The following is a 72089-nucleotide window of genomic DNA, read 5'->3' on the forward strand; positions in this document are numbered from 1 at the left end:
GTGGAAAATTCCTATCGCACTCATTCCCTTCGACTAGCCACAGCCATCATAACCCAAAATATGCCCATTTGACCCCATTTACGAAGGTCGTAGTAACACAAATCAAAGTTAATCTGAAACTGTGCCATCTTAGGCGAACAGTCTTTTGTCAAAAGAATCGACTCATTAGAATACTATAGTAGCTCTCGCCACGACCAGGCTATTTAAATTTGCCAGAACTCTATAAGCGGTCATAAGGCTCGACAAGGTGTTCCTAACAATCTGCCTATGTGATCGACTAGTCATTCTCATATGACTCCATGGCACTTGAACTTGCCATCAATCGCATCACACTCTAGTCACTTCGAGACGTCACCTCATACAAGTGACTATGGGCGTATACTATGTTAATCCGTGTTCACTTTAACGGGGTTCAACTTGTCACTACAACCCGTTTGGATGTAACAATGTATAAAGAAAAGATAAAAGACAAATGTGATTATGACCATGAACAAAAATAATACTTTTATTTCATTTCAAAATCTAACAAAAACTTGGTACACGTTTATGTCCCATGGACGCAACATGTCTATCATGCTTGGCCTATGATAAAGGCTTGGTGAGCGGATCGGCTATGTTGTCATCCGTCCCAACCTTGCATATCGCAATTTCCTTTCTTTCAATGAAATCTCTAATTACATGATATTTTCAAAGTACATGTCTAGATCTATTACTAGACTTAGGCTCTTTAGCTTGGAAGATCGTCCCACTATTATCACAATAGAGAGTGATGGGATCATTGGCGGTAGGTACTACTCTTAGACCTTCCGTGAATTGCCTGATCCATACAGACTTCCTTGGCGACTTCGATCTTTGCCGCAATGTACTCGACCTCCGTTGTTGAATCCATGATCACGACTTCCTTGATGCTTCTCCATTCTAACGGCACCACCATTGAGCATGAAAACGAAACCAGCTTGTGATTTCATGTCATCTATATCCGTTTGGAAACTTGAGTCTGTGTAACCATTAACACGGAGCTCGGTGTCTCCTCCAAACACTAAGATAGAATCCTTAGTCCTTCTCAAGTACTTAAGGATGTTCTTGACGGCTATCCAGTGACTCTCTCCTGGATTTCCTTGATATCTACTCGTCATGCTCAAGGCATACGAGACATCAGGACGTGTGCATATCATGGCGTACATGATTGATCCAACAGCGGAAGCATAAGGGATTATCTTCATGCGTTCAACATCTTGAGGTTCGGAGGGAGATTGAGACTTGCTCAATATTGTCCCAGTTACCATAGGTACCAATCCCCTTTTTGATTTGTCCATGCTGAACCGTCGAAGAATCTTATCAACATAAGACTCTTGACTTAGTGCCAATATCCTCTTGGATCTATCTCTATGGATCCGGATACCTAATATGCGTTGTGCTTCTCCTAAATCCTTCATTTGGAAGTGGTTACCTAACCACTTCTTAACAGAAGACAACATTGGAATATCATTTCCAATGAGTAGTATGTCATCGACATACCAGATTAGGAACACAACATTGCTCCCACTGAATTTCATGTATAAACATGGTTCCTCAACACTTCGAGTGAAACCATTCTCTTTTATCACATGATCAAATCGATGATTCCAACTTCTAGATGCTTGCTTAAGACCATAAATGGATCTCTTAAGCTTGCACACTTTGTTAGGACTTTTAGAATCAACAAAACCTTCGGGTTATATCATGTACACCTCCTCTTATAAATGCCCATTTAGAAAAGCGGTTTTGACATCCATTTGCCATATTTCATAATCATGAAATGCGGCGATCGCTAACAAAATCCGTATGGATCTTTGCATCGCTACGGGGGCGAAGGTTTCATCATAATGAAGACCTTGGACTTGGGTAAATCCTTTTGCCACTAGCCTAGCTTTGTAGACATCATCATGTCCCTCTATGCCATTCTTGACTTTGAAAATCCATTTGCATTGAAGAGGTCTTGCCCCTTTAGGCAAATCTACCAAGTTCCAAACTTGGTTTTCATTTATAGAATCCATTTCGGACTTCATGGCTTCAAGCCATAAGGAAGAATTTGGACTAGAGATTGTGGCCTTGTAGGTGGTGGGCTCGTCACTTTCTAAAAGCAACACATCGAGTGTTCCATCTTCTTCGATAAGTCCCACATATCGATCGGGATGGCGAATAACTCGGCCCGTTCTTCTAGGAGGAGGAGGGACAACCGCGCTAGATGACGAAGGAACATCTTCTTGCGTCTCTATCTCGGTTTGTGGCTCTTGAACTTCATCAAGTTCAAAATTTCTCCCACTCTGTCTCTTAGATATAATTTGACTTTCTAAGAAGACAGCCTCGCAAGACACAAACACTTTGTTCTCTTGAGGTTTGTAGAAGTAGTATCCTCGAGAGGTCAAGGGGTAACCTACAAAGATGCATTTTTCGGATTTTGGGGCAAGCTTGTTGTCGGTCTTTGCCTTGACGTAAGCATCACATCCCAAAATTTTCATGTAGGATAGAATAGGAACTCTTCCTTTCAACATCTCGAATGGAGTCTTTTCGGTTGCCTTTGTGGGACTATTATTCAAAGATATAATTGCCGTTTGGATTGCAAATCCCCAAAACGAGTTTGGTAACTCGGTTTGACCCATCATGGATCGAACCATATCAAGTAGGGTTCGATTTCTCCTTTCCGCAACACCATTAAGTTGTGGTGTTCCGGGTGGAGAAAGTTGTGATATAATACCACAACCTTTCAAGTGTGAATCGAATTCAAGGCTAAGATATTCTCCACCACGATCGGATCGTAGTGCCTTAATCCTTTTGTTCAATTGGTTCTCTACTTCGTTTTGAAACTCCTTGAATTTCTCAAAAGCTTCACTTTTATGCTTCATTAAATAGATATACCCATATCTACTCAAGTCATCGGTGAAGGATATGAAGTAGTCATAATTTCCACGAGCGGTGATACTCATTGGTCCACACACATCGGTGTGTATGAGTCCCAATAGTTCACTAGCTTGTGTCCCTTTACCACTAAAAGGATTACGAGTCATTTTGCCAAGAAGGCAATATTCGCATGTACCATATGATTGATAATCAAATGGTGTAATCACATTACTTGAAATTAATCTTTTGATGCGATTCTCGTTTATGTGACCTAATCGACAATGCCAAATGAACGATTCATTTGGGTCACTTGATTTGAGTTTCTTTGATTGAATGTTATAGATATCATTCGTCGGATTCGAGGTTTCTAAAATGTAAATGCCATTAATGGAAGAAGCTTGGCCTATAACCAAATCATTCCTCGAAATTGTACAACGATTGTTCTTAATGACAAAACAAAATCTGTCCATGTCTAACATAGCGATAGAAATAATGTTTTTAGAGAGTGTAGGCACATAAAAACAATTATGTAAATACAACTCAAATCCATTAGGCAAAGCTAATACATAAGTTCCTTTGGATTCGGCCGCTACTCGAGCTCCATTTCCAAGGCGTAGATCTACATCTCCTTTGCTAAGCCTCTTCACGTCTCTTAAACCCTGTAAATGATTACAAAGGTGAGAACCACAACCGGTATCCAGTACCCATGTCGTAGTGGAAGTATAATTTATATCAATAACATAAATTTCCTTAGGAATTTTACCTTTTGTAACGATGATTCCTTCCCTTATATTTCTCAAATATACGGGACAATTCCTAAGCCAATGTCCCATGCCATAGCAATAATGGCACTCATCATCAACTTGCTTGAAGTTTTTCCCTTTCTTTCCCTTCTTCTTGAACTTTTTGCCCTTTGAAGCAAGAACTTGATTGCTTGAGCTCCCACTAGTTTTGGCATCTTTATCTTCCAAAGACAAAGATCCTATAGATTTTATGAGGCGGTCTTCCTGAGACCGGCTCACAAGAGATCTTGTAGTAGTAGCGGGAGGTTTAGAAGAAGTGATGAAGTTTATGTTTCCATCCGAACCTATCCCAAAAGAAATTTCTCTAGTAGTGTCGAAATCATTGTTGGAGCAAACGTCGTCAAAAACATTGTGGCAAGACTCAATAGTTATCGGTGCGGTAGCGTTTGATGGATTCATTGTAATGAACTACAAGTATAGAGAAAAAGGAAATATTAACATTTGTCTTTTTAATATCATACTTGTAAATAAATTAACAAGATATGAGCATTTATATAGTGACCTCTACCCAACTATTATAAATGATTCCGAGATCCAAATTCATATTAACTTGGGCACGGGGTAGCCGATGAAACCCTTATCAATATAACTTGGTGGATTAACTCTTTAATCGATTCTACTTTTAGAACTTTCGGTCGCTAAAATTACATTAACATTTATCTTTAGCCCAAAACACATCCGACAAGGGCACGGGGTGGCCGATGAAACCCTTATCAATACTTTTGTTGAGTTCAACCCAAATTTCGAATAAATGTGTCCATGATCCAAATTCACATTAACTTGGGCACGGGGTAGCCGATGAAACCCTCATCAACATGAATTCGTTGGATAGACATTTATCACCCACTTCCCCTACGTAACAAGGTTTGTACCCCGGGGTGGCCGAGTGCACTCCCTCGCGAAATAGGTTTTCATGGTTTCAACTTTTTGGTAAGGCTAAGTCTCAATTGATTATTTTAGAGAGAGGTCATGTCAATTTATTATCTATCACGTTTTAAGTGAACTAAAGCGGTGAACTACGATAATTCTAATTGACACGGTCGATAAACTCGATTAAAAGAAGGATGCATGTTTTATTATGGCGATTTAGCGATGCATGCAACATATAAATAAAATGCAAAACATAAATTAAATCTTAGTATGGCCTTCCTAAAATAGAAAATCTAATTAACTATTACATATTCGGAAACCAACTCCATTGGTCCCTTGAACTTCGGGTTTTGGCACGCATCTCGAGGTAACACCGTCTTTATGTATCGTCTTCCTTGAGTGACACCGTTTTCAAGGAACTCCGAAATAAATAAATTACATAACAAATTACATAATTTCCTATTATACATTTGTAATTAAAATAAAATAAATCTATTAAATTACAAAACGGTGATACGAGATCACAATAAATTACAACCGAATTGATATTCCCATACATTTCGGGTAATACCAATTAAAAACTACGGCCATACTAAGTAAAATTACATAATTCAAAAATTACATAAAATAAAATTATGACAATCATAAATAAAATGCAGCATTATAATATGTATGAACATGCCCAATTTTATGCTAAATCGCCTTTAAGGAGTCAATATCGTATATTAAACGGTTTTTACGGATTTGCATGATTCAACCTTTTAAAATCACAATAAATTACATAAAATCATATTTATGCACAAGTTAATTACCCTAACCAACTTAGGACTTAAAATTAGTCTCCACTAACTATTTGACTATAATTAACTTATATTTCTTAAACTTGTTCATTAGTGGACTCAAAATTACAATAAAATGCTATAAACTTCAAATAAATCACAAGAATTCAAATAAATATGAAATTTGAAATTAAAACTCATGAACGTTCTGGAAAAATACCATGACACTCATAATGTTCAAAAACTTAGGTTAAAATTTCGAAAAATTATCGGAAAAACTATGTTGCGGTTTATCGGATTTATCAATAAAAATCATAAGAACATGAGAAAAATTATATTTATCAACTTTTCAATTTTAGATCTGAAATAGGTAATAAAAGACAACATGTGACATTTTTCCTTAGTCATGAAGTATGTTTTAGCAATTATTCACTAATTAAAGTCACTTTTTATGCTATTTTTCATCAAAAATTCATAAATCATGCATAAAGACTTCATTATAGCTTATTATTTTACACACATCTTGTAAAATTTCATGTGACAACATATTAATTTATATGACCAGAGTCGAAATTTATCTCATATTAACCTATTTTTCATTTAAATTCGATTTTTATCATAAAAATCCATATTTCGAGCATAAAAACTCCAAAAATTCTGAAAAATCACAGGTCATCTAAAAAATATATATGTGAAAACATATCCAAAAACCACTGTAAAATTAGAAGTTTAGCTAATTTTAGTCCGAAAATGACATTTTTATTATAAAATCACATTTTTAATGCCATTATTATATAAAATGAACAATAAAAATCCATAAATTAACCAAAAAATCCTAAATACATTTTAGCACCAAAACTTTAACATGCATAATTTATTTCGTGATATATCATAATCACACAAATTTATAAGTTTTATATGTTAATCGTATAACTCGGAAAAACTAAAACCGATTTGCATGCAAACAACCAAAGGCTCTGATACCGCTTGTTAGAAATCTATATCTCTTTACTTAACATATTCATATATGTGATGATTTAATTTAGTCATAAAATTAAACATTGATCTTATGCATGCAAACAATAATAAAAATAAGGAAGAAATCATCAACCCTTACATTGATATTTCGGTTTTTTTTTTTTGTCACAAGTGAGTTCTCCTACTCACTTGTTCTTGAGCTCTCCAAAAGTTGGATGAACAAGGACTCAAGTGTAGAATCCCTCCCAAAGATTAATACCCAAGGTAATCTCTTAATAAAATTAATATTATTATTACTAGAACAATATTAATTTAAATAAAAATGACCCAAAAATATTTATTTGGTTCTCTTAATTTCGGCTAAGAGAAGGAGAAGGAAGAATTTTCTTTTCTCTCTCTAAAACTGTTATTTTAGATGGTTGAATATGAATGAATAATGCACTAACTCTACATGTAGTATATTAGGTTTTATTATAGAGAAAACCCCTTTGGTCTTTTCTATAAGGAAACCGGGTAGGGGGAGGGTAAAGGGGCCAATGCATGAGCAAGGTTGTCTTCACAAGAGCAAGTAGGTTTGCATGGCTAGGTTTAGGTAAAATAATTTCGTTTTCCACTTAATAAATCAACACAATATTTATCCTGAATCACCCCACTATTTCGGTTCAAATAAGATAAAATGGACTCCATTTTATCTTTGTCAATTTGTCACATGTCACATGTCATGCAAAATTGTCATGCATTTTTAACATATTAAAAATCAACGCATTAATAAAAACACGTCATATACAAAATCGACTTAGTAATTCATAATTACTTGAACCAAAATAATTTACCAATTATAAATCACAACATCTTGTATTTATAATAAATTATTCATTCAAATGCAATTGTTTCCGTAAACAATAATTTCATCTAAGCAATAAAACAATTCGATTACTTAGACCGTACCTTATTTAATCAAATTATAATGAGATACGTAAATATTACTTCCAAAATCGTCCGTCAATTTTAAGTAATTTAATTAACCCGTATCGTCATACGATCAATTAAATAATCAATTAAGAGTGTTACCCTTTAGGTATGACCTAAGGGGATCAATAGTCACCACCACCGTCGCACGACGGTAATGTCAAACTCTAGTCAGCCAATCATTACCGATATGTGTGGACCAGTTGACAGTAAAATATTACTTCCCAATTGTATTCTTTAAAATGAGACTTAAACATGTGATCATCATGATTGACAGTTGTGATCGTATTATTGTCGGAGGACACATATTCCAACACTTTTGTTGACGCCCCATTTGCCTCATGAACCTTTCCGAATAAATGAAGGAAACAACTTTCAAACCCACCACCATCAAAGAAAGGGGACTAGCACCCGAAGCGGGCAACCCCGTGAAGGACCTCAAGGGCCATAATGGCACCACCCAACGGATGTGAGGACCACCCTCCTCCGCTAATCTCGCGGCCCCATAAGCCTCGGTGGAAGCAAAGCTATCCAAGTACAACTTCTTCCTCATAGTAAGGTGACGGAAGGAATAAGAAGAAGAATCAACCGGAGGCTCTACATACCTTAGCCTTTCCAATAACCACACTTGGAGGATCCTTGGGGACCCAAATGAAGGAGCTTCTCCACAAGAGCCTTCCTTGTCCAAAGCTTGGATGATCTCGCCAAGCACCAACCATGATGGATCTCTACCATGCTCCATTTGCTCAACCACATGCACAAGGGTCATGCTACCATAGCATTTTGGCCCCTCCTTCTTCAAAGCATCAACAAAGAGGTACACATGGATAAGGCAAAAGGCAAGAGCCCTTCTCCTAGCCACCTCCGAAACATTGGCGTCTAATCGGTTTGAAAAGATGTTGATAAGAGCCAACATGTCCACACCATGTGGAGCAAGAAGGAAGTTGACTTGACTTGTCGACAAGCCCAACATTGAACGGAATTTCTCCTTGTAGCACAACGGAGTCGGAGGAAGCACCTGAACACAACCCGGCCACCCACCAATGGCTCCAACTTCTTCGGCAAGAGGACAAATTTCACCTTTCGGGAAAACGAAAATATGGTGTTTCGAATCCCAAAACCGAGAGCATGTTTCGAGGAATGAGGATTGCACCTTGACTTGACGAAGCACCAACAATTGACCAACTCCCTTGCAAATAAGTTGATACTTTTCGGGAGGCGACAAATCCCGGCACCATTGTCGCAACGCATTCTCAAAGGCATCCATGAAATATTTTTGTTGAAGAAGAAGAAGAGGTTTTATAGAGATGTTTTTGTGTTTCGGATGATGAAACAAGGAAGCGCAAACATCGCGATTTATACAAAAACAATCAGCGCGTTTTTCAGAAAAAGGGGAGAGCTGGCTCCCATCGCCAGGCCGCTCATGCCTCTTTAGGCCTTCTCCCAGGATTCCTGCTTTGACTTGTCTCTTTCAAGTTGTGTTTTCTCCTGACACCTCAAACCTCCCGCCAAAACGCTCGCGTCTGTTCGGGATGATCCAGGACATTTTGTGTTTCCTCACACTCACATTTCCTTGTTTTCGTGTTTTACGAAATCCGACACGGTTTCCATGACGCAGCTTTAAACATACGGATTTTTCTTCTTTTTTTAAAGGGGGGAAGGGCTAGTCGCCCCGATCCGCGACGGATCGTTTCCATGTCAGTCGAACTTCCGAATTTTTTTTCGCTTTTTCGCAATTTTGCAGCAAAAATAAAAATCGAGAATTGATAACATGACATCAATTTTCCTCAAAATTCAAGCGCTAACAAATTCGAGTCTTGACCTCACAAAAACCAAATCAAATACACTCATAAAAATCTTTTCTAAAATTCTTCCCTGACGGTTTGAGTTTGAACTTTTCGAGTCACAAATCAATTTCAATAATTTCGATGCAATTTAATTCACGACACGAGTTAATTGCTCAAATTTTCAAATCAATTCCTTTTTAATTCCAAACGTGACGACTTGTCACGGAATTTTCAAAAAATTCATTTCAAACTTCAAATTTCAATTTTTAACTTCGTGGCATCGTGGTTAATCTTTGTTTTCAATCAAATGCTTTTTACGCGTTTGCGTTTATGCATATGTGCTACCTGTTGCATGTTTTCTACACTAACGATGCAGGAACTAGTGCGAAGCAAAAGGGGAATTGACAGCCGACAGCGCTCCTCCGAAACACAACACAAAAAAGCCAAAAAATCACAAAACGAACCAGAATCCAAAAACACATATATACAATCCGCCTCACGCAAAATACATTGACACGCGTTTGATACGGACAACTGACCGTACAAACAGGATCCAGTACAGACATCTATCATACAGACACTGGTCTAAAACAACCATCTATCATACAAACACTGGCCTAACATAACGAACTGGGGGCTATCCGCCACCTACCGAACTAAGCACTCCCTATCCTTTCGTTCGGAAAAGAAAGGGAGCAACACGAGAAACAGAGGAGCAACAACGGAAGCAGGGGTGGTTACCATGACGGTACTACCTCGTTCCTGCTCCACGACAAAAAAGAAGCCAGTGTCTGGCAGACTTTGGATAATAAGAAGGCCAAGGACCATGATGCGACGCACCACCCCGGTGTTGACCTCCAATTATCAGCTGCCCTGTCTATAAGCCACAACGAAAAGGACAAGCCGACTACGACAGTCGCCTCTCCTCCTCTACGGAAGCATCCTCTACTACCACCTTAGCTCCAACAGCCTCCCCGGTCACTTCTGCTCCTCTGGGATCATCCTCATCCTCCAAGGCCTCCACAACGGACCCCATAGGTCCCAAATGGTGCCCTGCAATCAAAGGCAAACGAAGAACGTCAGCCGAAATTTCGGCATTACGACGGCGTAAATTCGACAAATCCGAAAAAACCTGTAAAGCAAAACAAGAGCAATCCCGCCCAGGCCCAGCCAAACAAAAATAATTTACAAAATAAAAAAAGCAAAAAAAACGACTCGCCCTTCTTTCCAAGCAAAAGACGAGTCAAAACAACCACAACAAAAAGGGCACCCCAAGACCCGTACGAGGTCCGCCAACAAACCAAAATATGTTCCCGATGCGACGGGGGTATTTTTCTACAACTCAAAGAGGCAATTTCTACGCCAATTTGAGCGCAAACCGGTCAAAAATTCAAAATACGACCACGACGAGGCAACGTGATCTTATCACGCCTAAAAGCAACCTAAACTACCAATAAGGTCGATTTCAAGGCAAACTGACTCAATTCAAGCTCAAAATACGACCACGACAAGGCAACGTGATCTTATCCGAATTTTTTTTCGCTTTTTCGCAATTTTGCAGCAAAAATAAAAATCGAGAATTGATAACACGACATCAATTTTTCTCAAAATTCAAGCGCTCACAAATTCGAGTCTTGACCTCACAAAAACCAAATCAAATACACTCGAAATGGGTTCAATCAAAAACGCCCAATCGATTTTCTAGAGTAAAATTTCGCCATAAATCAATCTATCAAAAGACCAACAAATTCAAATGGATTCAAGAGGAAATACATACCTTGAGATGACATTGTTGATGATGGCATGAACGGAAGCAAGCTAGAGACCAACAACTGCGAATTTTCGCGGGTTTTCGAGTTTGTGTGAGGAAGACAAAGAATGAATGACGAGCACGCCATTCACGCGTCTTTTACAGAAAAATAGGGAAGCTCCCTTGACTCGCCAGGTTGCTCGCGCCTCAATGAGGTGCTCCTCGCTCTTCAATAAATTTTGGGCTTTGGCCCAATTTCCCATAACAAACTTCAAATTTTCAATGACGACATTAAGGACTGTCATTTTTCAAATACAACAACAAATAGTGAAATCAAAATTCACTATTTTCCTTCAAAATTTCAAACAAACGGTGATTAAAACCGCCATTTTTCAAACACAAAAGATAATAGTGAAAATTCAAATTCACTATTTTCTTTCAAATTTCAACGACGGCAATTAAAACCGTCAATTGTCAGAATAATAGTGAAAATTCAAATTCACTATTTCGTCAAATTTCAATGACGGCAATTAAAACCGTCAATTTTCAAAATAATAGTGAGAATTCAAAATTCACTATTTCGTCAAATTTCAAACGACGACAATTAAAACCGTCATTTTCAAAATAATAGTTGGAAATTAAATTCCACTATTTTCACCACATATGTCAACGGCGGCACATAAACCGTCACTTCAAACGTAATAGTGAAGATTCCAAATTCACTATTTCCTTCACATGTCAACGGCGGCACATATACCGTCACTTTAGACGTAATAGCGAAATTTAAAATTCGCTATTTCCTTCAAAAAATTCAAACAAACGGCGATTAAAACCACCACTTCAAATTCAAAAAACGAGTAGTAAAGATTCAAAATTCACTATTCCTTCAAAATGTCGACAAGGGGCTTCCTCTCGGGACCCGCACAGTGATAGTGATATTCAAAATTCAGCATTTCTACGGCGGCATCATGAGGCCGCTACCTTTAAAACAATCCCGTCCGACGCGGCTATTCTCACGGTTGATCAATCGACCGCGCCATGGCTGGCGAGCCTTACTACGCATCGCGGCTGGCGAGCCCTCCTCTTATACGCACCATGGCTGGCGAGCCTTTCTACGCATCGCGGCTGGTGAGCCCTCCTCATATACGCACTATGGCTGGCGAGCCTTACTACGCATCGCGGCTGACAAGCCTTCCTCATATACGCCCTATGGCTGGCGAGCCTCACTACGCATCAGGGCTAGCGAGCCCTCCTCATATACTCACCATGGCTGGCAAGCCTTACTACGCATCGTGGCTGGCGAGCCCTCCTCATGTACGTACCATAGCTGGTGAGCCTTTGTCCGCAAACACACAAGGACGTATCCGAAGATGCCTCAGGTATGACTTCTTCTTATGGCTGGCGAGCCTTTGTACGTAGTCTAACAGACTTTAAACGACCCGCACGGACAGTCGAAAGACTCTAAACTGTTCCCGACGACAGGTCCTTGGCTCGTACCCTCGAGTCGCCTTGGTGTCGCCCTTCCCGACGGAAGGTCCTTGGCCCGAATGCTTTCAAGCCGCCTCGACGTCGTTTGGGTCTCTAGGTTGTAATCTTCGATTGACCTGGGGGCTCTACTTTGGCTTTCGCCCTGTCCAAGCCTCAGTCAAAGTGGGGGCTCTGTAGATACCCAGTATCTGCTGAGACTCCAACAAACACCCGATGATTATCGGACTACAACATGTTTTGGAATCGCGGCGTTTGATCGACAGTTTGTGTACAACTTTACGTCGAAAAACTTAAAACGATTTCGAAAATAAAACATTTTAAAACTTTTCAAAAGTATCTGGAGTGTTTAATGCACGATGACGGGGTCGCAATGATGCTAACTAGAGTCAAAACCGACACCGGACCAAAAACTGACTCAAAAATTCAAATCCCGGCTCCAACAACGAGTCAAACCGAGTCAACCACAAAAAACAAACCATTTCAAACCTTCTATACTATGATTTCCCAGATTCATGAATGGTCAAGTACCAAACATGTGACTACAAATCCTAGGATAGAACAAATCATGATTGCACTTGGGTGAAAGTGACAGGACAACTCGAAGACCCGCGACGTGGCTCGCGCCTCTTTGAGCAGCCCAGGCGGCCACGTCGCTCAAAACTCACACAACCACTCATTTTCCTGTAAATACCCCTCAAATGCCCCTATTTGAGAACTTACGCGAGTGTCCGCCCCCTCTTTTCTCCCTTAAAATTCTCGACTCGACTTCTTAAGTCACAATCCGATGCGTATTTACGACCTACCGATCGTAAATACAAGCCTTACACATTGTTTGGTACCGTCATCGTGTATTAAATCACTTGACCGGCCATTTCGACCACTACACCGTCACTAATCTTAATAAAACACTCTTTTTACTTACCAAAACGATTTTAAACCGAGTCTTTTCCGACTAAACGAGTTGTTACACTTACGTCGGTTTCTCGCCATAACCAAACATGTAAGTATAAGGGTGTAAAAATCCTTCTTTTATCATGTCTTTGCTTGTTTTATGACCATAACATGCAAAAACATGCATAACACGATCCAAAACATAGGATAGACGAGCCAAAACTGAGTTTTAGCCTGAGGCAGAAGCCCCTTATTCTGCACAGAGGCCCGCGCCTCAATGGGGTGCCCAGGTCATAACTCAACCGTGTTTGTTTTCGTCCTTCCTCATTAATCTATTTTCATATTTGTAATCGGTTTTTAGCATTTCGAATGTTTTTAAACCTTTTATTTATTTTTACAAATTTTAATCATAAAACATTTTTCACCCTTGGTTCTTAATACCATGACGGTTTAATCCGTGTTCTGGTGATAATATTTGGTTAATAACATTTAAAAGGTGTTTTAAAGCCTTTTATTTCATTTCTTTACATTTTGAGAGGTATTTTAAAGCCTTTCATCATTTCTTTACATTTCCAAAATAAATGTATTAGTACCCAACACAAAGTCATCCTTGGTTCCACATACCATGCCGGATTTTAACCCGGATACGATGATGAGTATCGACTAATTATATTCAAATGAACTTATTAAAACAATTAGTTCATAATTATTTTCAAAACTATTCATGTCAAGCTTGCGAAGTCGAACCCGACACCGAATATCATCAAAATAATGATGATTATTCAAGTCTCGTTCCTCAAATCAACAAATACGGTCTAAACGGCCCTTTCAAACCAAAACGGGTTCAAATACCCATTTTTCAACACGTTTTATAAACGTTTTTCAAATGGTCAGAACGCGTCTTAAACCGTTGACTGACCCGCGCTTAAACGGGCCATTTCTTTCCTGTTTTCGAAACCACGGGAGACCCCCTTGCATCGCCAACAGGCTCGCGCCTCATATGGCTGCCTGGTGCAGGGTCTATTCCCCTTCCATCATTAGTCTAGGATGATTCTGACTCCGGTTAACCCAGATATAGGACGGATCAGACGACAAATCATATTTGCGTAACACCTTACTAAGACAAATGGATCACATTATGCACCATAAACCTAATACGGTAAATGGATGTTTAATTTCCGTCTTGCATTCAAATCAACCATTAATCCAACTCGACATCTTATACTTGATACTTAGATCAAATCAACCGACTTAGAAAGCTCTCACATGTTAGGTTTAAATTATTGGATGTGCATTCATGCATTTAAACCGTCTTATCAACTTTTGCATTCAACCAACCAAGATCGATCAGTAGAGGCCGCTACCGCGGGCGGGATTGGGTCTCTGATTAAAGGGCTTCCCAATACGTACCTTCACCTCTTCCTTAGAAACATTGGATAGTGGACGACCTTATCCAGGGCGTACGAGAGTCATTCTAGAGATAGGATGCTAAAGAGGGACAATTCCTTATCTTTAGTACCTATGTCAAACACTACTTTGTGCTTCATTTGACCGAGGTATAAAGTGGATTTGAACGGGTACCAAGCATCCCACAAATGCTTGGTGACGACTCCGAACATCACTAATCGTTTCGAGACCCTTACTGAGACGAAACTGACCGATCTAAAACGATCCGGTCGAAAGCACTTTTTACGCCGTCGAGCGTGGCTTTCAAAAGACCGCTGCACGTCCGCAGATCGACCGGGCTTGCAGGTGGGCCAATGTCCACACACAAAGAGTTTGCAAATTGCATCAATGAAATGAGGATAAAAAATAGACTCCTATTCTTATAATAGAAGTACACTTGCTACAAATGGAGTTACTTTGAAAAATGTTCAAAGAAATACAAAAGTTGAAAATGCCAAACATAAAAAAAAATAGCATGTTCTTAATCGTCAAATGCTACAAAAAATGGGGGAAAAATAAACCCAAAAGCAAGCTACTATCAATGAAACTCGTGTACTTTGAAACCCTTTTGTCCCATGATGATCCTATTTTGTTGCATGGTGGAGAGGGGACGGCCCTTATTCTTGTCTAGGCAAGAAGGGGAATTCCGCGATCCTACAGTGTTTTCTAACACCACGGGGACCTAACTCTTAACAAAAGCATTTAGCGATTGTGGACAAAGGTAACCTAGATAGATTAACACAACTTGGAGGTTACTTTTTTGTATCCTCTTGGACTTAGTAACTAGGAGAACTAATATCTATGATGGAGTGTGTACCCTTAAATTGTTTCCCTTGTAGGTGATTTCTGCCACTTAGATGAGGAAATTAAAGTGGCTATTCTTTTTGTAAATGCATCCTTTACTTGTTTTAAGTGCTTGAATGTTAGGATGCATCGCCATTTTGGCAAGCCCCACCTTGCCTTGCAAGAAGGCATCTTACCTCATAGGTGTCTTGTTGTCTGTTGAAGGGGTGGAGTGAGATTCGTTAATTTTCTCACATCGGCTAGTAGTATTAATAAAGGTCATAGTTTTAGTCACCTCTTTACCCGGGACGAGCAAAGGTTCGGTTTGGGGATATTTGATGTGACTCATATTTACACACATTTAGTTTCCAAACTAGCTTCGTTCCTATGCTTTCTTGCATGTATTAGGGTCATTTCTATCTTAAGCTTCCTACTTTGCATATTCTATGAGGTTTTGTACCCTTGGTAGGGAAGGAGCGCTAGTCTTGCATGTATGGAGCAAAAATGGAGCTAAAATGATCGCATATAACGACCAAGCATCAAAGAGGAGACCGATACTAAAGGCCTAAGTACATAGAACAAATAAATGGGTAATGATGAATGATCCCCAAGGCTCCTCAATTATCCCCACGGATCATGAGGCAGCCAAATGAAGAAGAAGGAAACCAGCAAGGAGATACGGGAGTCCCAAGCACGGCCCAAGCGTCCCAAAGCAGAGGACGGGCATCCCAAGACACAGCCCAAGCGTCCTTTGAATAGGACGGGCATTTTTCCAAGCAGCATGAGCGTCCAACATGTGCAATCCCGGCGTCTCCATGGAGGACTTGCAAGGCGTTTATCTTCATTTTAGGGACTTAAACGTTATTTAAGCCCTTAGTTAACCCAATACTTGTATTTAGTACAAATACTCCCTTGTAATAGGAGATTAGCATCAAGTCTTTAGAGTAGAGTAGAGATCAATTAGGTTAATTACATATTAATCCTTCTTTAATTATTATTCAAGAACTCCAGATCTAGTTGGGTAATTTGAAGATTATTTTGGGATTATTGGAGAATTGACAACTCTTCATTATCAATCAAGTTTTATTCTATTATTCTTTGCTTATTATTTGGATCATCCTAAGTTGGTACAATTCCTTTTACCCTTTGCTTAATTATTGTTTCTTACTTTACTCCTTCATCATGTTTAGCCTTGTTAATATGATTGACACCCTTATTAGCATGTTTTCCATGATCATAAGTGAGTAGTCTCCGAGCTAGGGTTCATGGGGGATTAGGGGAGATAATCATGGGGTAGATCTTTACTTAATAAGTTCTTATGATTGCTTGCTTGTTGTAGTTTCAACTGATGCACATGTTATGCTTGATGAAATGCTTGATTGACAACCTAGCATGAATCTCTTATCCATTCAACAAGACTTGTAAGACATAAACCAACTTAAGGCTTGTTAGACCATACATATAGTTGAATAGGAAGAAATTAAGTCGACTTGTAAGTGTTGTAAAGTCTTGACCGACTCGGCTCCGGGACCCAAACCTTCCTAGGAATTGTAAGATATAAACTAACTCGATTCCACTACAACAATAAATTGCTTGCATCTATGAAACTTGTTTATGTGATCTCACCATGTTTCCCTTAAGAACCCATGACACCCTAGTGCTTTTTATCAATTGTTTAAATTTCCATTTACTTTACTTGCTTTGTTACTTTAATTGCTTTGATTTTCCACTTGTTTACATTTACCTTGACTAGTAGTTTAGATAACCATCTCAATTCAAACTAAATTATGACCCTAAGGCATAACTAGTTGCATTTGATAGATTAATCCAATACCCATCCCTTGAGATCCAACCTTTACTTACCGCTCTACTAAGGGTAGTTTGTGGAGACTATAAATATTGTTTGAGGGCTTACAACGTAACGACCCATCATTGATCGTAACCTTATTCAGCTCACGGTAGTCGATGCACAATCGCATACTACCATTCTTCTTCTTGACGAACAAAACTAGAGCACCCCACGGCGAAGCACTTGGTCGGATAAAACCCTTATCGATCATCTCTTCAAGCTGCTTCTTAAGTTCCTGTAACTCAGCCGGTGCCATACTGATGTGACCATAATTAGCGCATATTTAGCCCCCGAATTAGCCTTGTTCCCATGCTTTTTAGTGCATATTTGGGTCATTTCTTATCTTTAGTTCTTTGTTTTGCATATTCTTTGAGATTTTGATCCCTTTGTAGGAAAGGAGTAAGAATCTTGCATTTTCATGGCAAAACGGGACTAAATTGATCGAATTCAATGACCAAGCATCAAGGAGAGACAAGATTAGAAGGCCTTTGTACATATTATAGTAGAAGAGCAATGTTGAGAAAGGATCCTTGAGTCCCCAAGGAAATCCCCAAGGAATTTATGAAGAAAAGGGAAGAAAAGAAGAAGATATGTTCTTTGAGTGACAATCCGAGCGGATTGTCACCAATCCGTCCGTCCGTCAGCAAAGAAGACAATCCGAGCGGCTTTGCCCTATTCCGCTTGGATTCCACCTCCACAATCCGCCCGGATTCCCTTGAATCCGCTCGGATTCCAACGCTAGAATCCGCCCGTCCCGACCTTATTCCGCCCGGATTCCAGCACAGCACGAATTGTCTTCTCCAAGCTACGAAGAAAGAAGCCCTTCTCTCGAAAAATACCGGCTCCTCCTTGCTCAATCTAAAAAGTGTAATTACTAGTTTAGCCCTTAGTTAACCCTAATGCATCCTCCCTAATTTCCACTATAAATACCCCATTAGTCTAATTAGAGGAGCATGTTCTTCTTATCAATAATTAGTGTAGTTAATATCAATCAAATCTCTCTTTAATATTGTAATCAAGTATTAATCAAGTTTTAATCCAAGTTTTAGTTCTTTAATCTCTCTTTTGTTCATCCTTTATTTTGGGTAATTGAAGATTATTTGGGTTATTGTTGGGAGATTGACAACCTCTCAATCAAGCATTCAAGTACTTCTTTTATCTTTGCTTTATTATTGGGATCATTAGTAGGTATAATCTCTTAATCCCTTTTTAATTATTGTTAATTACTTTCATATTGTTTCATATTGTTGGTATGATTGACAACCTTGCTAGCATGATCAACATGATAATGAGTGAGTAGTCTCTTAGCTAGGGTTAATGGGTGATTAGGGGAAACCACCATGGGGAATGATTCATGCTTAAATTAATATGCTTTCATGTTTTATTTGCTTGCTTGTTTTGATCTCAACTCATGCACATGTTATATTTGATGAAATGTTAAGCCTATGAATCCTTGCATTTACTATCATCTTCTATCTTTTCAATGAGACTTGTAAGACATAACCCAACTCGAGTCTCATTAGACCATGCATGTTGTTGAGTAGGGAAGATTAAGTCGACTTGTAGGTGTTGTACAATCTAATCGATTCGGCTCCGGGACCCAAACTTTCCTAGGATTGTAAGATATAACCCAACTCAATCCATCACAACAATAATTGCTTGCTTATAATTTGAGAACATGTTTGTATGATCATATCCCATGATTCCCCTATGATCCCATGACACCCTAGTGCCTTTAATCAATTGTTTACACCCCTTTAATTCATCTTGCTTATTTATTTTCATTGCTATTTTAGTTTAGTGACCTTCAACATCAACCCAATTTGTGACACCCCTTAGACACCACTAGTTGCAATAGAAATCTCATTTCAATACCTGTCCCTTGGGATCCGACCTTTACTTGCCTCTTTACTAATTGTAGAGTTGTTTGTGAAGCAATAAATTGTGTTTTGATTCGACCGTGACCCAATGACCACATCTTAATTTGTGAACACTAAGCGGACTCGCATCAAAAATGGCGCCGTTGCCGGGGACGGTGTTTACTTGATTTAGATTTCTTTTTATTGTTATTAGTTGTGTCTTTCTTCGCCTTGGGGAAGTAAAACTCCTCAAGGTTTGTTCTAATTGTTTTCGAGTTGTTTGATATTTTGCATGTCTAGAAGGTTACAAGGTGATTTGTTACCTTTTGACCGTGAAATCGAAAGAACCTTGACGAACAATAGGAGACTTGTTAGGAGGAATTTAAGAGGTATTAGTGAAGTTGTTCAACCCACTAGTGAGTTTGTCAATCCTTTCGCAATAGAAGGAGAAGAGAACCCATTACACAATACCCCACAAAATCCACCTACAATGCCTAAATTCTCGTCACACTCCGTACCCACCGAGGAGAATCTACCAAATGGTACTCCTACACCGCAACATCTAACCGGAAATTTTATTGCCAAGCCCGCCTTCATCCAATTAGTTGAGAGGAGCCAATTTGGGGGGATGCCTAGTGAGGACCCTTATTCTCATATGGAAACCTTTTGCGACTATTGTGATGCAATCTCTCAAATGGGCGTGACTCAAGACCAAATTAGATGGGTCTTATTTCCTTTCTCTTTAATCGGCACCGCGAAGCAATGGTTGAAGGGCCTTGATAAGGCCACCCTTGGAATAGATTCTTGGAAGAAGTTGGCTCTAGCTTTCTACAAAAAATTCTACCCACCGGAAAAGACTAACATGCTAAGAGCTCAAATTACGGGTTTTAAGCAAAGGGATGAAGAGTCTTTGTATGAAGCTTGGGAGCGGTTTAAGGGAATTTGTCGCTCATGTCCTCACCATGGACTTAGCAAATGGTTTTTGGTACAACAATTTTGGAATGGTTTATATGAAGATTCTAGGAACATTCTCAATATGGGATCAAATGGAATGTTCACCGAAGTTGATGACAATCAAAAATGGAACAAGATTAAGGAAATGGCGGTCCATAACTCACAATATAGTAGACCTCGCAAGGCTACTAGAGGAGAAAAGCATGAAGTGGACTCCGTTACTCAATTGGGTGCTCAACTTAGTGCTCACATTGACACAATCAACTTGAAGTTTGAACAAGCTATGGCTAGACTTGAGGAAAACTCAAAATCATCAAAGCATCATGTTAATGCCATGACGGCATCCTCATCAATCCCAAGTGGGATATGTGAGAATTGTGGAACTTTGGGACATGACCAAGGTGAATGTAGGGAAACAAATGAACAAGTGAATGCTTTCCAAGCATACAAGAGTGGTACCCCTTATTCCAACTTTTACAATGAAAACACCAAATTCCATCCAAATCTCTCATACAAAAGCCAAAATGTTCAAAACCCTCAAACAACATACACTCCACCACCCATGAGAAACCAAAATCAAAGACCCTTTTACAATCAAAACCAAGGTTACCAAAATCAAAATCCATACAATCACCAAAATGACCAAGGTTTTGATGTCCAAAAAGCGGTCCTCCAAATGCAAACACTACTACAGATACAGGCTATAACAACGGTCAAAAACCGTTGTTATATAAAAAAGCGGACGTTGTTAAAGCGTACGTTGTAGAAGGTTTAAACAACGGTTGGTTTTCTTAAGGAAACCGTTGTTAAAACTATTAACAACGGTTTTATATATAAAAACCCGTTGTGGAAAGTGTGACTCAATTTTGGGGGGAAAGTTATAACAACGGGTTTTAATATACAAAACCGTTGTTATAACTAAAGACAACGGGTTGTTTGTAAATAACCGTTGTTGTTTGTTCTTAAAAAAAAAAAATAAAAAAAATTAAATATTACTAGATGCATGCATAATTACGGCCCGTTAGAATTCCGATGCATGCATTATTACCGACATCACTGTACATATGAACGGATAATATGGAATAAGAAGGGTTAGTAATAAGATTTGAAAAAAGACATTATTGAGAGATATGATGATGATTATTATGGCACAACTTCCTAACATATATATTAATTAAAAAGCAACTCAACCCACACATTGCTTAGTATAAATACATTGCATTATCTCAACTAACATTTCCATTATCACAATATATTCATCTCCAAACCCTAACTGCTAAAACAAACTCTACTTAATCTTTCAAAACAAACTCAAAAACTCCAACAAAATGAATGATTTCATCCTTAAGACTCTTACCATGATCGAGAACAACAACAACTTCATCCACCGGTTCCTCCATATTGAGGAAAGTTTCAGGAGCTACCTTGCGGATGCTCGATCCGCACCGAAGCACGCCAAAGAAGATGGCTTGACGGAGAAAGCGATTGCGGCTATATGACGATATAGCAAGCTGGCGAACGGAACCTCCAAATAGCCAAGGAGGAGAGGACGGATACGATAGAGAAGAATAAGATCCTCTATGAAAATATAAGAATTGCATTTTTATATATGTAATTTTTTTTTAATTTATGTATTTATAAATATATATATATATATATATATATATATATATATATATATATATATATATATATATATATATATATATATATATATATATATATATATATATATATATATATTAATTATGTTTATCTTACTTCTTCATCTTGCTTCTTCATTGTTTTACTAACTAATTATGCGAACAATACTTAAACAAATAACATAATGGTCGATAAAAACACATACATGCAAAAGAAATAAATAGAAAAAGAAAATAATGACGATGAAACTAATAAAGTGTGGCGAGATTTACCCGATAAATACAGAATGTAATAGACGATGAAATCAATGGTGTGACGGCGAGAAGATAAAGCGACGATGAGAAAGAGAGAAAGAGAGAAAGAGAGAAAGAGAGAAAGAGAGTGTGTGTTTTGTGTTTGTTTTGTTTGTTTGTGTTTGTGTTTGTGTATTAAGGGTTGTGTTTTGTGGTCACAGCAGACTTCTGTTTGTGTGGTTTATAGTATGGAAGGTATTGACAACGGTTATTAAACAACAACCGTTGTGAAATATGTTTTAACAACGGTTGTAAAAAACACCCGTTGTTAAATAAGTTTTAACAACGGGTTTCAAAAATAACCGTTGTGATTACTTTTCACTAACTTTGCGCCAATTTTGCGCCAAATTATTAACAACGGTTGTGCATGTGTGACCCGTTGTTAAAACTAATAACAACGGTTTTTATAACCATACCCGTTGTAATTTATTTTAGTAAAATTCGCGCCATACATTCTACAACGTCTATTGTGATTTTCGTGAATAATCGTTGTTAAAGGGGCGTTGTAGTTGCCTGGATTTGTAGTAGTGAAAAGAATCAACAAGAATTTTTCACTCAAATGCAAAAAGATAGCCAAGCAAAGGAAACCACCATCAACAACATTCTAGCTCACATCAAGATGTTGGAAACACAATTGACTCAACTAGCATCTTCGAGCTCACAAAGACAAAAGGGGCAATTACCACCTCAAAGTAATCCCCCTAGACATGAAACGGTTAGTGCCATTCACTTGAGAAGTGGTACAAGGTATGAAGCACCGAAGAAGCAAGTTGAGGATGAAGTTGTGGAAGCTAGTGAAAAGGAAGAAATTGTGCAAAACTCCAAAGATGGAGAATCATCAAAAGAAGAAAGTTCAAAGAAAAATGAAGACAAGGCCAAGGAGAAGGAGCCCATTGTGATTAGACTTCCTTTTCCAAGTCGTCAAGCCAAGCCCAAATTTGATGATCAACTTGGAAAGTTCATGGAAATTGTGAAGAATTTGGAAGTCTCAATTCCTTTCACGGAATTAATCAATCACGTGTCGGCCTATGCGAAATACATGAAAGATATCCTCACAAAGAAGAAGTCGATCCGGAAACTTGAGACTATCGCCTTCACTAAGGTGAGTAGTGCAATACTTCAAGGGAGTTCACCTCCAAAGTTAAAGGATCCGGGAAGCTTCTCAATACCGTGTACCATTGGCGACACAACGATCAACAAAGCCTTATGTGATCTAGGGGCTAGTGTGAGTGTCATGCCGTACTCGGTGAGTAAAAGGTTGGGGATGGGAGAGCTCAAATGCACCAACATCACACTCCAAATGGCCGATAGATCGACGAAGACACCATTAGGGATATGGGAAGATGTCCCCGTGCGAATTGGGAAGTTTTTCATCCCGGTAGACTTTGTCATTGTTGATATGGAGGAAGATTTCAACATTCCAATCATCCTAGGAAGACCTTTCCTACACACCGCGGGTGCGGTGATTGATGTGAAACATGGTGAGCTCACTCTAGAAGTGGGAGATGAAAGCATAACCTTTAATCTTGACAAGACTATGAGAGCTCCTCGTTTGCATGAACCATGTTTCATGATTGATCATTATAGCCGAAAGGATGAAAGGAAGAAATCGGAACTCCAATGGAAGAAGAAAATTGAAGATGCTCCATTCAAAGAGCAAGTGAATTGTGACAAGGAGAGCTTGCAAAGCTCATCAAAATCAATCAAGGAAGAAGAGGATGGCCTCATTGGCCAAGAGAAGAAATTGGGAGAGTTGTCTCCATCTAAGCAAGAGATTTTCAATGATCAACTTAATGAAGTTTGTGGTCTTTGGGACGACGAATTTGAAGGGATTTTTAATCCCTACATTGGTAATGCCATCGATCAAGACCAACAACAAGGGCCAAGGTCTATTGAAAGCCTCTACCATGATAATGAACAAGCCTTCGATTACTTTTTCAAGGTGTTGAGCAACATCAACAACACCTTGGACATGCCCCCTTGACATCTCATCAAGAATGAGAGTTTGGTGGAGTCCTCCCTAAACCACCACTTGTAAATATCTCTAACTCCCTAACTTACATTTCAATTTTTGTATTGCATTTTTGTCATCTTTGGATTTTTATTTACTTTGATCAAAATAATTGTCATGTTTGAGAGAAGTGAGGGAGGGACTAACAATTTCAATTGATGTGTAGTGCTTTTAGCTTAGTGTGGGGATGACAATTGCCTAGGCTATCCATGCCTAGTAGTGCCCCCACAATGAAGAACACAAGACTTGAAGAAAGAATGGAAGAATGGTAAGGGAAATACATTGTGCACGGATGGAACTGAATTCGTGTACACAGGGGAAGAATCCGAGCGGATTCCACAGAATCCGCCCGTCTTTAGTAATCCGAGCGTATTGCAGAAAAGACGCCCGTCCTGAACTGAGCTGAATTTTGAAAATTTCTTGACTGTGACTGAATCCGGGCGTCCTGAGCAAGAATCCGCCCGTCTTGAAGAATCCGCCCGTCTTGAAAGAAAGACGTCCGTCTTTGCAGCTGAGGAAAACAAGCAAAATTTTCTGGACTGAAATCCGCCCGTCTTTAAGCAAATCCGCCCGTCCCGTGTCAAGCAAATCCGAGCGTCTTCATCAGAATCCGCCCGTCTTTAGGCGAGTTTTCTAAAGCCCAGAAAGAGCATAATCCGCACGGATTGGGCAGAATCCGCACGGATTGCCCCTGCAGATTCGAAAATTTCGGTCTCTTTAAAACCCCTCCCACCTTCATTCATTCATTCATTCATTCATAAACACTACCCACAACATCAAAACCCTCATCCTCTCCATCACAAAAACCCTCAACAACATTCACCAAAATCAAATCAAACCATCCTTCCAACAACAAATCAATCACTCCTTCTTCAACAAAAATCAAAACCAAGCACCAAATCTTCAACCTTTGAGTCGATTTTTGATTTCATAAAGGCAAAGCCTTTCACCTTCAAATCGATTTGGGTATACTACAAATTGAAGATTTTTCATTCTTTTCTTGGTTAGTTCATCAATGGCAAGGACTAAGGGAGCAACAAAGGCAACAAAGGCACCAAAGGCTAAGGCACTCTCACAAAGGCAAAAGGCTCTTCAAACAAAGAAAGCATTGGCTATGGTGGTAGCAACACCAAACTTGGAAGTGCAACAACAACAACAACCTTCTATGGGAGCAACAACACCTTCTACTCCGGAAATTGATCAACTTTTGCATTATCCGGAGGTAACTTTTATTTCCGATACCCATAGAAATACCTTTGTCAAGTTTGCTATGAAGTCATTACAATCCACCAAATTTATATGTGAAGATACCTTAGAAAAATTGGGTGTTCTTGAGCAAACTAGAGCCTTTTTCAATGCCATGGGGTTGAAGAAATTGTTTGAAACAAAGGAATTGACATACCCCTCCCTTACCTTGGAATTTTTGAGTTCCTTGAAAGTCACCAAAATTGAGAATAGGGAGAATCTCGAGTTTCGTCTAGCTAATGTTAGTAGACGCATTACCTTTAGGGAATTGAGTGAAATTTTGGGTCTTAGTGATGAACCAAGTTATTTTAAGAATTATGGAAAGTATGACCCCGAACCTCTTTGGGAGGCAATCTCCGGGAAGAAATTTGAGGATTTTCATGCAAGTCGTGCTCTTTTGGTCCATCATCCGGGCATAAGAGTATGGCACAAGGTCGTGGGTAACACCATAATTGCAAGGAAAGATACCAACCATTTCACCAAACTTGATTTTATTCTCCTTGAATCGGCTTTGAACATCGGAAGAGTACACACCAAGCCTTACAATTCTTTGAGGCTCTTGGTAGATAGATGGCTCAACATTGATTGTGGGAAGAAGGGCACAACCGTTATTGTCAATGGCGGCCTAGTCACTATCCTAGCTAAGCACTTTGATCCTAACTTCAATAAGGATAACAAGTACAAAGCAAAGGAGGGTGGCCATCTTGTTGATATGCATACTATGATACACAAGTTCAAGTGGGTTGCCCATAACCCCCTTGACACTAAGTATGGATGGCTCACTAGTGAAGCTAGATCGTTCACCTTGCCTTCAAAGATTTGTCGTCTAAGCGTCCACCGGACCAATTATCTACTTCCCCTTTCCAAAGAGGCCGAGTATATTATTCAACAACAAAAGGGTGATCTTGAAATGCCCTCCTCGTCCATTGTCATACCACCTTACCCATTTGAGTATGAAGAGTTCAAGCCGGAAGGAGTTGAAGCTAGAAAAGATTATGTGACTCTTCTCATGCAAGCAATGCACAAGCAAGCCTTTGAAGATCGGAAAAATGCTTACTTGGCTCAATATCCACCCCTCCTACATTTAGCTAGGCAAGGACTACTTGATCCATCTTGTCCTTTGCCTAGTTGGGCGGATAGAGAAGTCCTATTTCCGGGTGCATCTAGGGTCGTTTTGGGTGACAATGAGGTTGTTGGTAATGATGAAGAAGTTGATGACAACATTGAGGAAGAAGCAAGTGAAGAAGAAAAGGATGGTGAAGATGATGATGAGGAAGAAAGTGAAGAAACAAATGACAAGGGAAGTGGCAATGTGACCACTTCTAATGAGGGAAGTGATGGTGATAGCATGATAGAAGATTAGCAAGCCTTGGAGACTCCTACCCTCTCATGGTTTGTCTATTTCTCTCTTTGTTTTAAATATAATTTTGATCATTGTTGGAGTAGTCCTAGCACCATTAGAGGACTCACACCTCGGTACCATTGAGGTGTTCTCATTTTATTGTTCCTATTTTCAAAATCCAAAATGACAAATTAGTTTCATGCATAGCATAGTGTGTGCATGAACTACACCCATCCTTGGACATTAGCAATAGTGTCTCACTCGGTTTGGGGAAGTTAATGCATACACAACGGGAAGTAATCTAAATTATCCTCTCCGTCATAACAAAAACCATGCATCATGTAGTGTAGCTTAGTGTAGATTGCATTTAGTATAGAAATCATGCATCATCTTTGCATAATTTCCATCATTTTGGCCATTGAGGACAATGCCCATATTAGTGTGGGGATGGGAATTCTAACATTTAACTCTTATTCAAAAAACCCCAAAAAAAAAAATTGAAAAATCTCAAAAATCATAAAAATGTGAAAATTGAAAACCCAAAAACATGTTTATTTCTTTTTGTAGTCTTGTATATATTGTCTTGTATATATTGTGTTTGTTCTATCCTTGTTCACATTGATTGACTACGCCACATCCGAGACATGAGGATATTGAAGACCGCATGGTATGATCTTTCCAATCTCCTTTTTCCTCTTTATGTTAATGACTATGTGGCTTTATTTTGATTGATGCGGTATAACAATGTGAACTTAGGACTTGCATTTAGTTTATATGTCATATTAGTTGATAGAATCACTTGCATTAGGATGTTTATATTAGTTGCATCATGGCATGTAGTTGCATGTTAGAAATGTTTTGAAAAATGCCTATTTAGGAACTTTGACAAGAGCAACTAAGCCATTACAAATACTTGTTCAACTTAAGACTTTGCCTACTAGAATGGTTGTAAAACACCCTAGATAGTGTCATACTAGTGTCTTTTGACCCATGACCCAAGGCCTAGTCAAGGGTTTGCATGTGAGTCACCTATCCAACCCCGTGATGCGATGTGGACTTGGTTAACTTGTCTAGGTGACCTTGTTTGACCTTGCGGTAAGGCAACCCAAAAATATTTTCTATCAATAAGCTTGAAGTGCTCATTTCAAAGAAACTTTTGTCATGTGGAAGTAATGTAATGCCAAGGAAACCTCAAATGTTATGAATTGTTGAGAAATTTAAGTTGTTTTGATGGAGGCGTACCACTTCGATGTGCTTTGGTGCGGGATCCATTGAATTGGGCCCCCATACGGTTGTGAATTCGGCCGCCCAGAGACAGAGTGACATCACCCCGAAAAGCTATTGTCTAGAGGTTAACCGGTTGCCTAATAAGCGATTGGCGAAAGCAAAGGACACTAGCCCGGAAGGGACAAACCCCATCTTAAATTTTTGAAATGTGAAAGTGAAATGAGGACAATTTTGAATACTAGTCATATCCACCCGTTGTGAATAAAGATTTGAGCATTTCATTCCCAAAAAGCCTTTTGTCAAGCCACTTGGTCGAGTTTGGGACGATCCATGACCTTTACTTTTGTAGAGAATTCGAGACTTGTCATGTCATATGCTACTAGCATCATAGGGATCATCATTCCACCACCATCCGATCGCTCTTGACGAAAGCATTTGGAAATTGAGGACGAAAGTAGTCTAGTTTAACACCATTTGGAGGTGATTTAGTGCCATCCTCTTAGACTTAGTAATTTGTTGAACTAGTATTTGTGAAGGATTACATGCTCTTAAATTTGTTCCTCTTTAGTGCCTCCGCCACTTGACGAGGAAGTGGCTATTCTTTTTGTAGATGCATCCATTATGTGATTTTATGTGCTTAATGTTTGGATGTGTCGCCATTTTGGCAAGACCCACCTTGCCTTGCAAGAAGGCATCCTACCTCATGGTTGTCTTGTTGTGAGTTGAAGGGGCGGAGTGAGACCCGCTAATTGTCTCATATCGGCTATATTATTAGGATACGTTAGTATTGGACCTAGTCTTTGTCACCTCTTTACTCGGGACGAGCAAAGGTTCGGTTTGGGGATATTTGATGTGACCATAATTAGCGCATATTTAGCCCCCGAATTAGCCTTGTTCCCATGCTTTTTAGTGCATATTTGGGTCATTTCTTATCTTTAGTTCTTTGTTTTGCATATTCTTTGAGATTTTGATCCCTTGGTAGGAAAGGAGTAAGAATCTTGCATTTTCATGGCAAAACGAGACTAAATTGATCGAATTCAATGACCAAGCATCAAGGAGAGACAAGATTAGAAGGCCTTTGTACATATTATAGTAGAAGAGCAATGTTGAGAAAGGATCCTTGAGTCCCCAAGGAAATCCCCAAGGAATTTATGAAGAAAAGGGAAGAAAAGAAGAAGATATGTTCTTTGAGTGACAATCCGAGCGGATTGTCACCAATCCGTCCGTCCCGCAAAGAAGCACAATCCGAGCGGCTTTGCCCTATTCCGCTCGGATTCCACCTCCACAATCCGCCCGGATTCCCTTGAATCCGCTCGGATTCCAACGCCAGAATCCGCCCGTCCCGACCTTATTCCGCCCGGATTCCAGCACAGCACGAATTGTCTTCTCCAAGCTACGAAGAAAGAAGCCCTTCTCTCGAAAAATACCGGCTCCTCCTTGCTCAATCTAAAAAGTGTAATTACTAGTTTAGCCCTTAGTTAACCCTAATGCATCCTCCCTAATTTCCACTATAAATACCCCATTAGTCTAATTAGAGGAGCATGTTCTTCTTATCAATAATTAGTGTAGTTAATATCAATCAAATCTCTCTTTAATATTGTAATCAAGTATTAATCAAGTTTTAATCCAAGTTTTAGTTCTTTAATCTCTCTTTTGTGCATCCTTTATTTTGGGTAATTGAAGATTATTTGGGTTATTGTTGGGAGATTGACAACCTCTCAATCAAGCATTCAAGTACTTCTTTTATCTTTGCTTTATTATTGGAATCATTAGTAGGTATAATCTCTTAATCCCTTTTTAATTATTGTTAATTACTTTCATCTTGTTTCATATTGTTGATATGATTGACAACCTTGCTAGCATGATCAACATGATAATGAGTGAGTAGTCTCTTAGCTAGGGTTAATGGGTGATTAGGGGAAACCACCATGGGGAATGATTCATGCTTAAATTAATATACTTTCATGTTTTATTTGCTTGCTTGTTTTGATCTCAACTCATGCACATGTTATATTTGATGAAATGCTAAGCCTATGAATCCTTGCATTTACTATCATCTTCTATCTTTTCAATGAGACTTGTAAGACATAACCCAACTCGAGTCTCATTAGACCATGCATGTTGTTGAGTAGGGAAGATTAAGTCGACTTGTAGGTGTTGTACAATCTAATCGATTCGGCTCCGGGACCCAAACTTTCCTAGGATTGTAAGATATAACCCAACTCAATCCATCACAACAATAATTGCTTGCTTATAATTTGAGAACATGTTTGTATGATCATATCCCATGATTCCCCTATGATCCCATGACACCCTAGTGCCTTTAATCAATTGTTTACACCACTTTAATTCATCTTGCTTATTTATTTTCATTGCTATTTTAGTTTAGTGACCTTCTACATCAACCCAATTTGTGACACCCCTTAGACACCACTAGTTGCAATAGAAATCTCATTTCAATACCCGTCCCTTGGGATCCAACCTTTACTTGCCTCTTTACTAATTGTAGAGTTGTTTGTGAAGCTATAAATTGTGTTTTGATTCGACCGTGACCCAACGACCACATCTTAATTTGTGAACACTAAGCGGACTCGCATCACATAGGATATGGGGCTTTCGAAATGGGACTAGTTCCAGGCAATAACTCAATTGGGAACTCTACATCTCGCTCAGGAGGAATACCAGGTAGATCGTCAGGAAAGACATCAGGAAACTCCTTAACCACAGGGATATCTTCTAACTTCGGTTTAGCTGAAACATGTCGAACACTGCACATATAGATATGATGACCCGTTCTACCCATGCTAACCATCTTCAAAGCAGAAATCCACTTGACAAAAGGTGTAACCCTAACACCCTAATAAGAAACCCTCGAACCCGTAGGACTCTTAAGCACAATCTTCTGATCACGACACTGAAACCTAGCATCATAACGAGCTAACCAATCCATGCCCAAAATAACACCAAACTCTCCTAGTTTGAATTGGACAAGATCGGCACGAAGGATCACCCCTGCAATACTGACAAGTACGTCCTTGAATAGAACGGAGCAAGAAACAATCTCACCCGTAGGAAGGGATATAGAGGTATCAATGGATGATGAAGAACTGAGTCCAGCATGGACGGAAAAGATTCGGATACGAAAGACATCGACGCACCCGTAGTAAAAAGAAAAAAAGCAGATAAAAGTGAACGAGAAAGATACCCGTAACCACATCTGGATTAGCATCTGCCTCAGCACGACTCATAATGAACACTCGCCCAGTCTTTGGAGCATCAGCCTTCGGCGCACTAGTCTTCGCAGCCTCAGTCTTTGGCTTTTAAGGACAGTCAACAGCTTTGTGACCCGGTGACTAGCAAAGATAACATGTGAGAACCTTACCATCGCAGTCCTTACCCGGGTAGTAAGCATTTCCACACCTGAAGCAAGACCAATCCCTCCTAGGTTGACCCTGATCATGCTGAGAAGACGAACGAGCCTCGAACTTCTGCTTCTTCTGGGAGGAATTAGGCGCGACATACGGCCTCTTCACGAACTTACTCTTCGCACTCTTCTCAGCCTCGGTAGTAAGAACAGACTCATAGATACTAAGAGCACGATCATAAGCCAACTGGAAAGATGTCAAAGGAATACTAGACATGGCAGTCCGGACGTTAGGAGCCAAATTCTTCTCATAACAACGAGTCCTAGACACCTCGTCCATAGCCACAGAAGTAACGAAATGTGACAGTTTCACGAACTTGTTAGTGTACTCCTCAACGGTCATGGAACCCTGCTGCAAAGAAACGAACTCCTTCTCCTTCTGCCAATGCATCTCTACAGGATAAAACCTTTTCTTCAGATCCTCAGAGAAAATAGCCCAACCATACCCTGGCTGAACTTCTAGACCAGCTCTAGCAAGATCCCACCAGTTGTCGGCCTCATCCTTCGGATAATAGGTGGCAATGTCCACCTTCTGATCCTTAGGACACCCAGTTGTTGGAGTTAGTGTCCTCCACAATAGTGCGTTTACATCATAAATCTCATTAAAGGAATATCATCAGAATATTTATTTTATGATCCTCTTCAGTTGATTAACGTAAATCAATAACGGTTGACTGACTAGAGTTTGACGTTATTTTCGTGTGACGGCTATGATCAACTGACCCCTTTCGGTCACACCTAGAGGAACAAACCCCAATTGACAACTAATTAATTGTATGAGATACAATTTATTTAGTCCCTTAATTTATTGACTAAAAGGTTAGTCGATCCTTTTTTAGAGAGATTTCGAGTTATGAACTCGAGGCGTAGCAGTTATTATTTAATTATGCGATAATTGAATAATAAATTTTATGGGACGGTTTTAGTTAATTAATTCTTAATTCACTAACATTGTACTAATTGATTAATGTGATTAATATTAATACGTAAATAATATGTGTAGCGGTACACGTGTATTTACGGACTGTTTTGGACAAAATTAATCGGGAAGCATTTAAACATAAAACGATGTTTAAAGTAAAATTACACGTATTTGTGCGATAAATATTTGAACCAAAATGGACCCGAAAGTGGGACATTGGACCGTGTAATTGTATGTGTAATTGTGCATGAAACATGATGATTACACATATGCTTTTTGTTCTTCCCTATTTATCTTTTTCTCTATTCCATGTACCATCTCATTGGACATTAAAAAGAAAGAAAAAAAACACACTCCAACTCCCTCATAGGTGTCGGCCCCTCTCCTCTTCTATACTGTAATACTAAGGTTTTATGAGCCTCTGGGTACTCTATCGAGTGGGCCTTACTCTGTCGAGTAAGGGTGTTTTACGATTTAAAACAGTTTCTGACCTGTTGGGTACTCGATCGAGTAACCTCGATACTCGATCGAGTAGGCGGCACTCGATCGAGTATGTCAGCTACTCGATCGAGTAGCCGGTTTACGGGGGGATGATTTGTCGGGTTTTGTTAATAATGCGATGCTCATTTTGTTTAAAAAAAGATCTTCGAATCATTTATATAATTTAGTGGGAGATCGTTATATAAATGTTAAGACTTGTTAAAAATGTTTCACAAGTAAATTTAAAACAATGAATGTTAATATTTCCTTGTTTGTTGTTGCATTTTAATTCGCAATGGCAACTTCATCAACTCCATCAACTACTCTACTAGGCAAAGATTCATGGCTAAGGTCCGTAATGGACAAATGTACCTTAAAAGATGACGGTAGTAACTTTCTTGAATGGAAATCCAACATCAAAAGTGTTGCATTGTCCGACAACGTAGTTGCTTACTTGACCGATGCCCCTCCCATCGAGCCCGGTACAAGGGCTTCATTGGCGGTGCGGACCGCCTATGATGACTATATGAGGATGTCCAATGATATCAAAAATGTGTTAATATGGTCGATGTCCCCAAGTCTCAAGCTTTCATGCATTACCTTGAATGCGTACGAGATATTCACTCGTATGACTACTATGTTTTCACAAACACCCAAAGTCCACCAATACAATGCGGCGGCATGCTTCTTTGAAGCAAAGCTTGAGAGGGGCCAAAAGGTTGGTCCCCATGTTCTAAAAATGGTCGAATATGTTGACATCCTAGAGCGTCTAGGGTGTAACATTCCTAAAACTCTTGTGGTGGATCGCATCCTCCACTCACTTCCCACCAAGTTTGCCCTCTTTAGGGTAAACTATAACATGAATGGCATGGATAAGAGTTATCATAAAATTCATGCACTCCTCACCCAAGCGGGGAGGGATATGGAAGCTAGTGGGAGTTAGAAAGGGGATGTTATAACTATGAAGTTAAAGAACATGTCCCTTGGAGTTAGGAAGGGAAAGGGGAAAGAAAAGTCTCAATTCAAGAAATCGTCAAAGAAACAAGACAAGGGAAAGGGGAAAGCCGTTGAGAAAGGCAAACCCAAGGCAAAAAATGTCAAACTCTCAGAGGCCGAATGTTTCCATTGTAATGGGACGGGGTATTATAGGCGGAGTTGTCCCAAATACTTGGAGGACCTCAATGAAGGGCGTGTAACGCCTATTGGTATGATTTCCTCTCTCTATGTGATAGACGTTAATTATGCTTGCACTTCCACTTCGGTATTAGATACCGGAGGTGGCTCTCACCTTTGTAATCATTTGCAGGGTTTAAGGGACGTGCGAGCACTAAGAAAAGGTGATGTGGATCTTCACATGAGCAATGGAGCTATAGTAGCGACCATTTCCGTGGGGACCTATGTGCTCACTTTAGCTAATGGTTTAGAGTTGTTTTTAAATAAGTGTTATTTTGTACCAACTTTAACCAAGAACATCATCTCCATTTCCACATTAGACGCGGAAGGCTTTTGTTTTATGATTAAGGACAATTGTTGTACTTTTTCGTTGAATAATTTGGTTTATATGACAAGGCCATTTCAATTGGAGGAATTTATGTTTTAAATAATGTTAACGACGTTTATCATGTGGAAACTAAAAAGCTCAAAACGGGTGATCCAAATAAATCCTACCTTTGGCATTGTCGTTTAGGTCACATAAACGAAAGAGCATTAAGAGACTTGCTTCATCAAAAGTGCTCAAACCATTTGATTTCGAATCTTATGTTATATGCGAGTCTTTCCTTTTAGGCAAGATGACTCGTGCACCTTTTTCGGGAAAAGGAGACGAGCAAGTAGGTTTTGGCTCTCATACATACGGATGTGTGTGGACCATTAACCATCACCGCTAGAGGAGGTTTTTACTACTTCATTACTTTTACTAATGATTTGAGTATATATGGGTATATCTACTTGATGAAGAACAAAAGTGAAGCTTTTGACAAGTTCAAAGAGTTTTAGAATGAAGTAGAGAACCAATTGGATAAAAAGATTAAGACCCTACGATCCGATCGTGGTGGTGAATACCTAAACTCTGAATTCTATTCACACCTAAAAGATTATGGTATATTATCACAATGGACTCCACTTGGCACACCACAATTAAATGGTGTAGCCGAAAGGAGAAACCGAACTTTATTAGATATGGTTCGGTCTATGATGAGTCTAACCGAGCTTCCTAATTCATTTTAGGGTTTTGCCATCTTATCGCAATATTTTCACTAAATCGAAGCCCGACTAAAGCGGCCGATAAGACTCCATATGAGATATGGACAGGGAAAGTCCCTCATTTGTCATTCATGCGCATTTGGGGTGATCAACTGACCTCTTTCGGTCACGCCTAAAGGAACAAACCCCAATTGACAACTAATTAATTGTATGAGATACAATTTATTTAGTCCCTTGATTTATTGACTAAAAGGTTAGTCAATCCTTTTTTAGAGAGATTTCGAGTTACGAACTCAAGGCGCGGCAGTTATTATTTAATTATGCGATAATTGAATAATAAATTTTATGAGACGGGTTTTAGTTAATTAATTGTTAATTCACTAAAATTGTACTAATTGATTAATGTGATTCATATTAGTACGTAAATAATATGTGTAGCGGTACACGTGTATTTACGGAGTGCTTTGGACAAAATTAATCAGGAAGCATTTAAACATAAAACGATGTTTAAAGTAAAATTACACGTATTTGTGCAAAAAATATTAGAACCAAAATGGACCCGAAAGTGGGACATTGGACCGTGTAATTGTATGTGTAATTGTGCATGAAACATGATGATTACACATATGCTTTTTGTTCTTCCCTATTTATCTTTTTCTCTATTCCATGTACCATCTCATTGGACATTAAAAAGAAAGAAAAAAAACACACTCCAACTCCCTCATAGGTGTCGGCCCCTCTCCTCTTCTATACTGTAATACTAAGGTTTTATGAGCCTCTGGGTACTCTATCGAGTGGGCCTTACTCTGTCGAGTAAGGGTGTTTTACGATTTAAAACAGTTTCTGACCTGTTGGGTACTCGATCGAGTAACCTCGATACTCGATCGAGTAGGCGGCACTCGATCGAGTATGTCAGCTACTCGATCGAGTAGCCGGTTTACGGGGGGATGATTTGTCGGGTTTTGTTAATAATGCGATTTGATATATAAACACTTCCGTCACTTTCATAATACACTTTTACAAACCTAATTACTTTCAAAAGAGAAAACAATCTACGTTCTTCGTATCAGTCGCATTATTGGCAAATCCCGGAGCTTCGAAGGTCGGAATTCGTCTTTCTTTATACCTTTGTAATCCTTGCGACGAGGGTAAGATCTACGTACTGCTTTTATGGTATTTCGTTAAAGTTAGTTAAACCTTAATTTGGGGATTTGGGGGTTTTGTTGTGTTTCTTGATTGGTAATAATTGTATGATTGTATGTTAGGAGGAGGATTCGTAGAAGAGGCCTTTTGATAACAGCTGTTGAGATCGTCTGACTGTGTTGCTTTCCAGTTAGGGTTTTCCTACTCAGTATTAGTTCCATAATGTGTTGGTGGTGATTTGTGTTTGTTGATTGTTATCATACAAGTATTGTGACGGTTGTTGGTTTTGATTGCTGTTTAGTAGTTGTGATTGTTTGTATCTGTCTGTGTTCTTTGGGGCGCGTCCCTGGCTGAGTGGAGTCACTTGCGGGAGTGGCTTCACGCCTATTATTCGCCTTCTGTGGAACCCGCCACATATGGGATGTGCACATTAAGGAATTTGGGTTTATCGCTCAACGGAGATGAGCGGGGATTAGGTGGGAACAGTTGTGGTCCCCCACTGGCGGCGTGGAGTGACCTGTTGCGATGGGCACTCTGACAGGGCTACACACTTGAGTGTGTAGTCAGTATTGTGGAGTTGGGAATGGAGTTCGGAGTATATCTGTGATGATTGAGCTGTGTTGTTTGTTGTATTGTTGGATTATATAAATTGTGTGATTGGTACTGACCCCATTTATTGTTTTAAAAACTGTGGTGATCCATTCGAGGATGGTGAGCAGTTGTTGAGCAGGTATGAGTCGAGTTACATGGGATAGCTGGGATGTGCCACTTTCAGATGCTAGAGTCTTCCGCTGTAGCCTGAGTAGTTTATTAAACATTTCATTTAGTAGAGTAGACAGTTGGTTTTGAGAACATGTAACCGTATTTTTGGTATTTGGTTTTGGTTTGTATCTTATTTACTACACTTATACAATTTAAATGTTGTTTCATTATTGTCTTATGATTATCATTGCCTCGGGGAACCGAGATGGTAACATCTTTATACCTGGGTGGTCCTGGTAAGGCACTTGGAGTATGGGGGTGTTACAAAATGGTATCAGAGCGACGATCCTGAAACCTGTAACCAATGAATCTAATTAATATAGGGAGTCAATTAAAATGAACCCGGGGTAAAGGTTGTAGGAGCTAATGCAAAGACTTGGGAGACGTCCTAAAGTCGCGAACTCGCCCTACAATTTTGAACCGGTCACGTGGGGGGTGTATGTCAAGGTCATGTGTGGTGTTTGTTAGCTTGTATGTGAATGTGACGATATATGTTGTGAATTGATGGATGTTGGGAGTAGAAGATTGATATGGTGATTGAAAAGTTAGTGAGGTATATATATATGTTGTTTGTATAAGAAGCATGATGGTTGTTTATTATGTGGCATTTGATAACATGAAATAGTTGTTTTGATGATTTAATGAGGAGTTGTGTAGAATCGCATGCGTAATTAGATTATAATGTTGAGTTTATAAAGTTGTATAGTATGTTGGGTTATGAGAGGTAACATGCGGGTAGTATATACGAGTCAGCATGACTCGATCGAGTAGGGGGTACTCGATCGAGTAGGTGAGGTACTCGGTCGAGTGGGTCTGACTCGATCGAGTGCGTATTTGATGTTTTTATAACTAGAATCGTGTGTTGGGGTACTCAATCGAGTACATAGGGCACTCGATCAAGTAGAGGGTCACTCGATCGAGTGGATGTGCTACTCGGTCGAGTATGTTAGAGATCAGAAGGTCTGTTTTGGGTCTGAGGTCGGGGCACTCGATCGAGTATGGTGGGCACTCGATTGAGTAGCCTCTACTCGATCGAGTAGGTTTAGGCACTCGATCGAGTGTGTTCTGGGCAGTCTATTTTCGTGTTTTGGGGTTATAGTGCGTATGTTTATATCTACCCTTTCTTATATAGTTTCAAGATGCCGCCCAAGGAAAACGCTTTGTATGCGAGAGCTGAGAACATGAACATCGACGATGTAGTTAAGATGTTGGAGCATCAAGATGCTCTTACGGAGGCCCTAAAGAGAGTGGGAAAGGATAAGGAGGTTGATCACTCTAAGATCAGCCTTTATATAGCGAGGTTTAACCCAAAAGAGTACAAGGGGACCGGGGAGCCAAACCTTCTTGACAACTGGCATCGTGAGATGGAGAACATACTGGACCTGGTACACTGTCCTGATGAGATGAGAGTAGAACAAGCTGCGTTCTACTTGAGGGAAGCAGATGGTGAGTGGTGGGACAAGGTGAAAGTGAGTGCTAGAGAGATGTATACGAAGCAAGGCTTACCTGTTATACCTTGGGAAGAGTTTCGGAGGGCTATGAGGAAAGACTTTGTACCTGAGCATGTGAGGAGTAAGCTGAGGGAGGAGTTCGATGGGTTTAGGATGACATCTGATATGTCAGTTGCTGAGTACTACAAGCAGTTTAATGAGAAGTCTAGGTATGCTGAGGATATGGGTTTGAGTGAGGAGAACCTAGCGCTGAGATTTGAGAGGGGGTTGACCCCAAAGATCATGGATAAGTTACCTGTGGGAGTCCTTACTGATGTTAAGGAAGCGTATGAGAGGGGTGGGAGAGCTGAGAGGTTGGTGGAGATGGCTCAGGAGAGAGTAGTTGAGAAAAGAAAGGCTGAGAGTGAAGGTGGTGGCCAATCTAGCCACAAGAAAGGCAACCACAATCAGGCTAGAGCGTTTTCTTCTGGGTCAGGGTTCAGTGCTGGAGCTTCCTTTGGGCGTGGCCATATGAGTGGTAGTGGTAGTTGAGGGATGACCTGCTATGGCTGTGGCGGTGTAAGCCACAAGAGACATGAGTGTACAAGTGTACCTGGAGCTTTTCAGAGATCTGCTCAGGGGAGCTATTCTCATGGGCCGACACAGAGTTATGCGAGCAATAGACCGTCTGGGTCATGGTCTAACCGGGGAGGTCAGAGCTACCAAGGTGGAGGTGGCTTCACGCCCATTATTCGCCTTCTGTGGAACCCGCCACAGAAGGGATGTGCACATTAAGGAATTTGGGTTTATTGCTTAACGGAGATGAGCGGGGATTAGGTGGGAACGGCTGCGGTCCCCCACTGGCGGCGTGGAGTGACCTGTTGCGATGGGCACTCTGGCAGGGCTATACACTTTAGTGTGTAGTCTGTATTGTGGAGTTGGGAATGGAGTTTGGAGTATATCTGTGATGATTGAGTTGTGTTGTTTGTTGTATTGTTGGATTATATAAATTGTGTGATTAGTACTGACCCTGTTTATTGTTTTAAAAACCGTGGTGATCCATTCGGGGATGGTGAGCACTTGTTGAGCAGGTATGAGTTGATTTACATGGATAGCTGGGATGTGCCCTTTTCAGATGATAGAGTCTTCCACTGTAGCCTGAGTTGTTTATTAAACATTTCATTTAGTAGAGTAGACAGTTGGTTTTGAGAACATGTAACCGTATTTTTGGTATTTGGTTTTGGTTTGTATCTTATTCATTAAACGTATACTATTTAAATGTTGCTTCGTTATTTTCTTATGATTATCATTGCCTCGGGGAACCGAGATGGTAATATCTTTATACCTGGGTGGTCTTGGTAAGGCACTTGGAGTATGGGGGTGTTACATATACACTTTCATTTGTTCATTTTTTTCACTACTTGAGCATTTGCATGTGAAGAACAAAAATTGTTTATTTCTCTAAAATTAATAGAAATCATTTTACTAAGAATGTTAGTAATCTAAAATACATACTAACAGTGTTAGTAACATTTTACATATTATCAATGGTACTTCTAACAAAATATCTAGTTAATATTTCTTAGATTATTGGGTATTTGTTCTTGGGTGCTTCTTGAAGGAGATCTTCTAATTTGGAGATTTGGTAAAGGAGGATCGTCCATCTTTCAATAGCACAAGAACAATCAAGGACTCAAGGTAGGAGATCTTGATTGTGCCCATATTCACCATCAAATCAATGTAAGGAAATTGTATTTTCTTAATCTTTAATTAATATGCTTTTATGTTGCATGCATGTTACATAGATCACCAAAACATAAAACTATGAGATAATTTGTTTTTAATTAGAGAGTCTAATTAGGATCTATGATCTTTCAAGTGGTATCAGAGCTAAGGCTTGTAATTTGCATGTTGATTTTTAGCATATTAAACAAATTATGAGATAATTTGAAAAAAATCAAAAATGGTGTTAAAAGAGGTTTTAGCACGAAAATTTTTGGGCATGCATACCTACTGATCTCAAAAGGTTTGTGGTAAAATTTGGTGAGTTGTGAAGTTATTTTGCTATTTTTAATGATTTTTGTAGAAAACCGAGTCAAAAATGCCGTATTTTGGTTAAGAGTTAACTAAAAATAGTTACATTTTGATTCGGGTCATGAAATTTTTATATTATTTGATGTATATTTTCTACAGATTGTATGTAAAATTTCGAAGGTTGGTTTGAAGTTTTGCATGTATTGATTTTATGAGATAAAAATCGATAAAAGTGAATTATTTTTATCATATTTTTCAAATGAATGTTTCTGCCCTTGATAAATTTATGTAAATTCAATAATAAGTTTTAAAATTTAAAATTGAAATTTAAAAGGTGATTTCACCTTGTTTTGATGTTTATTGGTTTTAGTGGTTAAAAACCGATAAATATCGATCTTTTTCTTCATAAAATTTATCCAAAATTTTTGACCTTTTGGTGTTCTTGGGAGTGTTCCAAAATACTTAAAATTTTTAGTTTCAATTTTTGGTAATATGTTCAATTATTTTGGATTCATTACTTAAATAATATGATTTTATCGATTAAATTAGCAAATAACACCAAATCAAACTAATTATTCATCATCAAATTTGTGAGGACTAATTTTTGAGGTCCAAAACAGTTTGGACAATTGGTTTGGACTTAAATGATATTTAACTGTTAAATATTGATTTTTAACAAGTTAAAAATCGATTAAATCCACAAAACCGAGCAAGATACCAACGATTGTTAGATAGGGCGATTTTGGCATCATTTTACAGCATTTTTTAAGCATATTTATTTATGTTGAATGAATGAATTTCAATTATTTAAAGTATTTATTTTGTTGTACCTAGTATGGCCTAGTTATTTTAATCGTTATTACCCGAAATAAATGGGAATAGCGATTTGTTTGTAATTTAAATACGATCTCGTATCGTTGGTTTGTAATTAATTAATAGTTTTATTTATTTTATTAATTAATGTATAATAGGAATAACTATGTAATTTGATTGTAATAGTTATTTTTACCGGCGTCTCCAAAAGACGGATTTACATCAAGACGGAGTCTATTTTTGGAAAGGTGTTCCAAATCCTACAAGAAGAAGCCACTTTTGGAAGATGTTCCTATGAAGAGGCAACGGACCAAGGATTTGGTTTCCGATATGTAATAGTCCAGTTATTTTTTAACTAGGAGGCCATACTAGGATTATTCATATGCTTGCTTGCTTTTATTTTTCCGCGCATGCCAAAATCGCCATTCACATGCATTTTATTTTCGCAGTTGTCAATTCACGTCATTTACATTCGCCGACTTAGTTCACTTATAGATAATTTAAGACTAAATTGACAAGATCTCTCACATAACTAAAATTGAGATTAGCCGTACCAATTAGTAACACCTATGAATCCCTTGTTCATTAGAGCCACGCTCGCCCAAGCGGGGTGTTCTCTTTTTACCTCGGGTAAGTAGGGTGATAAAAGGTTATCACGCGCCAAACTTGGTTGGACTCAACGAGATATAAGCCGGTCTTGTGTTCCGGGGCTAGTAGATGGATTTAAGTAAATCCGTAAACCGAGAGTTCTAGAGGTAGAATTAGTCAAACGTTGACTTACCGAATTTACACGATTATGGGATGTTTCGCCCAAGCGATGCTCATTTTGTTTAAAAAAAGATCTTCGAATCATTTATATAATTTAGTGGGAGATCGTTATATAAATGTTAAGACTTGTTAAAAATGTTTCACAAGTAAATTTAAAACAATGAATGTTAATATTTCCTTGTTTGTTGTTGCATTTTAATTCGCAATGGCAACTTCATCAACTCCATCAACTACTCCACTAGGCAAAGATTCATGGCTAAGGTCCGTAATGGACAAATGTACCTTAAAAGATGACGGTAGTAACTTTCTTGAATGGAAATCCAACATCAAAAGTGTTGCATTGTCCGACAACGTAGTTGCTTACTTGACCGATGCCCCTCCCATCGAGCCCGGTACAAGGGCTTCATTGGCGGTGCGGACCGCCTATGATGACTATATGAGGATGTCCAATGATATCAAAAATGTGTTAATATGGTCGATGTCCCCAAGTCTCAAGCTTTCATGCATTACCTTGAATGCGTACGAGATATTCACTCGTATGACTACTATGTTTTCACAAACACCCAAAGTCCACCAATACAATGCGGCGGCACGCTTCTTTGAAGCAAAGCTTGAGAGGGGCCAAAAGGTTGGTCCCCATGTTCTAAAAATGGTCGAATATGTTGACATCCTAGAGCGTCTAGGGTGTAACATTCCTAAAACTCTTGTGGTGGATCGCATCCTCCACTCACTTCCCACCAAGTTTGCCCTCTTTAGGGTAAACTATAACATGAATGGCATGGATAAGAGTTATCATGAAATTCATGCACTCCTCACCCAAGCGGGGAGGGATATGGAAGCTAGTGGGAGTTAGAAAGGGGATGTTATAACTATGAAGTTAAAGAACATGTCCCTTGGAGTTAGGAAGGGAAAGGGGAAAGAAAAGTCTCAATTCAAGAAATCGTCAAAGAAACAAGACAAGGGAAAGGGGAAAGCCGTTGAGAAAGGCAAACCCAAGGCAAAAAATGTCAAACTCTCAGAGGCCGAATGTTTCCATTGTAATGGGACGGGGTATTATAGGCGGAGTTGTCCCAAATACTTGGAGGACCTCAATGAAGGGCGTGTAACGCCTATTGGTATGATTTCCTCTCTCTATGTGATAGAGGTTAATTATGCTTGCACTTCCACTTCGGTATTAGATACCGGAGGTGGCTCTCACCTTTGTAATCATTTGCAGGGTTTAAGGGACGTGCGAGCACTAAGAAAAGGTGATGTGGATCTTCACATGGGCAATGGAGCTATAGTAGCGACCATTTCCGTGGGGACCTATGTGCTCACTTTAGCTAATGGTTTAGAGTTGTTTTTAAATAAGTGTTATTTTGTACCAACTTTAACCAAGAACATCATCTCCATTTCCACATTAGACGCGGAAGGCTTTTGTTTTATGATTAAGGACAATTGTTGTACTTTTTCGTTGAATAATTTGGTTTATATGGCAAGGCCATTTCAATTGGAGGAATTTATGTTTTAAATAATGTTAACGACGTTTATCATGTGGAAACTAAAAAGCTCAAAACGGGTGATCCAAATAATTCCTACCTTTGGCATTGTCGTTTAGGTCACATAAACGAAAGAGCATTAAGAGACTTGCTTCATCAAAAGTGCTCAAACCATTTGATTTCGAATCTTATGTTATATGCGAGTCTTTCCTTTTAGGCAAGATGACTCGTGCACCTTTTTCGGGAAAAGGGAGACGAGCAAGTGAGGTTTTGGCTCTCATACATACGGATGTGTGTGGACCATTAACCATCACCGCTAGAGGAGGTTTTTACTACTTCATTACTTTTACTAATGATTTGAGTAGATATGGGTATATCTACTTGATGAAGAACAAAAGTGAAGCTTTTGACAAGTTCAAAGAGTTTTAGAATGAAGTAGAGAACCAATTGGATAAAAAGATTAAGACCCTACGATCCGATCGTGGTGGTGAATACCTAAACTCTGAATTCTATTCACACCTAAAAGATTATGGTATAGTATCACAATGGACTCCACTTGGCACACCACAATTAAATGGTGTAGCCGAAAGGAGAAACCGAACTTTATTAGATATGGTTCGGTCTATGATGAGTCTAACCGAGCTTCCTAATTCATTTTAGGGTTTTGCCATCTTGTCTGCAATATTTTCACTAAATCGAAGCCCGACTAAAGCGGCCGATAAGACTCCATATGAGATATGGACAGGGAAAGTCCCTCATTTGTCATTCATGCGCATTTGGGGTGATCAACTGACCTCTTTCGGTCACGCCTAAAGGAACAAACCCCAATTGACAACTAATTAATTGTATGAGATACAATTTATTTAGTCCCTTGATTTATTGACTAAAAGGTTAGTCAATCCTTTTTTAGAGAGATTTCGAGTTACGAACTCAAGGCGCGGCAGTTATTATTTAATTATGCGATAATTGAATAATAAATTTTATGAGACGGGTTTTAGTTAATTAATTGTTAATTCACTAAAATTGTACTAATTGATTAATGTGATTCATATTAGTACGTAAATAATATGTGTAGCGGTACACGTGTATTTACGGAGTGCTTTGGACAAAATTAATCAGGAAGCATTTAAACATAAAACGATGTTTAAAGTAAAATTACACGTATTTGTGCAAAAAATATTAGAACCAAAATGGACCCGAAAGTGGGACATTGGACCGTGTAATTGTATGTGTAATTGTGCATGAAACATGATGATTACACATATGCTTTTTGTTCTTCCCTATTTATCTTTTTCTCTATTCCATGTACCATCTCATTGGACATTAAAAAGAAAGAAAAAAAACACACTCCAACTCCCTCATAGGTGTCGGCCCCTCTCCTCTTCTATACACTTTCATTTGTTCATTTTTTCACTACTTGAACATTTGCATGTGAAGAACAAAAATTGTTTCTCTCTCTAAAATTAATAGAAATCATTTTACTAAGAATGTTAGTAATCTAAAATACTTACTAAAAGTGTTAGTAATATTTTACATATTATCAAGGGTATTTCTAACAAAATATCTAGTTAGTATTTGTTAGATTATTGGGTATTTGTTCTTAGGTGCTTCTTGAACGAGAACTTCTAATTTGGAGATTTGGTAAAGGAGGATCTTCCATCTTTCATTAGCACAAGAACAATCAAGGTAGGAGATCTTGATTGTGCCCATATTCACCATCAAATCAATGTAAGGAAATTGTATTTCCTTAATCTTTAATTAATATGCTTTTATGTTGCATGCATGTTACATAGATCACCAAAACATAAAACTATGAGATAATTTGTTTTTAATTAGAGAGTCTAATTAGGATCTATGATCTTTCATTAGTAGCGAGGAACAACTTCTCGATCTCTCGGATCCAAGCCTCCAAAGCAGTTGTGTAACACCCCCCGCACACCAGGATGCCTTACTAAGGACCATCCCGGTGTATGAAGGTGTTACCATCTCGGTCACCCGAGGTAGTAGATCAAATAGACAATGAAGGAACATTTATATTACATTACTTTAATTATTTACAACCCAAAATACAAACTAGATACCTAGTGATAACTATGACTGCTATAGAGCTCATGCGTCAAGATATCTATGCCGGTAGCGTGGTGACTCGATTCCCTCCATGCCCAACAGCAACAAACGAACTGTACCTGCTAAGCCAACTGCTCACCATCCCCGAATGGATCACCACAGTTTTGAAAACATAACACGGGGTCAGTTACTGCATAATTAAAATAAGACAAGTGCATGAACTAACCAACTGATCATCCTCCGTCCCTGGTCTCCCGATCTCACACAGTAACCGACTACACACCGAGGTGTTTAGCCCTGCCAGACTACCCATCGCTACAGGTAGCCCACGCCGCCAGTGGGGGACCGCAGCCAATCCTCACCAAAATCCCGCTCATCAACGAGCGATAACCCTGTCCCTTAATGTGCACATCCCCTCCCGTGACGGGTTCCACGGAGGGCGAACTAGGGCGTGAAGCCACTCCCGCAAGTGTCTCCACCACAAACATCACAACCATCACCACACCACCACACCACACTCCAGCGCTGATCAGCGAACCACAATCATACACATTACAACAACGCATCTCAAAGCAATTAAGCACAACTAAGTAGGGAAACCCTACCTTAACGCCAACCATGAAAATGCATCCACAAATAGCCAAGCAAGACTCCGAGATGCATCCTACAACGGTAATCAAATCCTATTATACAACTACTCCCAACAATCTACTGAAAGAGACAACAAAACAGCAACTTACCTAGCTACGCGGTCCGGCGGTGACAGGGACGACGACGACGACGCACGCATCCTTCATACGCAAAATCCGTCCTTCCCATGGTTGAGGTCTAGGCTACATATATGAGAGTTTATGGAGGTAGGGGTGATAGGTGAGAGAAAGGTAGGCTAGGGTTAGAGAAAGAGAAACTGTCGAAAATGAAAAAAAAATGAAATGAAACTTGCGAACTTGCGTTTTTATATCAACGCGTCAACAACAGCCATACTCGGTCGATTACTCACATACTCGGCCGAGTAAGCTCTACTCGGTCGAGTATTCACACTATCAACCGAGTAGTCCCTACTAGGTCGAGTAATTACTCTCGTAAGGTACTTATCCTCACCTAGCCTCTCACCTATCCCCTCTTATGGTCTTTCCTGGTCAACGGGTCGGTCAAAAGAGTCCTTAAACATCGTGGGTATTACAGTCTTCCCCCCTTAAAAGGAACTTCATCCCCGAAGTTCAGCCCACACATCTCAACAACGAGGTTAACCACCTCAACCACCACAAGACAATACAACATGTACCACCACAAGACACTCAATTCTAACTACCACGATTACGAAACTCACGATCCTAATAGGCACACACACACACACACACACACACACACACACACACACACACACACACACACACACATATATATCATTAAATTCTAATTCTCTTGTCAATTATCACCATTTTAGCTCATTACACAACGTCGGAAAGATGAACATAGAAGACCGGCATATAAGTAAAGAAGGCTAAACACTCAAAAACTTTGTTTTAACTTTTGTTTATATGGACTTTTGTATCGCGATATGTTATCTACCCCTCTAAAAAGGAACTTCGTCTCCGAAGTTCATTACACCCGATAACAAGGACTAACCGAAAACCCGGTAACCGTTATAAGACACATACTTGATGCACTACCTTACACACACCTACACTTATAATCAACAATTCACTTACGAAGATTAAACAAGGAAAAGATGCACATGCCCTACTTAAAGAACTACTCAAGCATAGAAGGCCATGGTACTATTGACATCTCAAACACAATCATGCAACGTATTACCGTTACCGCTATACCTGAAACTTATCTCTAAGTTGTATTTAGAAGTACAAGGTACTCTATACCAGGATGTGAAGACAATAGCAAAGATAACACGGTACACCCAAGACTCAAGGATTAAACATATGAAGCTAAAACGGTTTGCAACACTATAAAACACGATACCATGACACTCGGCCGAGTATGAGGGATCACTCGGTCGAGTAAGCTCTACTCGGTCGAGTATAAGAGTCTACTCGGCCGAGTAAGCTCTACTCGATCGAGTATTATTTATACTCGGCCGAGTTTTTACGGGCAGAGAGCGATTCCAGCAATGAAACACAATTCACCCACAAACTAACCTGCAACAAATCATGATTGTCATACTGAAGTGCATGTCCAAGGTTACCAAATCACAACCATTGTATACGAAAACAAGTAACGGCCTTAAGGCCAAGTACAGTCATCCGAAATAAAAGAGTACGACAAGAAACGATAAATATCCATCCACAACTAAAACAAGTCTAGATATACAAGAAAATCACTCATATGGACCCTCCTCTATCTCATCACCACCACCTGCACCTGATGCTCCAGCTCCCGAAGTACTGGCTCCCTGATAACCCGCTGCTGCGTAATCTCCTCCGCCTAACTGACTGCCGTAGTTGGCTCCCCACGGTCCCGCGAGGTAGCTAAACTCAGCCTCCTCGGGTGGCCTCCAAAAGCTGGGGTCGACTCCATAGCTATGGAAGATACCTGTGTCGACTCCGGGTCCTCCCCACCAAATGGGTTGTGCCAGCTCAGTCCCTATGCCCTGATTAAGGATCATCTCATGCATGTTGCGGAGCACCAAAGTGGTGGATATCCCCTCAGTCAAGTCACTCACCTGCATCCTGGGATCATGCACTGTGGGGTAGGGCGAGTACTGCTGTGGGTAGTAGCTCGGCATGAAGTAAGGATCTTAGTCTCAGCCGGGTCCACCCTAGGCTGTCTAGCCCTACGATGCTCACGAGGTGGGGAAGGAGCCTATTGTCCCTTAGGCACTGAGGTAGGCTCAGGCAGGTCCAAAAGGATGGTGGGATCAATCAAGTAGTACTGCGGTCCAGGTCTAATCACCCCACCTACGGGCTCCCACTCAGCTAAGTGGTCAACAACAGGAAGGCGTGCAGAGTCAGGAAGTACCATCCACATAGATCCTCTCACTCTCCAAGCATAAGACCCATCGGCCATCTTTCTCAACCACCTGTTGTTACACCAATACTTGGCATTCATGGTAGGCACAGTCTCAATAAGCTCGTCCCCCGAGGGAGGTGGTGCTCAAAGTCAGTCAGGGGCTGGGCTAAACGGGTCACTATGGCCCCGCAAGCAATGTGACAGTTCGGGGACTGTGCCATATGATCCAAGCTAGCACAAACCACCCCCGGAGCGCTATAGTAAAAGGGCTTCCTACGGTGCAGGTTCAGGTAAGACATCAACAACATAACCTCATGGGAATTAAGTTTGCTCACATCATATCTCGAGTACAATAGACAAGTCATCATCCTAAGGAACATACGGAGGGACACGTGCTGAACGTCATTGATCAGCATAGCACTAGCACTAGGAGCAGGTCGGCAGGTCAGATAAGGAAGATAAAGAGGTGCACCACTATTCTTAGCCACGTCACTAAGATACCCCGTCCCCTCTGCCTCTTGACCCAGGTGGCCAGCAAACTCATCCAAGGTCAACTCATGCTCCTCGTTCATGAGGTGGAAGGAGACCGTTTTCTCCTTCGCATCATAAACAAACGAGCTCAAAAACTCCAAGGTCAAATGAGAGTAGGACTTCTTTCTCAGGTGATACAACCCCTCCATTCCCAAAGTCTCAAAGATATGAGTTATGTCTCCCTTAATCCCCAAGGTCTCTAAAATATCGGGGTTAACACACCGAGTAGGTCGAAAAGGATGACTCATTAAAGCTATGCTTACGTTGTTTAAAATCGGAAAAGATTACCGATGGATAAGCTTCCACCGGTGGAACAACAAGTTCTTGACTGGATTGACCCGTCTCAAATTTAACATTGGCACGGGTCCGCTTGATTGCGTTGGCTCTTGTTTTCGGCATACTGCAAAAAGATAGGTTTTAACAAGGATATTCTAACCAGAAAATAGCCATGGATGGACTGTTTTTCGGAATGTATAAAATTTTGAGACGAAATTTTTCTCACAAAACACAAGGTATTTTAAATCGAAAGAGTCATTTTACCCATCAATAATCCTTGAAAGAGTGTCTTAAAACAATAGAAAGGCCAAAAATTCAACCTAGGCAAAACCCTGAAAGTTTTGTATCATACAAGAAGCGAATTAAGTCATGAAATTGAGTTTGTGACAGCATAGACTAGGTTTGAGAAGTAATTAAACTCGAGATATCATAAGAGAAGCATAAATTTCAGTTTACACATGGTAGGAATTCAGATTGAGCAAGTGTATACCATAATTTGAAGAACAAATGAAAGGAATTAATTAGAAACATTACCTAAAAGGAAGTTTTGGCAAGCAAAGAGAGAAATCCACAAACAATCACCAAGAAATCACTCAAAACTTGAGAGAGAAGTGTTATGAAGTTTTTAGTAGAGGAAAGGAGTGGAGTTGGAGGCGGAAAAGAGAAAGAAAGAGGAGTTATAGGGTTTTTCGAGTAACCCGGATGAAACACGATAAAACCTTACTCGGACGAGTATTGGGCTTACTCGGCCGAGTATGGACTACCCGGTCGAGTATTCTGAATACTCGGTCGAGTGTTCGAGATCAGTAGCGATTTGCAATCTGACAAAATGGGCACTCGGTCGAGCGGTACTATACTCGGCCGAGTGTGGCCTACTCGGTCGAGTATGAGTCAATACTCGGTCGAGTGTCACAAAACAGGAACGAAATTTCGAAATTATTGAACCTGCAAAACAAGTAACAACGTTCGGAGTTCCGTGCAATCGGGCTCATCACCGTTAGAACTTAATTCTACCACATAAACACGTATCGCACACGAGATATATATATATATATATATATATATATATATATATATATATATGACCATTACTAAATCAGTCAACGATCCATATATGTTCCTTACCTCAGCTACAGCAAAGAATTACATCACAATCCATACACATGTCTAAGACTAGCTATTCACCTGCAAAGATCAGCCTATAATGCTACCACATCATAATTTCCACAAGTCGTTCCATACCCACACCAATCTAAACACTCATCTAGCGATAATCATCATATTGTACAACAATTGTCAAACGGGTCATTCAACTTAATCTTGCTATGCACAAAAGGTTCCACATTTTATCCATCATAATTTCCAATCACAACTCGGCAACCATTCCAAACAGTTCAAAACTTTATCACTACCATCGTCACTGCATGCAAGACTCACATTGGTACACGTTTACGGTTAGCAAACATACATGTCAATACGCTTCAAGCATCTACACCTATTATCTACCCTTTCCCAGTGGCTGGCTTAATCACGACAGGGCCTGCATTTTTAAATGAGGGCGCCTACTCACCCAAAATCTAGCATCGGCTGGGGATCCCAATGCACATACACCAGGTTCATTTAATTCGACACCCTATATTCATTTGGTTCATTGGTTCAGGTTCCAAAATCGTCGGCTTTGATACCACTTTGTAACACCCCCGGACATCAGGATGCCTTACCAAGGACCATCTTAGTGTATGAAGGTGTTACCATCTCGGTTACCCAAGGTAGTAGATCAAATAGACAATGAAAGAACATTTATATTACATTACTTTAAATCTTTACAACCCAAAATAAAAACTAGATACTAGGTGATAACTATGACTGATATAGAGCACATGCATCAAGACATCTATGCCGGTAGGGTGTGACTCGATTCCCTCCATGCCCAACATCAACAAACTAACTGTACCTGCTAAGCCAACTTCTCACCATCCCCGAATGGATCACCACAGTTTTGAAAACATAACACGGGGTCAGTTACTGCATAATTAAAATAAGACAAGTGCATCAAGTAACCAGCTGATCATCCTCAGTCCCCGGTCTCCCGATCTCACACAGTAACCGACTACACACGGAGGTGTGTAGCCCTGCCAGACTACCCATCGCAACAGGTAGCCCACGCCGCCAGTGGGGGGACCGCAACCAATCCCCACCAAAATCCCGCTCATCAACGAGCGATAACCCTGTCCCTTAATGTGCACATCCCCTCCCGTGACGGGTTCCACGGAGGGCGAACTAGGGCGTGAAGCCACTCCCGCAAGTGACTCCACCACAAACATCACAACCATCATCATACCACCACACCACACTCCAGCGATGATAAGCGAACCACAATCATACACATTACAACAAAGCATCTCAAATCAATTAAGCACAACTGAGTAGGGAAACCCTACCTTAACGCCAACCATGAAAATGCATCCACAAATAGCCAAGTAAGACTCCGAGACGCATCCTACAATGGTAATCACATCCTATTATACAACTACTCCCAACAATCTACTGAAAGAGACAACAAAACAGCAACTTACCTAGTTACACGGACCGACGGTGGCACGGACGGTGACGACGCACGCATCCTTCCTGCGCAAGCCTCATCCTTCCCATGGTTGAGGTCTAGGCTACATATATGAGAGTGTATGGAGGTAGGGCTGATAGGTGAGATAAAGGTAGGCTAGGGTTAGAGAAAGAGGAACTGTCGAAAATGAAAAAAAGATGAAATGAAACTTGCGAACTTGCGTTTTTATATCAACGCATCAACAGCAGCCATACTCGGTCGAGTACTCACATACTCGGTCGAGTAAGCTCTACTCGGTCGAGTATTCACACTACTCGATCGAGTAGTCCCTACTAGGTCGAGTAATTACTCTCGTGATGTACTTATCCTCACCTAGCCTCTCACCTATCCCCTCCTGTGGTCTTTCATGGTCAACGGGTCGGTCAAAGAGTCCTTAAACATCGTGGGTATTACAAGTTGGATCATTTGCACCATCATTTGTAGGAGGACGGTGACGAGCAAAGTGATCGAACACAGTCTGCTGCGTATGGTTGTTGTTGTTGTTATTATGGTTGTTGTTGAGGTGATTAGTTAAACCCTCGGTCATAGTTGCCAAAGCGGCCTCAAGTCTCCTGATGCGATCAGCATCTGTCTCACCATTCTCGTTACACACCATCTACAAGGACAAAAATCTGGTTATAAGTGGTAGAACCTAAGTACGACTCCAAACAACTACTCATACACTATACAAACATAAGAAAACAAATAAATCCTATTGGTTTCTACCCCATTTACTCTCACTCATTAACTAGGTCATTTATTTTAGTCATCAACAAAGCGAGAGTTGGGAGCGTGTTCGCTGTGATACCAACTGTAACAACCCGGATTATAAAACAAAGGGAAAACGTATATTAAAAGAAGGGATATTCTACATGGTACCCCTTAATTTTTCGACTTTCTACATGGTACCCCTACACTTTTTAAAACATACATGGTACCCCTAATTGTTGTCATTATCACTAAGTGTAACCCTAAACTTTATTTTCCGTCAATTAAACTCAGTTTTAAGCGTTAAGTGATGACTTGGACGGGTAACCAAGCTTGTCAGTTATTATCTCATGATATAAGGACTCTATTAGGCTCAATATCCATCTCGATCCTAATATTTATTGATATATATGGGCTAAAACATTTTTGACGGAAAATTTATTGATCCCTTGCCAAATTATCACGTCCAAAGATGGATATTAAGCTTAATAGAGTCCTTATGTCATGGGATGATAAATGACAAGCTTGATTACGCGTCCAAGTAATTACTTAACGCTTAAAACTGATTTTAATTAACGGAAAATAAAGTTTAGGGGTAGACTTACTGATAATGACAACAATTAGGGGTACCATGTATATTTTAAAAAGTGTAGGGGTATCATGTAGAAAGTCGAAAAATTGAGGGGTACCATGTAGAATATCCTTTAAAAGAATTATCAGAGTATAACAATGATAAAAGGATTAAGGTGGCGGAAACACCTGACCAATCCAGTTCACTACTAAATCCAAAACCAAACTACTACATTATTAAAGGTTCTCAAAACATAAAAGCAAACTCCTAATTTATTATTCATGTCGCCACGAAGTACTTCCCCAGCAAGATATCATCCAAACATCAAATTATCTGAACAACCTGAGAATGGGAGTCGACAATCAGTCGGGAGTAACTAGATGCTCTCCCAGTCATGTTTACAACAATTGAATATAACTAGCAATCATTAACAAATGAAATGTAAAACCAGTAAATATGTGAGACCATCTATACTCATGAAAACTTGACAGCAACTCACTACCAAACAATAACATAAGAATATAATTATTTGAAATATTGACTCCAAGTCAAACAACATGTGACAAGACACAACACAAACCACATTATGACATCATGCACATCATAGAACCATCGTGACCATGTATCATGTGACCAAACCAACAACCCACTAGAGCGTATAACAACTACCTCTAGTTACAAGAACACTGTATAAAATGAACGTCGTTAGAGCGTATAACAACTGTCTCTAACTGTCAGAGCGTATAACTGCCTCTGATAGAGCATATAACAACTGCCTCCATCGATGTGGATCGTATAACAAATGCATCCAAGGTACTATGTATAGCATATAACCACTGCCTATATATCTAAGACCTGGCCAGACTCACTACAAAAAAAACAAGGCAAACTGACGGACAAAATCCGTCAATAACAACTCTTATCCGTCAGAAATGCGGATTCCTGATAGAAAATCCGTCAGGAACGCGCGTCACCGCGATTCGTCGCGAAAAACGCAATCCTGACGGATTTTCCGTCAGTAATGCGCATTTCTGACGAAATACCGACGGCTAATCCGTCACACGCCTTATCTGGGATTTTTCAGAAAGTCAATGTAACTTTGACTTTCCTGACGGAAATTCCGTCAGAATTTTTTACTCTTCTTAAAAAAAAAATTAAAAAAAAAAATTACAATTCAAAAAGTTGGATGGTAAAACTTGGATACCAAATACATCACATTGTTTAAATTTATTACAGCATCAAATGCCAGCCTACTAAAACTAATATCAGCGCTAGCAAAACATATCAATAACTTAAGCTAAATGCCTAATATTTAGCAAAGTCCTAATCATGATCATGCAACCGAGTCTTCAGAGTAGCGAAGGAAGCATTATCTCAAGTCTTCAACTTTATAAGCAGACTTTGAGGGCTTAAAAGCATGTTTCCAAGTCTTGCCATATTTGTCATATGCCAAATAGCTCACTTCTGTGACCGAAACAAAGAAGCACCAACACACTTCCTTTTCAATTTAGTCCAATTTCACTTACTTGAACACCACATTAGAGCAACAGTACATGGAATATTTATCTGCAGCCATGCCCTCGTCTTCTGTAGACCTGCTATAAAATATGAGCAAGCATAAAAGATGACCAGTTTGACATTCATTATGACCAGTTTCGCTTTCATTATGCATCAATATGGAAGTCATTTCATTCAGCAAAACCATAAATTGGGGTACTGTGCAAATAGACTTTTAAGTGGAAGCATTTCATGCTTGTAACTTTTTTTAGAACTCAATTTCCATGTATACATATATTTAACTTAGACTTCATGTGTTCACATACATATATACATATAAATACATTTACCTAGACCGCTTGTATTCCTTCCTATTTTACCAACTGATGAACAATTGCACCAGTTTAGTTGAGGCAATGCCTGAAACTTCTTAAAAAACAAAGTCCTCATGCTGCTAATTCTTCTAAAGTTAAAACTTCAATATCTATACAACCTCGCTTATTCATTTGTGCACCATCACAACTAAGTTAGCAAATTCTATATACACATTACTAATCTGTGAGTACTTATTCATGATAATAACATAACACAAGCTTACACAAATAAATATACAGTATAATTTGAGTGAATTACTTTATTTCCATTATGGAAATAAAAAATGCAGTCAAATGAATGTGGCAGAAGATAAGCAAGCAACTCGATTAGAAACTTCCCAGGTCTACAACATCATCCATAAGATCAAGTACATAATTACATACCTATACCAAAGCATAATGACACGGTTGGTGAGATTCCTATTATGATCACTTGAAAAGGAACGGGCAAGCCAAAATCCCCGCATTGTCAAACTGATCAAAAGCACCCAAGTATCATAAACTGAACAAAGAAAGGGGCTTTTAATATCATGCATTAACAGTGGCCGAAGTAGACTAGCATTGCTCAATTACTTGAATCAGAGTTATGTAATTCACAATAAGTTGAAAAGAGAAGAAACTATGCCTCAAAAGAATCGTCCAACTAATGTTGATGCGAGCGGATAAAATGAATAAAACGAAGAAGCTGATGCTTGTAGACAACAAATGAACAAAAGTACTCCCTCCATCCCAATCATTTGTGAGGAGTATTTTAATCAAAGGTAAACAAATGATTGAGACGGAGGGAGTAGCAGATTAAAAGTAGGCAACTTTCAGCAAAATTAAAAGTAGGCAACTTTCAGCAAAGACACACAAAATATACATATAAATGTGAAACACCAACTTTCAGTAGTCTGTAGAACAATGACTAGAACAATAAAATTTATAACTGAATCAATTAGTGTACAACATAAAATTTTCGAATCTTTTCATGTCCAGTTTTAATACTTACAGAAGGATAACTGAGAAATTTTACATCGAAACATTGGGCCGAAGCAAAAGATGAAGGTAACAGGTATCTGTAGTCCGAGCGTTCTGGATCTGTTTGACAAGTATCCGGTGTGTGCAACTAAATCTCATCACTAAATCACACAAACTGAGAGCATTAAGTAAATTGGTTATTACTTTACCTGGCAGCTTTTTTTACCTCGGGGCATTGCCTATTCGACAAAAATTGGAAGAAAGGTATAATTAATAGAGATCAAAGACCACTCAATCTGTAACACTCCTATTTGATTGGAGTTGGTTAATTGAGGGACACCCACACATTATATCAATCTTTTCTTAAGCCACAAGAAGCAAAGCTGCCAGTGATACAAATCTTCCATTTTTAACATATGTCCAAGAAATAGCGTTAAGCCGATCAGATCTAAGATAAACAAAAATTAAGAAACCCTAACTTTATGTCGAAATTAGAGAAACCCCAGATTTTGAATGGAAAACGAACAAATAAAAGTAAGATGATAATTAAACTTCAAAATTAACACAGATATATAGAAAAAACAATGAGAAATCATACGAGAAACCAATTTATCATGACAACTTACAGTATAAATCCTTCAATTAATGGAAAAATAACACTCGAAGTTGAAGGAGACGAAGACTTGAAGAGTAGGAGAAATCAGTGGTGGTGGTCCACAACAGCAGGAGGACGGCGGTGTTGCCAATGGTAACTGGAGAAGGAGAATCCGAAAAAGAAAAAAAGGAAGGTGAAAAGGAGAAAGGGAAAGAAAGAAGAAAAGGAAGAGAGGTTGTCGGAGGGAGGGAGGAACGCCGGTGGTGGACGGCCGATGTGGTGACGTCGGTGAGGTTGCCGGAGGCAGGGAGGTAGTGGCGGGTTTTGGGGTGCTAGGGTTTGGGAGTGACTGAGTGAGAGTGAGGGTGAATGTGACGATCGCCTTTTTTTTGGTTTAAAGAACTTATCGGACGGAAATTCCGTTACTTTCCCGTGTTTTTTAATTTTCCCCCAATCCAGTATTTATCTCTGACGGAGTTTGACGGATAATCCGCCAGGAACACAATTCCGACGGAAATTCCGTCAGAATTCCGTCAGTTTCCTGTATTATCTAACGACTTCGTCTCCCCCCCCCCCCCCCCGACCATAGACCATCCACCAGACCCTGAAGGGTTGCATTAGTTCATTCCGTTCGGTATATAACTGATACCTCACGTCATCTATACAACCAGCCCACAAACAATACACAGTTTAACTGACCATACATACATGTGAATAACATCACTATCGAATCATAAGATAATATAACTGACTATCCAACAATCAAATGAACAAGAGTAATAAACGATGTATGCAAACATAGCGTTATATAATGACAACTGAACATCACATAACATATGAAACAAGTACCAACGATCAATGTTATAGCAACCTTAGCCATAACATCAACTCCGGATGCGAGGTTATAGTAACCTTGACTATAAATCCAACATATAACTTGGAGTTATACTTACCTCAACCATAACCTTGACACGAAACACAAAGTTATACTAATTCCAATCATAACCTTGAGCCATAATCCCAGGGTTACGTTAGTTTCAGCTATAACTTAACTCGTACTTCAATGTTATAGTAGATTCAGCTATAACATGGATTCATATTTCCAAGGTTATACCTGTTTCAGCCATAACTAGAGTAACGACCCAAAGTTGTATTAACTTCAGCTACAACACTCGAATCAGCATCAAGGTTATACTAGCTTTAGCTATAACTTTGGATCCCACCCTTGGTCGTCTATCATGCCGCCACTAGGGTTTGATTCGTAAACCCTAATTGTGCTCATGACACCCAAAATAAATATACAAACAACATATGATATTGTAGATACCCAGTATCTGCTGAGACTCCAACAAACACCCGATGATTATCGGACTACAACATGTTTTGGAATCGCAGCATTTGATCGACAGTTTGTGTACAACTTTACGTCGGAAAACTTAAAACGATTTCGAAAATAAAACATTTCAAAACATTTCAAAAATACCTGGAGTGTTTAATGCGCGACGACGGGGTCGCAATGACACTAACTAGAGTCAAAACCGACACCGGACCAAAAATCGGCTCAAAAATTCAAATCCCGACTCCAACAACGAGTCAAACCGAGTCAACCACAAAAAACCAAACATTTCAAACCTTCTACCTTAAGTTTTTCCGGATTCATGAATGGTCAAGTACCAAACATGTGACTACAAAACCTAAGATAGAACAAATCATGATTGCGTTTGTTGTGAAAGCGACAACACACCTCGAAGACCCGCGACGTGGCTCGCGCCTCTTTGAGCAGCCCAGGTGGCCACGTCGCTCAAAACTCACACAACCACTCATTCTCCTATAAATACCCCTCAAATGCCACCCATTTGAGACTTACGCGAGTGTCCGCCCCCTCTTTTCTCCCTTAAAATTCTCGACTTGACTTCTTAAGTCACAATCCGACGCGTATTTACGACCTACCGATCGTAAACACGAGCCTTACACATTGTTTGGTACCGTCATCGCGCATTAAATCACTAGACCGACCATGTCGACTACTACACCATTATTAAACTTTTAAAACACTCTTTTACTTACCAAAACGGTTTTAAACCGAGTTTTTTCCGATCAAACGAGTTGTTACACTTACGTCGGTCACTCGCCATAACCAAACATGTAAGTATGAGGGTGTAAAAATCCTCTTTCATTATGTTTTTATTTGTTTCATGACTCTAACATGCTAAAACATGCATAACATGAACCAAAACATGGAATAAACGAGCCAAAATTGATTTTTGGTCTGAGGCAGAAGCCCCTTAGGTCGCCAACTGGCTCGCGCCTAAATGGGGTATTCAGACCAGAAATCAACCGTGTTTGTTCTCGTCATTTCCCTTAATCCATTTTTCATATTTGTAATCGGTTTTCACCGTTTCAAGTATTTTCGAACCATTTTTATTTCATTTCACATGTTTTAACCATAAAGCATTTTTCACCCTTGGTTCTTCATACCATGACGGTTATATCCGTGTTTCGGTGATAATATTTGGTTAATGACATTTAAAAGGTATTTTAAAGCCTTTTATTTCATTTCTTTACATTTCCAAACAAACATATTAGTCACCAACACAAAATCATCCTTGGTTCTACATACCATGCCGGATTTTAACCCGGGTACGATGACGAGTATCGACTAATTACATTCAAAATGGACTTAAAACAATTAGTCCATAATCATTTTCCAAAACTATTCATGTCAAGTTTGTCAAATCGAACCCGACACCGAATATTATCAAACAATGATGATTATTCGTGTCTAGTTCTTCAAATCAACAAATGCGGTCTAAACGACCCTTTCAAATCAAACCGGGTTCAAATACCCATTTTCAACACGTTTTATAACGTTTTCTAAAAAGTCAGAACACGGCACATAAACCGTGGGCTAACCCGAGCCTAAACAGGCTCCCCATTTCTCATTTTCAAAACCAGAGGGAGGCCCTTTACACCGCCGGCTGGCTCGCGCCTCTTATAGCCGTCTGGGACAGGGCCTGTTCCCTTCCAGCAGTAGTCTAGGACGATCCCGACTCCGGTTAGCCCGGATATAGGACGGATTAGATGACTATTCGATTATTCAAAACCATATTTGCAAAATGCCTTACTAAGACAAATGCATCATGTTATGCACCCTAAACCTAATACGGTAAATGGATGTTTAATTTCCGTCTTGCATGCAAATCAACCATTAATCCAACTCGACATCTTATACTTGATACTTGGATTAAATCAACCGACTTAGAAAGCTCTCACATGTTAGGTTTAAATCATTGGATGCGCATTCATGCATTTAAACCGTTTTATCAACTTTTGCATTCAACCAACCAAGATCGATCAGTAGAGGCTGCTAAACGCGGGCGGGATTGGGTGTCTGATTAAAGGGTTTCCCAATAAGTACCTTCACCTCTTACTCAGAAACTTTGGATAGTGGACGACCATATCCAGGGCGTACGAGAGTCATTCTAGAGATAAGATGCTAAAGAGGGACGATTTCCTTATCTTTAGTACCTATGTCAAACGCTGCTTTGTGCTTCGATTTGACCTAGGTATAAAGTTGAATTCGAACGGGTTCCAGGCATCCCACAAATGATTGGTGGCGACTCCGAACATCTCTAATCGTTTCGAGACCCTTACCGAGACGAAACCGACCGATCTAAACGACCCGGTAGAAAGCACCTTTACGCCGCCGAGCGTGGCTTTCAAAAAAGACCGCTGCCATTGTCCACAGATCGGCTGGGCATACGCAGGTGGGCCATGTCCACAGATTGGCGACTCCGCTGGGGAGAACTAGGACACTTACATCTTTGTGATCCCTAGATGGTGAGACTCGAACGAGGTCTTGGTTGGAATGCATTAATTGATATTACGGTCACGGTCGGGTTCCTTGTCCGGGCCCACAATCTAACCTTTTTCGACCAATTGGCTCATCTCGTCGGCGTGAGTTTTCTCATCCCCGCGTTTTGAATCCCGATTGAGTCAAGCATACCATTGACATTACACATTTCTGTTTCGTCAAAGAGCTTTCATCACTTTCGAGCACGAGGTTAGGGCACCCTCCTTACACATTTTGTTTGGATTGGTATCCCTCTCGCAAATCGGGGTTTGATTGCTTGGAGTATAACGCACCCTTTTAAGCCAAAACCCGTGTCAGCATAATGCATAATATAATGAACTGTGAGTGCTTATGTGCTATCTGATCATAAGTCCTTCCGTGTCAATTTCAAACTTTCAAAAACACCCTTTTCGCGTCGTTATATTGGCCATTTCAAATCTCGGTCTTTCGCCGACCGATGAACGCCTTTCCAGGCCGTCGTAATGACGATTTTCAAACCCGGTTTTGTATAATCATTTCAACACGCCTTTCTAGGCCGTCGTAATGACGATTTTCAAACCCGGTTTTGTATTACCATTTCAACACGCCTTTCTAGGCCGTCGTAATGACGATTTTTCAAACCCGGTTTTGTATAACCATTTCAAATCACCTTTTTACGCCGTTATAATCGCCGCGTCTAGACACGGATTTTAACCCGTTTCGTGCCGACAATGGCTTTCTTTCAAAACCCGAGAAAAGCACACACCCTTTTCTCGAGACACTTTCGGATCCCGAGGACCATACACCGTCCCCGAGACCTTTTCATACATTTCAAACTCGATTTTCAAAACATACAATTTTGAATTTCAAAACCGTCTTGGGAAGCAACACACTGTTTTCCGAGCCGACTCAAACTCAAACCGTCTTTTGCAAATAAACTTAAGACAACCCTTTTCAACTGGTCGACTTGCGGAGATCTTTATCTTCGGAAGCCGCCCAAAGGGACAAATGAATCTTTTTGAAAATTTCTATTTTCGAAAACTTCAGTCCACCATTCCAATTCCGCCTCGTGTCTATCGAGTCAAAGCAAACGTATTTATGGGTCTTTACTTATGAGTCGTCTCACCACGAGACCCGTCCAATGACGTCACGCCGTCATGATTGGACTCGTGTCAAAGGTTCGGTCAAACACCGTCACGTCATAAATCGAGTCAGCACCGAGGGACCACACACGGTCACCCCGTCTTGTTGAGTCGATCTTTGTCTCGTCCTCTGCGTTGTCTGCGTTCAGTCTTGGAACCGTGTCGGATTGAGTTGTAATGTGAGCCGTTTTTCTGCCTCAGAGTCATGGCCCCGTCTTCAACTTCGTCTGTCAACCACAACAACATTGATAACAACAGAGATGTCACAACCGATCCTAGCTTGACCGCTTTACCGCTCTTAAGGTCACCCTAGACCGCGTCGAGACCCGTATCGACGCCCTCGAGAACAAGGAAATTGGGGAACATAATACCCCACCTCTGACTGAAACTGAGAAGAGGCTGAAACTCTTGTAAGAACAGCTCCTAGCCCGGGGTAACAATATCCACCTTGAAAATAACCGAAGGTTCGAACCTGTTGGGGACCAGTTACCTAACAACTTCACCCTGACTGATGTGCTTAAGTTCAAGGGAGTGGAGGACCCACTCAACCACATCCGTGCTTTCAAAGACTACATGGCCATTAAGGGGGTCAAACAGGAGCTTTTTACCAGGATCTTCCCATCCTCTTTGGAGCCGATTCCTCGCCAATGGTACTACTCCTTGGACCCGAAAAACCTTTCCACTTGGGATGAGATCGCAGTTGAGTTTGCCAAACAGTATGCCGACAATGTCGAGATCCAGGCCAACACCCGTACTCTCGAGGTGCTAACCCAAAATGACAAGGAAGGATTCACTGAGTTCCTAACCCGTTGGAGGAGGGTGAGTACTCAGTTGGTCAGTAAGCCGAGTGAATCAACTATGGTGGAAAAATTTGTCAACAACCTCCGTCCGGTTTATGCCAACCTACTGAGGTATCAGAATATCAAAACTTTTCAAGATCTGCAGATTCTGGGGACACGTATTGAGGACGACCTTTGAAAGGGTGTCTTAGGAAAGTCCACTGGCAGGGGTTATCAAGGATCCACCTCAACCGGATCTCGCCCTTACGGTCAGACAAACAAGATTGATGAGGTTAACCTCGTCGAACCATCTACCAAGAAAACTGAACGCCCCCAGAGAGTGTTCACAACCATAGGGTCGACTTATGCAAGTGCCTTGAAAAGGCTCAAGGACCAAGGGAAGTTACAACCGATCGGGCCCACCCCGGACTCGGCCGACGCCAAGAAGTCCCGATTTTGGAACCCCATCGCCTGCTGCCAGTATCATCGAGGGAAAGGGCATGATACCGAAAATTGCTTCAAACTCAAGCACCTCATTCGACATGATTGAGAAGGGAGATTTGCCTATACCCCCACCAACTAAACCGAACAACAAGACGAACCCCCTGGGAATTCACGCCATCTCTGACGATGAGCCGACCCTAGAATGCGCTCATCTCATCTTGCCGATTGACGACGAGGTGAATGTTCTGGAAAAGGATCCTTCAGACGGAGTGTTTGTGTTCAGTGCTGCCACCATGCTCACTATGTTTCAGCAAGTTGAAGAGGCCATAGCCAGCCTCTCTCAGAAAATCACCCGACTCGACGACGCCTACCGTCGACTCATCTTCAATCCGCCAACACCGCGTCCGAGGGAGAATTCCCCAAGCATTCAAAACTACCCGCCCCAGGATGGATTGCTCCCGCGACCATTCTGGCATAGACCTCACGAAAATCACCCTCAAAATAACTACCCTCAAAATAACTACCCCCATAAAAATCGCCCTCACAAAAATATCCCCCACAAGAACTACCCATCGAGGAATACCCCTCCAAGGTATCCTCGAGACCCTGAAATTAACGGCATATGGCGGGATGATGTTGAGGATGTCTATGTCATCCCGGGGAAGGAAAAGCGGACGAAGGAAATCGGACATCTCACCCGGTCCGGACGTCCCTATCAGAATCCGAGCAACCTAGCGGTCGTTCCAACAACGAATGACCAAGTCGTCCCGGAAGTGGACACTCAACCAAAGGCTCCCGAGAACTCAATCCTAAAACAGCTCAAGAAAGCAAAAGCCGAAATCTCGATTTGGCAGCTGATCGCAACGTCTTTTGAGCATCGACAGGCCTTGCTGCAGGCCTTTGGAAAATTAACCGTGCCCTCCACCTCTTCCCCAGAAGAAATAGTGGCACACATGACGAGAGACGCCCCTGATCTGAGTAACACGGTCGTCTTCTCCGACGAGGATATCCCTCGTTCGAGCCAATCATAACCCGGCCCCGTACATCACCGTACAATGCCTCCAAAAGAATATACCAATGGTCCTCGTGGATGACGGTTCCGCCGTGAATGTCATTCCTCTCAAAACTGCCCACAGGCTGGGTATTAAGGAATCTGATTTAATCCCAACGAATCAAGGAGTACGCGCCTACAACGGCACTCGTCGCAAGGTCGCTGGACTTATCACTTTGACCGACGCAACCGGGCCGCTAGAAAGACAAACCAGTTTTCAAGTGGTCGACATCGACGCGTCCTTCAACATGCTCTTGGGACGTCCCTGGATTCACGCCGTCAAGGCGGTCACATCAACGCTCCACCAAAAGATCAGGGTCCCCTTCAACGGGAAAACGATCACGATCCCCGCTTCCCCAATCAAAGCAGTTATGAGAAGGGGGATAGCCTCCCAAGCCATTGAGGAGGATGACAATGAAATGTGGGGTTTCCAAGCCGTGAACGCCATAACTGATGAATCGGCAACCTCTAAGTGTGACCCGTTCACCAACCTCACGATCAACCGTATCATGATGCGTCAGGGTTATTTCCCGGGTTTGCCGCTCAATCTACTAAAAGACCCATTGTCTCCCTTGAAACAGGCTAAGGTCCCCGACATTCCCTTCGGGCTGGGATACGAACCTACCAATGAAGACATCCAGGAGATGAACCTCTTAGTCCGAAAACGCAAAAAGCACGGAGTCACCCTCCGTCCATACCACCTGACTCTCAATGGATACTTTGCCCCGAGGGAGAGTCTGAGCTCTACCACGGCTTTCCGGAGCCAATCTATGACTCTGTGGCCAGGGCTAGATACCCGGGAGTAGAAGTCTTCCAGGACTGCTACTTTATCCCCGACAACATCGAAGCTGCATCAACTGAGTCCAAACCGTCACCATGCCATGACGGACAAGCTGTCACACTCCTATTTGGGGAAGATAACGTCAAACACCTCGACTATGAGGACATTATCAACATCGCCCTGAAAGACAACCAATTTGATCCAACCGCCTTGATCTCCGATACTGACCCGGAGAAGACTACCTAGGGCTGGAGGAAAACCATCAAGTGGACCGATCGCCAAAGCCGCATTCTCAAGATAACAACTGGAGAAGGCCCTATGTTCAAGGAGGGAGGTGAAGAAGGATCTGAGTCTGAGTCTGAGTCTGAGTCGGAGTCAGAGTTTGTCACTCTGGATGTCCCAGTCAAGGTCCCCTTCCCACTGTTTTATCACAAAGTCGTGGCTGATTCAGAGGCTGAGTCTACTAAGGTCACCCCCACTCCCATGAAAGGTGACAACCTGGAGCCTGTTCCAGGGGCCACTTCCTCTGTCGTGTCGCCTCTGACTGACCACGAGATGTCTGTCCTTTCCGAGCTTTTCGCTCGTGTCAGCTTAATGAACGCTAAGTTTGCTTATGACTCGTCTCAATTTAACTGCAATGCAATTCTGAATGATTATGAGGAATTTGACTTGAGCGACTACCCACCTTACTTAGCCAAAGAACTTGACAAGCGGGAAACCAGAACCCCCATCATTGAGGAAACCGAGCCTATTAACGTAGGAACCGACAATACACCTCAAGAACTTAGGATAGGGACAACCCTGGACCCCTCGGAAAGACAACAGTTCATTGACCTCCTCCACGAATACAAGGACGTGTTCGCCTGGTCTTACAGAGATATGCCTGGGATTGACAGAGAAATTGTAGAGCACCGGATACCCATTAAACCCGGGGCTAAACCCATGAAGCAGAAGCTACGCCGGATGCGTCCTGAATGGGCCTTAAAAATCAAGGAAGAGGTGGACAAACAGTTCAAGGCTGGGTTCATCAAAGTGTCTGAATACTCGGATTGGGTGGCCAACATTGTGCCCGTACCAAAGAAAGACGGAAGAATTCGGGTTTGCGTCGACTTCAGGGATCTGAACAAGGCAAGTCCAAAAGACGACTTCCCTTTGCCACATGTTGACATTCTGGTGGACAACACTGCCGAACATGCTCTCCTATCATTCATGGACGGCTATGCTGTGTACAACCAGATTAAAATGGTTGAGGAAGACATGCACAAAACTGCGTTCACTACATAATGTGGTACATATTGCTACACGGTCATGCCTGTAATACCCGCCCTTTTAGGGACCCTTTGACCATCGTTGACCGACCTTGGGAGCGGAAGTAGTCTTAGGAAAGTATGCCAAAACCTGTTTGAGCTGCGTGTTAAGAGTGGTACTCGATAGAGTAGAGGCTACTCGATCGAGTAGCTAGGTTACTCGATCGAGTAGGGGGCTACTCGATCGAGTATGTTGGGTACTCGATCGAGTACCCAGTTTTCAGCGAGGGTTTTATATCACGTTTTGTTAAATCCGCAAATCACTTCCGCCACTTTCCTCCTATCCTTCAGTCGCCCCTTTCCCTTCCCTTCACCTCAAAACCTCCAAGGAAGCCTTTTTGAAGATCTTTGAACCTTGGGAGGGCGTCACTGGTGTCGGGTAGCGATCTCTGGCTGAGTTTTCCCTAATAGGTATGTCACAATCATCATCTGTGTCTTTGTCTCTTTAGTTAGGGTTTGCTTGTTAGTAATAGATGTTTGTATGGTGGTTATAGGCTTTGCTTGCTCGCTGGATGTGTTGTTTGTCGGCATGGATTGGTTGCGGTTGCTTAAAGGTAGGTTCGCCTACTCAGTTTCTGTAGATGGTCTAGTGTGTCGGTCGTGTTGTATTTGGTTGTTTGGTATAATGATTGTACTGTGTTTGTGGTTGTGATTGCTGTTGATGGTTCTCGAGATGCGTTCTCGGCTGAGTGGGGTCACTTGCGGGAGTGGCTTCACGCCCTAGTTTCGCCCTTCGTGGAACCCGCCACTGAAGGGGATGTGCACATTAATGGACAGGGTTATCGCTCGGTATGATGAGCGGGGCTTAGGTGGGAACGGCTGCGGTCCCCCACTGGCAGGACTGGTCCAGTGGACAGTCAGTGACAGATTTGGTTGGATTATTGTGGTTGCGGTTGGGACTGATATCATTGTTTGTATTATTGATTGTAGTTGCCATTGTCTTATCTTGTCTCAGTACTGACCTTGTGTGGTTGTTTGTTTTTTATGTGTCTGCCGTGATCCCTTATGGTGAGCAGTCGGTCTTAGCAGGTGTTGATGTTGTGGATAGCTGGAGTCCGGGCAGGGATGAGTCTTCACGAGATTTATTTATAGTAGCGAGTAGCTTCTGAGTTGTACCTTTTGCATCGTTTGTTGTTTAAACCGCTTGTAATATAACTTAATAGTTCTTTTATTGACGTTTGATAATTACTTTCCTCGGGCAACCGAGATGGTAACGCCCTTATATGCTAAGGAAGGCCTAGTTAAGGCTCCTCTGAATATGGGGGTGTTACAAAGTGGTATCAGAGCGACGATTTTGGAACCTGTAACAAATGAACATAATAAACGTAGAGAGTCTAATAAAATGAACCTGGTGTATGTGTAATGGGAGCCCCGACTGATGCTAGATTTTGGGTGAGTAGGCGCCCTCATTTCAAAATCTTGGCCCCATGATGCTTAAGCCAGTCACATGGGATGGGAATGTGGAGTCCGTGAGTCTATGTGTGCTATGTATGTTAACTGTGCCGGAGCTACCTCCGGTTAAGTTTTTGTTAGGATTAATAGAGGTGTGATAGTAATGTTTGGGCCGAGTATGGTAATTATTGATGAGATTATTGAAGCTCGTTGGATGATTAGTGAGCTTATATGATAGCTAGGAGTTATGTGACGAAGTTATACGTCATGGAGATGCGTGAAAGTGTGAAGTCGAATGTGTAATATGAATAGTGAACACGTAGGTGTTTGCTATAAAATTAATGATGACGGAAGTTGTACGTGAGATTATAGATCCTACCGCGATGACTATAATGATAATTATAGTATAGATGAGTAATAATCCGAATCACGGTATGTGGTAATGTGTATATGCTTTGCTATTTAGTTGAAATTTTTCCGCTGCGTAATGTGTGATTCGTACTAAAATAAATTCCTTATGATAGAATGCAAGACACGATCGAATAATTTGTTTAAGAGTATGCATTTATGTGAAAAGTGATAGATAAATTTATTATGAAAATTATGCAATTACATGTCAAATGAAAGAATGAACTAATGTTAATTTAAATGTTTCAATTTGGTAGTAATGTATAAAGTAAGCTTAAATGTAATACGATGACGTGATTATGTTTATGGAAGATTCGGTAGCAGGTAAACCGAGTAGGGTAATGGGTGTAGTGTAAGTGGAATAAACTTCATTTGTTTGACGATATGGTAGGCTTTGTTAATAATAGTAATGCGTGAATGAACTTGATAATGAGTGCCGGATTCCGAACTTAGTTGGAATCGACACGCGGTGTTGTTTTTGCAGGAATCTTCAAGTTACTTCGTACTCATGATCGAGTACTTAACTATACTTGACCGAGTGCGAGTGCTTACTTGACCGAGTAGACCTCACTCGATCTAATTAGGAAGCTATGTTGTCGGGACGTGGGAAAATTCCTGCAGATACTCGACGATTTAGCTCCTACTCGATCGAGTAGGGTGGTACTCGATCGAGTACCCCAGGCACTCGATCGAGTAGGTTACGGTGCAGTAATTCCTACGGGTTTTCTTAAAACCCCTAATCTTTCTATTTCTTCTTCTTATTCCTCTATATTTCGACACACCTACATCTAAATCACTCTCAATTCCTTATTTCCTCTCAAATCCTCTCTTTCTCTTGGGTTAGTAGTGATTCTTGGGGTTGATTTCTTAGTTTAATTTCGTTTCTCTACTTTGTTCATCAATCAAGGTATGCTATTCTTCCTAATGTACATGGTTTATTGCTTTGAATGTGCTAGGAAAGTAAAACAATCTGAAATTTTCGATTATAATGACCAATTTGGTGCTTTTAATTGTTGAAACATGATTCACATGCCTTCCTTCCATGTTTGTTGGTAGTTAATTGCTGTAAATTAGATTAAAAAAAAAAAAAATTGCAAAGATGAACCCGAAATTTCTAGGGTTTCCAAAATTGAAATCGATTTTTGGTTGTTTTACAATGGTAAGATGGTAGAATTGAGCCTTAAGTATTGTTTATATCATGTTGGAGGATAGATTTTGGTGATTTTACCTTAGAAAGTTGCCTTAAAACTCCGTCTTAAAAGTGCCTCAAATGGAAATTCGTGATTTATAGTTGGGAAATTGATGTTGTGAATGACATTATAAGTATAAGTTAAACTTCAATATAGTAATAGAATCGATGCTTGATGAAAATATGCCAAAATTGTCTCAGCTGTAAAGACCGTCTGAAAATTTTGGTTGAGTTGTTGAACATAATATGAAAGTGACGATGATATGCCATAAATTATTCTTTCTCTTGAATTAGTAACATGTAATTAGCAATGTAAATGGAACGACCTTTAGAAGCATGCTAGGATATTCGAATTGCTGAGCATATGTGTTCACATACCAAATTTTCATAATTGCGGTTTATAAGTGGCTACAAACTGAGACTATAGGTTAAAATTGAGGAAACTATTGATGAAATGCGTGTACCTGGCTGAGCATCTAAGTTTAATGGTATGATTTATGTGCTTCAAATATTGAACTGGTTGATAAGTTAGTAAACTTGCTAAGTATATAGAACTCAAAATTGTACGAAGTATATGCCTACATGTTTTATACAAGTTGCTTGAACATATGCCTTAAACAGATGCCGAGACTGAACCTTGGACTCCGTCAAAGTAAGCGGGGAAGGGGTAACCCACCTGAGTTAGGGGAAGGAAGTGGACCTGTGGTACCCGCAGTCCCCGAATACCCTACAGTTGTTTTTGTTGACTTCAAGCAAAGGGAGCGTTTTGTAGCCTTACAAAAACGCAAATTGAGACCTACCAAGTGTATAGACACCAGTGTATTAGAGGAGTTGGAGATAGAGACGGATGTCCGTCACATATTCGAGACCTTGGGTTTTACGGGTTTGTATAGGCTGAGGAAGCATACTTACCCTTTTCTTACCTTGGAGTTCATGAGCTCTTTTAACTATGACCCAGTGGTGTTGTCGAGTTTAGATTGATGAATACCAGTTTTCTGTTGACTATGGACTTGTTTGCCTCTCACCTTGGGTTGGCCAAGCCTCCCAAGGACTCCTTTACCGACATTCCGGTGAGTGCGGCGTCGCCGCCTAATGCCTTGCTTGATTGGGAAGCAAGCTCCCACCTCGAGCAACATGCTGATTAATGATGTTCAGCATATTACCTTGAGGGTCTTTCTCCGTTCTCTTTCGAACCTCCTCTATGACCGAAAGGATATCAGTAAGCTGAACAACCATGAGGTGTTACTTCTGATGTCCTACTTGAACCCGGAGCGGGCCAGAAAGTGGTCTTTAATGCTCCTTCTATAGTTTGTGATGCCCTTGCCTTGATGGCTTCTTCCTCTTCCCGGTACCTGAGTTGTGGTGCTATTGCCACTCGGTTAGCTGAAAAGCTAACCTCCTTTGAGGCTTCTTCGGCGTACGTGCCTCTAGCTACCCGAGTGCCTACCATGGATCGTGAATACTATCTCGACCTGAAATGGTTGAGGACCTTGGTCGACGGCGACCCTAGCATGGAGGGTGCATGGGATGAGTTGGATGAAGATTCCGGCTCTCGAGCACCTCCCACCCACGGAGCCCTTGGAGCCGACAAAGTAGTGACGGTGGACTCCGATGACGAGGAGGAGGAGGATGATGACGGACCCCCGCCCGCTACGAGACCTATCTCATCGACGGCACCATCCTTGAGGAGATGCCGGAGCCGACGAAGGGCGAGAATGCGGGAGTTCAGGTGGTAGAGAGACCCAGAGTGGTGAGGGGACCCCGTCGAGTGAGGGAGAGGGCCTCAGAGACTAGGCCCGGCCGGTGGCACCACAGCGAAGCGAGCCTTTTCCATGCTACCCTTACCTCGACACCCGGAGACGCGATCCAGCTACTTGGCGGAGAGAGTGTCATCTACTCTGACACTCAGGAACATGCACGAGATGGCGTACACTCAGGGGATAGGGACCGAGGGACCCCACCCGGTTTGGTGGAGTGGAGTCGGGGATTACACAGGGGTTTTCCATTCCTACGGGGTGGATCGGTCGACGTGGGGGCACCTCGGTCCTTCCCTTACGGTGGCTTGACTCCATGGTACGTGGGCCGGGAGCGGGAGCGGGGAGGTGACGCGGGAGTGGGTTCATCAGTGCGGGTATGGTGGAGGTGGTGGTGGTAATGATGAGGTGATGTTCAAAGAAGCGGCGGCACGGGGAGGAGTGATACTCCTCGCTCTTATCTTTGTTGATAGTAGTTGATGTTAGATGGTGATATTGTTGTTAGACTTTGGTAGTTGTTTCCTTTTATTATTAAGACTTAGTTGGATTTGTATGATTGGCCATAAGGCCGGATTCGATATTCTAACTGGTTGCAGGATATTAGAAGTCGGGGAGTCGTCCCGACTCGGTTTTATATGACAAATATGCGCATGGGTGTTAACTTGTGACAGGTTTTATGAGGAATTGGCCTGTAGGTACTCGACAGAGTACCCCGTACTCTATCGAGTAACTACAGGATGAAATGAGAAAAAGTTTCTGACCTGTAGGCCACTCGATCGAGTAGCCAAGACACTCGATCGAGTAGCATGGCACTCGATCGAGTACCGCTAGTTACTCGATCGAGTAGCACTGTTACAGGAGGTTTTTGAAAATTAAAAATGTTCAATTGTTTTATAACGGCAAGTTTAATGTTTAATGCGGTTATTAGTGCGTAGTAACACCTTTGAACTGTTAAATTCATATGTGGGAAGTCGTGATTGAAGTTTTATAAGCATATTTGTTACAATTAGTGAAGCGGTAATAATTTCTTGTTACGATTAGTGAAGCGGTAATAATTTCTTGTTAATATTGCATACGCCTCATTACGATCTATTTATCGGAGTTGTAACTTCGCCTATATTTGTGCATATCATTTTAACGTGTGTTGTCAACGGTAACTAGTTATTCCGGTGACTTGCGTATGATTTCTAACTTAACGAGTGTATAATTAGCGAGTAATGTCCACAACAAATAATATGGTTTTCTTTAATGATTAAGATGCAAATAATAAATAATATACGTTGAAATTAGGGTGGTGAACTTCGGGGACGAAGTTCCTTTTTAGAGGGGAAGAGTAATGTCGCGAAATAAAAAGGCTGTTTTTGAATAATGCTTTGCTTGTTTATAATGTTGTTGGTATTATGTTTTGCTTTAATTACAAAAAATTTCTGAGATATAACGAATTACTTTAGTTATTTAAAGTGAAGGGGTTGTATGTTTCAAGAGACGGTCATGAAAAATAGTTATAGTGTGATAAATCGTACTCGAATCACGTTGCCAAGTAACATGGTGGCGTTGG

At 40.6% G+C, this 72089-nt stretch overlaps 1 protein-coding gene, 1 long non-coding RNA gene and 1 other non-coding gene across 5 annotated transcripts; all 3 read right to left on the reverse strand.

The window, feature by feature from the left end:
* Nucleotides 1-19994: 19994 nt before the first annotated feature.
* Nucleotides 19995-20101, reverse strand: LOC141624239 (small nucleolar RNA R71). Its single transcript, XR_012534049.1, has one exon. It is a non-coding gene; the product is annotated as a small nucleolar RNA R71 (small nucleolar RNA).
* A 10343-nt stretch (nt 20102-30444) lies between these two features.
* Nucleotides 30445-48057, reverse strand: LOC141617687 (uncharacterized). Its single transcript, XM_074434853.1, has 5 exons — nt 47711-48057; nt 31226-31841; nt 31054-31165; nt 30726-30860; nt 30445-30599 (listed from the first exon to the last, which is right to left on the reverse strand). The coding sequence occupies exons 1-5, from the start codon at nt 48055-48057 to the stop codon at nt 30445-30447; spliced, it is 1365 nt and encodes a 454-aa protein (XP_074290954.1).
* Nucleotides 48058-54208: 6151 nt separating this feature from the next.
* LOC141623422 (uncharacterized) lies at nt 54209-56904 on the reverse strand. Of its 3 annotated transcripts, none has more exons than XR_012533366.1 (3): nt 56484-56904; nt 55282-56096; nt 54209-54621 (listed from the first exon to the last, which is right to left on the reverse strand). It is a non-coding gene; the product is annotated as an uncharacterized LOC141623422 (long non-coding RNA). The 3 variants fall into 3 exon arrangements; XR_012533365.1 differs by lacking the exon at nt 56484-56904 and having other exon boundaries at nt 55282-55371; nt 55889-56477; XR_012533364.1 differs by lacking the exon at nt 56484-56904 and having other exon boundaries at nt 55282-56477.
* Between the last annotated feature and the right edge of the window lie 15185 nt (nt 56905-72089).

This window comes from Silene latifolia, chromosome X (assembly GCF_048544455.1).
Source record: "Silene latifolia isolate original U9 population chromosome X, ASM4854445v1, whole genome shotgun sequence".
NCBI lineage: Eukaryota > Viridiplantae > Streptophyta > Magnoliopsida > Caryophyllales > Caryophyllaceae > Silene > Silene latifolia.

Coding starts and splice junctions, on each gene's coding strand:
- LOC141617687 (XM_074434853.1), bottom strand. CDS start 48,057: ATGCAGGTGAGTGACTTGACTGAGGGGATATCCACCACTTTGGTGCTC. Junction 30,861..31,053: donor TAATCCAGATGTGGTTACGG/GTATCTTTCTCG, acceptor TCAGTATTGCAG/GGGTGATCCTTCGTGCCGAT. Junction 30,600..30,725: donor TGTGCTTAAGAGTCCTACGG/GTTCGAGGGTTT, acceptor GACATGTTTCAG/CTAAACCGAAGTTAGAAGAT.